At 42.5% G+C, this 70,392-nt stretch overlaps 5 protein-coding genes and 1 non-coding gene across 9 annotated transcripts; 4 read left to right on the top strand and 2 right to left on the bottom strand.

Moving 5' to 3' along the window:
- The first annotated feature begins 388 nt into the window (after nucleotides 1-388).
- Nucleotides 389-20,476, top strand: LOC112225536 (plastin-2). The gene is made up of 16 exons (XM_024389577.1): nucleotides 389-528; nucleotides 3,224-3,300; nucleotides 3,475-3,635; nucleotides 3,782-3,911; nucleotides 4,207-4,339; nucleotides 4,442-4,523; nucleotides 4,659-4,824; nucleotides 5,006-5,148; nucleotides 5,254-5,349; nucleotides 7,868-8,063; nucleotides 8,178-8,256; nucleotides 8,345-8,459; nucleotides 19,165-19,298; nucleotides 19,439-19,559; nucleotides 19,711-19,835; nucleotides 19,960-20,476. Exons 2-16 carry the CDS (start codon nucleotides 3,234-3,236, stop codon nucleotides 20,090-20,092), a joined length of 1,881 nt encoding a protein of 626 aa, XP_024245345.1. The 5' UTR covers nucleotides 389-528; nucleotides 3,224-3,233; the 3' UTR covers nucleotides 20,093-20,476.
- Nucleotides 20,477-20,695: 219 nt separating this feature from the next.
- Nucleotides 20,696-24,738, bottom strand: LOC112225537 (CCR4-NOT transcription complex subunit 11). 2 transcript variants are annotated; one of them, XM_024389579.2, is made up of 7 exons: nucleotides 23,942-24,738; nucleotides 23,630-23,794; nucleotides 23,252-23,404; nucleotides 21,998-22,200; nucleotides 21,674-21,876; nucleotides 21,453-21,549; nucleotides 20,696-21,203 (listed from the first exon to the last, which is right to left on the bottom strand). In XM_024389579.2, exons 1-7 carry the CDS (start codon nucleotides 24,258-24,260, stop codon nucleotides 21,006-21,008), a joined length of 1,338 nt encoding a protein of 445 aa, XP_024245347.1. In that variant the 5' UTR covers nucleotides 24,261-24,738; the 3' UTR covers nucleotides 20,696-21,005. The 2 variants fall into 2 exon arrangements, with proteins under 2 accessions (XP_024245347.1, XP_024245346.1); XM_024389578.2 differs by having other exon boundaries at nucleotides 21,986-22,200.
- Nucleotides 24,739-24,955: 217 nt separating this feature from the next.
- Nucleotides 24,956-28,803, top strand: LOC112225538 (60S ribosomal protein L31). Its single transcript, XM_024389580.2, has 5 exons — nucleotides 24,956-25,001; nucleotides 25,820-25,926; nucleotides 27,264-27,389; nucleotides 28,149-28,261; nucleotides 28,574-28,803. The coding sequence occupies exons 2-5, from the start codon at nucleotides 25,820-25,822 to the stop codon at nucleotides 28,603-28,605; spliced, it is 378 nt and encodes a 125-aa protein (XP_024245348.1). The 5' UTR covers nucleotides 24,956-25,001; the 3' UTR covers nucleotides 28,606-28,803.
- Nucleotides 27,640-27,776, top strand: LOC112225692. Its single transcript, XR_002949638.1, has one exon. It is a non-coding gene; the product is annotated as a small nucleolar RNA SNORA5 (small nucleolar RNA).
- A 1,119-nt stretch (nucleotides 28,804-29,922) lies between the features above and the next one.
- On the bottom strand, nucleotides 29,923-47,000 carry LOC112225540 (TBC1 domain family member 8-like). Of its 3 annotated transcripts, XM_024389583.2 has the most exons (21): nucleotides 46,630-47,000; nucleotides 46,134-46,164; nucleotides 43,189-43,299; nucleotides 42,922-43,040; nucleotides 42,463-42,691; nucleotides 41,748-41,988; nucleotides 40,593-40,800; nucleotides 40,110-40,295; nucleotides 39,753-39,905; nucleotides 39,066-39,216; nucleotides 36,299-36,513; nucleotides 36,092-36,209; nucleotides 35,113-35,398; nucleotides 34,882-35,023; nucleotides 34,680-34,778; nucleotides 34,487-34,555; nucleotides 34,109-34,355; nucleotides 33,533-33,598; nucleotides 33,326-33,412; nucleotides 33,134-33,252; nucleotides 29,923-31,515 (listed from the first exon to the last, which is right to left on the bottom strand). In XM_024389583.2, exons 1-21 carry the CDS (start codon nucleotides 46,654-46,656, stop codon nucleotides 31,057-31,059), a joined length of 3,363 nt encoding a protein of 1,120 aa, XP_024245351.1. In that variant the 5' UTR covers nucleotides 46,657-47,000; the 3' UTR covers nucleotides 29,923-31,056. The 3 variants fall into 3 exon arrangements, with proteins under 3 accessions (XP_024245351.1, XP_024245350.1, XP_024245349.1); XM_024389582.2 differs by lacking the exon at nucleotides 46,134-46,164 and having other exon boundaries at nucleotides 33,134-33,228; XM_024389581.2 differs by lacking the exon at nucleotides 46,134-46,164 and having other exon boundaries at nucleotides 46,630-46,999.
- Nucleotides 47,001-61,376: 14,376 nt separating this feature from the next.
- Nucleotides 61,377-64,046, top strand: LOC112234770 (phosducin-like protein 3). Its single transcript, XM_024403069.2, has 6 exons — nucleotides 61,377-61,536; nucleotides 61,859-61,991; nucleotides 62,206-62,296; nucleotides 62,739-62,882; nucleotides 63,105-63,313; nucleotides 63,491-64,046. The coding sequence occupies exons 1-6, from the start codon at nucleotides 61,531-61,533 to the stop codon at nucleotides 63,631-63,633; spliced, it is 726 nt and encodes a 241-aa protein (XP_024258837.1). The 5' UTR covers nucleotides 61,377-61,530; the 3' UTR covers nucleotides 63,634-64,046.
- Nucleotides 64,047-70,392: the final 6,346 nt, after the last annotated feature.

Here is a 70,392-nt window from a genome sequence, read left to right on the forward strand (position 1 = left end):
CCTTGTTATGTTGTTGTCTTTAGGTCTCTCTTTATGTAGTGTTGTGTTTCTCTTGTTGTGATGTGTGTTTTGGCTTATATTTATATTGTATTTTTATTTTAAAATCCCCGTCCCCGTCCCCGCAGGAGGCCTTTTGCCTTTGGGAGGCCGTCATTGTAAATAATCATTTGTTCTTAACTGACTTGCCTAGTTAAATAAAGGTTAAATAAAAATTTAAAAATAAAACAAATACACAAACCTCCACAAACACAAAACTGAGTAGAATATTATTGCCAGACTGATCACTTTGATAGGCCCGTGGCAGACACCAGATTGCCATATAAAGACATTCTTCTTTGTGAAGTTGTGTTGGTTCGCGTGTCACTTCCTTCCTCGTTTATTTGAATAGATTCATTGTCGCTTGACTTCTGAGGGAGAGACAGTGCACTGCCTGCCTGTCAAGCAGTGAGAGCAGCAGACACACTGAAGGAAGGAAAGTGACACAGACAGACTCACAGACAGATCCGCCAGTCAACTCACCTCCCTCAGGTAATTCAATCTCCTGACCTAGGGGCCTCTCAGTGTCACTGTGTTCCTCTGCATGTGTCGTTATTACGTTGAATCTACTGGGAAAATGTTCTGTGACTGCACATTGTTTCTGATGAGGATGAATGATGATGATGATGCATTTCTGTTGCTTTAACAGTCCATAAGGGTTCACAGATAGTCCTGTGAGTGTTAATAGATCGTGTCGTCCTGGAATCTGAGGGCAGCATGTGTAGTAGACATGCTGATCAATGCGCAGCATTGCCATGTCTTGACTGTAAAGTCAGCAGACTATGGTGACAGAGAGCAGAAGTAAACCATTGCACAGTGGTTAAACAGGAAGTACGTTGGGATGTGGTTAGCCTTGCTGCAACTACTGAAACGTATTCTAACATGTGAAAGCTAACAGTAGCTCAGATATAAATGTACATTTTCTAAAAGTTTCCAACATATCTTCACTATTCATGGAATAACATGTGGAATAACATGTGCTTCAGCATATGGAATTGACTGACACGTGAATTTGTCATCTTTTGAACTCACACTGCTGTAGCCATTTGAAAATGATGAACAAAATATAATATATATATATATTTTGTCTTTCAATGGTGCTTGAAGAATCCATAACACACACTACACTTAAAGGAATGTGCCTTTGAATACAAAACAATTGAGAGAAACCGAGGAAGCACAATTGATTGCTGTATAAAGATTATTTGGAGTGACAGACAGATTGGCTTTGATAAATGTCCACATCATAATATTGTTCCAATAAACCTCTCTTCCTATATCTAATCCATGCAAATATACCTTACTGTTTGATTATTTTCTTACTACGTAATGAATAAGCTGTTTGTTTAAAAGAGAACAAGATTTACATGTGAAATCTGCGGTACCAATGATTGATGTTTGTGGGTATTGCAGTTTTATTTCCATAAAGGCCCTTGATGATTTTAGTGACTGAGTCCACAGGTAATTATTGATAACAGATGAGGGTTTTAGGGATTTCAAATCAAGTAACTGGATTTGCCTCATGAAAGATAACGCCCCTCATGATCAAAATGCAAAGACAAATTTTACTTCATCATCAAAAAGTAAAGTCTGGGTAAATGTCGGCCCTAAAAAGACAATAATATCCTATTGTTAGATTAGTGAACATCACAGTGTCATTGTGTCATCCAGTGTGTGGTTTACTGAATCATCAGAGAGTGTCTCACTGCTGATTGAAATGAAATGCTTGTAAAGTGACAAAGCAGGTCATTTTGAAACATGGTGTAAAAATACATTAGTTTCGCTTCTGCTTCTGACCTCTATATCAATGGTAGGAGAAAGGTAACGAAACCCGGAACTCCTTGTTCTTACTTATTTTAGAATTTAGAAGTGTGCTACTGGGCCTCACGAGTGGCGCAGCAGTCTAAGGCACTGCATTGCAGTGCTAGAGGTGTCGCTACAGACCCGGGTTCGATCCCGGGCTGTATCGCAACTGGCCGTGATCGGGAGTCCCATAGGGCGGAGTACAATTGACCCAGTGTCGTCCGGGTTAGGGGAAGGTTTGGCTCGGGGGCTTTACTTGGCTCATCGCGGTCTAGCGACTCGTGCTGCGGGCCGGGCGCCTGCAGGCTGACCTCGGTCATCAGATGAACGGTGTTTCCTCCGACTCATTGGTGTGGCTGGCTTCCGGGTTAAGCAGGCGGGTGTTATGAAGCGCGGTTTGGTGGCTCGTGTTTCGGACGACGCATGACTCGACCTTCGCCTCCTGAGCCCGTTGGGGAGTTGCAGTAATGAGACAAGATTGAAATTGGGGAGAAAAAGGGGGTAAAAATACCCTAAAAATTTAATAATAAAGAAGTGGGCTACTACAGTACATACATTGTTGAATATAGACAAATAATGGTCTTTAGACCCTTCTCCATACTATAGGTTTAGAAAACCATAGATGTAATCACTAGGAGCCACTCAGTTGGGTGACAATAGAAAGAGAGACAATTGTTACTCATCCAAAAACTTCACACCTCGGAGGCAAGCAGAGCAGACCTAGTTTAAAGTGGGTCTTTGTATCTAAAGTGACCTTTTATCTCTCGCTGAGTCTGTGGTTTACAGCCGTAGAGCTCTCGATGAAGCCACACAGTGAAATGACAGCCATTCTCCCTATCTGTTATCACTATAGCAACCTGTACTCCACTCTCAACTCAGACTGAGGCCTAGAATGTATACTTCGTCCTAAGGCAGATGAGGAAGAATTCAGAGGAGTTTCCGATAAACACATACTCACACACAAACTTTGAGTTGGTCTGGCTAACCACACAGAATGTCACAAGACAAACTTCTCTGAATTGCATAATAGATTATTCTCCCTATTTCACACAAGTCTTAAGCAATATCCTCGTTATGACTTTGTATGTGTGTTGTTGGGGATACTTGGAAATGCTAGTTTTGTGATAATGACTTGCAGTTGCAAAGGGGTGTAATAAAGACACATGAATGGTGTGAATTACCTCACCAGAAAAAGTATAAAGCAGCTCACTAGAAGCAGGATACTTTAGAACGAAATAGACAGCAGAGCCCAGAACCATTGGGTACAGCAAATCACATTTTGTAGCAATTATCACAGTGACAACATGCAGAAAGTTCCTCCTTGTTGAGTATGTTCAGTATTGTAAGGGGTTTATAAAGTTGAAGTTGTGTTTGATGGTTTCAGATCCCACAAAATGGCTGCTCCACCACAGATTTCTCAAGATGAGTTGGAAGAACTGAGAGAAGCCTTTGCTAAGATCGGTGAGGGCCTGAACAAACTCCAATCCTGATTCCCCCATACTAAGACGGAAACTGAAACATAGTTGATAAATCATAGACTCACTTCACTCTCTCTTTTATTCTGGGTCACTGACTCATTATGTATTCAACAAGGCTACATTTTACATGAACTTTGATTTATCCATCCTGTTCCAGATGTGGACTCTCATGGCCACATTGGCACAGAAGAGCTCAATGACCTGTTCAAAGCTGCCAACCTGCCATTGCCGGGATACAGAGTCAGAGAGATCATCCAGGATCTCACCAAGACAGGAGACCTGCATGACGGCAAAGTCACCTTCGACGAGTTTGCTAATGTAAGTTCAGAGGTCAAGAGGTTAAAATCACTGGCATTTACAAAAAGTCAATGTCAAAGAACAGGAGAACATAGCATTTTCATACATTTTCACATGACACCAGAGATACATGGTCTCATCTCACCACTATTTTTCCTTTCACTAAGGTGGTCCATGGACTGAAGAGTACAGAAGTTGCTAAGACCTTCAAGAAAGCCATCAACAAGAAGGAGGGCATCTATGCCGTAGCAGGAACTTCAGAGCAGTCCAGCTCAGGCACACAGCACTCCTACTCAGGTGACTGCCCCTACTTGTTTCACTGAATGAGAATGCCCCCAAGCTACCTATTTGAGTCACTCTCTAGATATGTCTGTAGCCAACATGACACAGGAAGCACTAATCATTCAAATGAGACATACAGAACCACATCTATCTCTATGTATGGAACAATCCATTAGTACAACTATTCCTGGTCTGTGAAGTCACATATCTGAATGTCTCTGATTGGCTAATGTATATAAATATTTACAATAAGTACAAATACTGTATATTGTGCATCCACCCCCATACCCACACCTTTCTCCACTGACAGAGGAGGAGAAGGTGGCTTTTGTGAACTGGGTGAATAAGGCCTTGGAGAAAGACCCAGACTGCAAACATGTCCTCCCCATGGACCCCACCACCAACGATCTGTTCACCGCTGTCGGAGATGGGATCGTTTTATGGTACTTTCTAACTGGTCTCATAGACTTACTTTAGAGTAAAAACCAATCCCTATGGCAATATTACATTGATATTTAACTATGCATCTCTCCTTCACCTGGAAGTAAGATGATCAACCAGTCTGTTCCGGACACCATCGATGAAAGAACCATCAACAAGAAGAAGCTCACACCCTTCACCATCCAGGTAACCTTTTACAGACATTACTGTAACACCACATGCAGCTTTGTATAACCCATTGACACAGTAGTTTATTTTCTTTGTCATTATATACACTATGTCATACACATCTACAGCTGTGTGTGTGCTGTGCTCTAACAGGAGAATCTGAACCTGGCTCTGAACTCTGCGTCGGCCATTGGCTGCCACGTGGTGAACATCGGAGCAGAGGACCTGAAGGAAGGCAGACAGCATCTGGTCCTGGGCCTGCTCTGGCAAGTCATCAAGATCGGTTTGTTTGCTGACATCGAGATCAGCAGGAACGAAGGTGTGTGTGTGTGTGTGTGTTAAATGTTTATTTGAATATAGGCTTTCAATGTGTATGTGTGTTTTATAACTTTTTAACACGAGGGTGTCTATATATCTGCAGTACTGTACATCACTTGATCTCTGTAGCCTTGTTTGAATTTATGTGTGTGTATAATAATATCAATGGTGTGTGTGTGCAGCTCTGATAGCCCTGCTGAGGGATGGGGAGAGCCTGGAAGACCTGATGAAGCTTTCCCCAGAGGAGCTGCTGCTGCGCTGGGCCAACTATCACCTAGAGGAGGCCGGCTGCTCCAAGATCAACAACTTCAGCTCTGACATAAAGGTGGGTCACACACGTTATGTCGGATCTGGATTGTCATATGACTGTGTCGCTCCTGGATCTTCTTGTGCATTTGTGATTGTATTAATTTTCTGTTTTGCATTATAGGATTCCAAGGCCTACTACAACATCCTGAACCAAGTGGCCCCTAAGGGAGATGAGGAGGGAATCCCTCCTATTGCCATTGACATTTCAGGGATAAGGGTACATGCTCTTCCTACACTAGAAACATCAACCATTGAAGGTGCAATATTTCCGCCATTTCCTGGTTGCTAAAATCCGAATAGTTCGCCAAATGAATGTGACAATACAAGCAATGTATAGTGTAGAGCAGGTGTTCCCAATCTGGGGTACGGGCAATGCCATCGGGGGTACGCCAAATAAAAATGTGATTCACATTTAAAAATGTTGCCTCATTTCACTGCCAAAAAGAAAATTAAACCATCTAGTGTTCAGCGAAATAACAACACAATGTCAAATACAGGTAGCCTAGTCAAATAATTAACATCCAATCACAATAACCGTTACTCTCTCGCGTGAAACCTTCACTCTTGTGCAGACATTTAGAAACAAAATTACAATTTGAAAAATAAGCAATGGGAGTTTTTTGAGCGAGAATAAAGATGACTTTCGAGTACTAAGACATATATAAAACCAACAGATACCATTAATAAGAAGGGGCTAGAAGCATCTTATATGGTGAGCTACCAAGTGGCTAGGACAGGCAAGCCCCATACTATTGTGGAGGACTTAATTCTTCCTGCTGCTGCGGATATGGCTGGGACAATGCTGGGGGAAATGGCCCAAAAAAACTATACAGAAAATGGCTCCATCAAACAACACTGTTTCATGACGCATCAGTGAAATGGCAGGAGATGTTTAGAAAATATTACGGCTCCGCATACAAGCCAGTGAATTATATGCGTTACAGCTGGATGAGTCAACAGACGTGGCGGGCCTGGCACAGCTCCTGGTATATGTCCGTTACATTTATGGGGGGTCAATTAAGGAAGACATCCTCTTCTGCAAACCACTGTAAACCAGAACAACAGGAGACAATATTTTTTAAGTACTAGACAGCTTTGTGACATCAAATGGACTTTGGTGGTCAAGATGTGTTGGTATCTGTACTGACAACATACAGAAGTACAACATACAGAAGTGCGCTGGTTATCAAGGGGCAAAGTATTGACACGTTTTTTTAAATTGAGAGACAAGCTTAAAGTTTTCTTTACTGACCATAATTTTCACTTGTCTGACCGCTGACCGCTTCTCACACGACTGGCCTAACTGGGTGATGTTTTTTCTCGCCTAAATGATCTGAATCTTGAATTACAGGGACTCTCCGCAACTATATTCAATGTTCCGGACAAAATTGAGGCTATGATTAAGAAGTTGGAGCTCTTTTCTGTCTGCATTACAAAGGCAACACATACTGTAGGTCTTGCCATCATTGTATGATTATTTTGTGTGCAAATGAACTCAAGCTTACGGACAATGTCAAATGTGATATAGCGAAGCACCTGAGTGAGCTGGGTGCGCAATTACGCAGGTACTTACCGAAACGGACGACACAAACAACTGGAATCGTTATCCCTTTCATGCCCTGCCTGCAGTTCACTTACAGATATCACTTACCGATAGCCTCATCGAAATTGCAACAAGCGGTTCTGTGAAAATTGAATTTAATCAGAAACCACTGCCAGATTTCTGGATAGGGCTAAAAAAAAAAATATTCGTTATCCCTTTCATAATTCGTTATCCCTTTCATGCCCAGCCTCCATTCCACTTACCGATATCTGAACAAGAGAGCCTCATCAAAATTGCAACAAGTGGTTCTGTGAAAATTGAATTTACTCAGAGTATCCTGCCTTGGCAAATCCGCTGTTAAGACACTGATGCCCTTTGCAACCACTGTAGCCATGTGAGAGTGGATTCTCGGCCCTCTCTAGCATGAAAACTAAATAGACACAGACTGTGTGTGGAAAATTATTTAAGACTGAGACTTTCTCCAACACAACCCAACATTACAGAGTTAATATTCTATAACAAATAAGGTTTTATATGTGAGATTATGATTTGTGCCCTGGTCCTATAATGAGCCCTTCCCATGAACCGGGTTGTGACAAAAACTCACACTCATTCTTATGTTTAATAAATGTATCGTATAGTGTGTGTGTGGCAGGCTTATAATGATGGCAAAAAAAACAAATTTGAGAGTGCGCTGGCCCTGGTGCTAGAAGGGGGTACGCAGCTGGAGGTTGGGTGTTTGAAGGGGTACGGGACTATAAAAAGTTTGGGAACCACTGGTGTAGAGAATCATTGTACAATCTAAACTGCTGTGAAGTATTTTTTCAATAACAAAGAATATTGTGTTTTCAGCTGTTTGAAGCTTGGTGTACAAAACTGAAAATTAAAGATGCAGAAACTAAACTTAAGAACGGGAACCATATAAATAGTGCACTTAGAACATATCTACCCCTTCTTAGACTTGCTATCAATGAGAATGATACATCTATTACTAACATTTCTATGTGAATTTGGTCGGGTCACCCAAAAAGTTACATGTTGCAGCTTTAAATTTAGATTTCAGCAAACCTGATCAACTTACAGTTTTGTTCTTCTAGCCACTTAGGTTAAACATGCCTGCTAAATTGACCATATTATCAATGAGTGATACATCAGATGTTGCTGTTAAAGATCTCCCTACCACCCCCTGCAGGAGAAAGAGGACATAAAGAGAGCAGAGTGCATGTTGGAGCAGGCTGACCGTCTGGGCTGCCGGCAGTTCGTCACGGCAACCGACGTGGTCCGCGGCAACCCTAAGCTAAACTTAGCATACATTGCCAACCTGTTCAACAAGTACCCTGCCCTGAAGAAGCCTGAGAACCAGGACATCGACTGGAGCTCCATCGAGGGTCAGTTTTGGGACCAGACCATAACCCAGTTCCTGAGCATCCCCTCTTCCTGATTATAATATAAACCATATATAGGCCTAAACCAGTGTGTAATGCTGTCTCGGCCACTTCCAGGTGAAACCAGAGAGGAGCGCACCTTCAGGAACTGGATGAACTCACTGGGGGTCAACCCTCGTGTCAACCACCTCTATGTGTAAGTACAGGTCACTCCATCTTATTACACACCATTTCCAATCATTTGGAAACCGCACTCATTTAAATTGTGTGTGCATGTTTTACAGGGACATAGATGATGCTTTGGTCATCTTCCAACTCTATGAGAAGATCAATGTGCCAGTGGATTGGGACAGAGTAAACAAACCCCCTTACTCCAAACTGGGCAGCAACATGAAGAAGGTGAGACTAGGAACAATACGAGTTCTCCCAAAGTGCGATCATGATTAAAACGATCAATTGTACGTTGTTTTTTTTAAACAGTACAAAACATACACATACAGATGCACACAAATATCAACGACATCACACCTACCCAGACCTGCTCACACCCCCATCTCCAGCACCCATATCATTATCCGCCACATAGCCTCAACCTGCACCATTTTGTTTCTCTCTGTCCCCCACGCACTTTCAGCATTTAGATAAGAACGTGTTTTACCTTTCCATTTTGTTAATGATGGACGTTTGGTTGATTTCCAGTTTTTAAGTTTACGTTTTTTTCAAGATGATTGATGAGAAAAGTATCATCCAACCACTCGGGTATCTCACTGCACTTTCATATGCTTGAAATATGCAGACAGATTAAAAGTGCATTTACATTGTAATACTTATGACAGCCAACTTTCTAACTCCGCTGATAACTTTTGGACTTTATAGCATTCCCAGAAGGCATTGATTATTGAGTTATTGTTAGTTTTACACTTAATACATGACTCTGTCGCTGTGCTGTAGATTTTGTGAATTTTGTATTTTGTATAATACATTTTATACATTAGTTTAAACTGGAATAAGTGTACATTTTCGTTAACCTGTAATTTTGTTAGATACGTTCCAATATTCCCTCCATTTTGTGCCAATATCAGTTCTTTTTAAGTCTTGGTTCCAATAGATATTTTTCCTAAGAGATTGTCTGTTGGATAGGCTCTCTGCAAAGTTTTGTACAGTGCCTTCGGAAAGTATTCAGACCCCTTGACTTTTTCCACATTTTTTTAGGTTACAGCCTTATTCTAAAATTCATTAACTTGTTTCCCCCCTCATCAATCTACACAAATCAAATCAAATCAAATCAAATTTTATTTGTCACATACACATGGTTAGCAGATGTTAATGCGAGTGTAGCGAAATGCTTGTGCTTCTAGTTCCGACAATGCAGTAATAACGAACAAGTAATCTAACTAACAATTCCAAAAAAAAAACTACTGTCTTATACACAGTGTAAGGGGATAAAGAATATGTACATAAGGATATATGAATGAGTGATGGTACAGAGCAGCATAGGCAAGATACAGTAGATGATATCGAGTACAGTATATACATATGAGATGAGTATGTAAACCAAGTGGCATAGTTAAAGTGGCTAGTGATACATGTATTACATAAGGATGCAGTCGATGATATAGAGTACAGTATCTACGTATGCATATGAGATGAATAATGTAGGGTAAGTAACATTATATAAGGTAGCATTGTTTAAAGTGGCTAGTGATATATTTACATCATTTCCCATCAATTCCCATTATTAAAGTGGCTGGAGTAGAGTCAGTGTCATTGACAGTGTGTTGGCAGTAGCCACTCAATGTTAGTGGTGGCTGTTTAACAGTCTGATGGCCTTGAGATAGAAGCTGTTTTTCAGTCTCTCGGTCCCAGCTTTGATGCACCTGTACTGACCTCGCCTTCTGGATGACAGCGGGGTGAACAGGCAGTGGCTCGGGTGGTTGATGTCCTTGATGATCTTTATGGCCTTCCTGTAGCATCGGGTGGTGTAGGTGTCCTGGAGGGCAGGTAGTTTGCCCCCGGTGATGCGTTGTGCAGACCTCACTACCCTCTGGAGAGCCTTACGGTTGAGGGCGGTGCAGTTGCCATACCAGGCGGTGATACAGCCCGCCAGGATGCTCTCGATTGTGCATCTGTAGAAGTTTGTGAGTGCTTTTGGTGACAAGCCGAATTTCTTCAGCCTCCTGAGGTTGAAGAGGCGCTGCTGCGCCTTCCTCGCGATGCTGTCTGTGTGAGTGGACCAATTCAGTTTGTCTGTGATGTGTATGCCGAGGAACTTAAAACTTGCTACCCTCTCCACTACTGTTCCATCGATGTGGATGGGGGTGTTCCCTCTGCTGTTTCCTGAAGTCCACAATCATCTCCTTAGTTTTGTTGACGTTGAGTGTGAGGTTATTTTCCTGACACCACACTCCGAGGGCCCTCACCTCCTCCCTGTAGGCCGTCTCGTCGTTGTTGGTAATCAAGCCTACCACTGTTGTGTCGTCTGCAAACTTGATGATTGAGTTGGAGGCGTGCATGGCCACGCAGTCGTGGGTGAACAGGGAGTACAGGAGAGGGCTGAGAACACACCCTTGTGGGGCCCCAGTGTTGAGGATCAGCGGGGTGGAGATGTTGTTGCCTACCCTCACCACCTGGGGGCGGCCCGTCAGGAAGTCCAGAACCCAGTTGCACAGGGCGGGGTCGAGACCCAGGGTCTCGAGCTTGATGACGAGCTTGGAGGGTACTATGGTGTTGAATGCCGAGCTGTAGTCGATGAACAGCATTCTCACATAGGTATTCCTCTTGTCCAGATGGGTTAGGGCAGTGTGCAGTGTGGTTGAGATTGCATCGTCTGTGGACCTATTTGGGCGGTAAGCAAATTGGAGTGGGTCTAAGGTGTCAGGTAGGGTGGAGGTGATATGGTCCTTGACTAGTCTCTCAAAGCACTTCATGATGACGGATGTGAGTGCTACGGGGCGGTAGTCGTTTAGCTCAGTTACCTTAGCTTTCTTGGGAACAGGAACAATGGTGGCCCTCTTGATGCATGTGGGAACAGCAGACTGGTATAGGGATTGATTGAATATGTCCGTAAACACACCGGCCAGCTGGTCTGCGCATGCTCTGAGGGCGCGGCTGGGGATGCCGTCTGGGCCTGCAGCCTTGCGAGGGTTAACACGTTTAAATGTCTTACTCACTTACACACAATACCCCATAATGACAAAACAAAAACAGGTTTGCAAATATATTCAAAATAAAAACGGAAATATCACATTTACATAAGTATTCAGACCTTTTACTCAGTACTTTGTTGAAGGGCATTTGGCAGAGATTACAGCCTTGTGTCTTCTTAGGTATGACTCTACAAGCTTCGCACACCTTTTTTGGGGGAGTTTCTCCCATTCTTCTCTGCAGATCATCTCAAGCTCTGTCAGGTTGGATGGGGAGCGTTGCTGCACAGCTATTTTCAGGTCTCTCCAGAAATGTTTGATCGGGTTCAAGTCTGGGCACTGGCTGGGCCACTCAAGGACATTCAGAGATTTGTCCCGAAGCCACTCTTGCGTTGTCTTGGCTGTGTGCTTAGGGTCGTTATCCTGTTGGAAGGTGAACCTTCACCCCAGTCTGAGGTCCTGAGCAATCTGGAGCAGGTTTTCATCAACGATCTCTCTGTACCGCTGAAGAAATCCCCACAGCGTGATGCTGCCACTACCATGTTTCACCGTAGGGATGGTGCCAGCTTTCCTCCAGATGTGACACTTGGCATTCAGGACAAAGAGTTAAATTGTGGTTTAATAAGACCAGAGAATCTTGTTTCTCATGGTCTGAGAGTCTTTAGGTGCCATTTGGAAAACTGCCTTTTACTGAGGAGAGGCATTTGTCTGGCCACTCCACCATAAAGGCCTGATTGGTGGAGTGCTACAGAGATGGTTGTCCTTCTGGAAGGTTCTCCCATCTCCAAAGAGGAACTCTGGAGCTCTGTCAGAGTGACCATCGGGTTCTTGGTCACCTCCCTGACCACGGCCTTTCTCCCCGATTGTTCAGTTTGGCCGGGCAGCCAACTCTAGGAAGAGTCTTCCAAACGTATTCCATTTAAGAATGATGGAGGCCACTGTGTTCTTGCGAACCTTCAATGCCTCAGATTTTTTTTGGTACCCTTCCCCAAATCTGTGCCTTGACAAACAATCCTGTCTCAGAGCTCTTCGACCTCATGGCTTGGTTTTTGCTCTGACAATCACTGTCAACTGTGGGACCTTATATAGACAGGTGAGTGCCTTTCCAAATCATGTCCAATCAATTGAATTTACCACAGGTGGACTCCAATAAAGTTGAAACATCTCAAGGATGATCAATGGAAACAGGATGCACCTAAGCTCAGTTTCGAGTCTCATAACAAAGGTTCTAAATACTAATGTAAATACGTTATTTCTGTTTTTGCAATTTTTGCCATTTCTAAAAACCTGTTTTCACTTTGTCATTGTGGGGTATTGTGTGTAGATTGCTGAGGATTTTTATTTATTTAATCTATTTTAGAATAAGGCTGTAACGTAATAAAATGTGGAAAAAGTCAAGGGGTCTGAATATTTTCCGAAGGCACTGCACAAAACCTTGCAGAGAGAGCCTATCCAACAGATAATCTTTTCCCACGGCACTAGCCTATCATATAAATATCCTTTTCTGACTCAAATAGGATTCCCTCAAGATGGCTCTGACGCCCAAAAGATTTAAAATAGAAATTTCACAAATATGAAACTTTTAAGTTGCATGTTTTTAAAAATATCTACATTGTTCAGTCCAAAATTCCCTTTTAATTCTGTCATGGAAATACATGTATTTCCTATTACCAAGTAATTTATGGTGTTTATGCCTTTAGTTTTCCATGTGGACCAATTTATCTGTGAATTCTGAAAAGCTATCCAAGGATTGTTCCACAGGGTTGTGATTTTATGAAGTAATATTGGTTCATGTAGAACACGTTTCATTTTATTCCATATTGTTATAGTGTTCTTAGCTATGAAGATGTTACTGTTCTTAGCTTTATAGACATGTAAAAAGATTCTGGGGATGAGCATGCACGTCTTCAATATGTACCCATTGGTCCTCTTTAGTGCATACAATGAGTATCCAAAACATTAAGAACACCTGCTCTTTCCATGACATAGACTGACCAGGTAAATCCAGGTGAAAGCTATGATCCCTTATTGATGTCACTTGTTAAATTCACTTCAATTAGTGTAGATGAAGGGGAGGAGACAGGTTAAATAAGGATTTTTAAACCTTGAGACAATTGAGACATGAATTGTGTATGTGTGCCATTCAGAGGGTGAATGGGAAAGAAAAAATATATAAGTGCCTTTGAACGGGGTATGGCAGTAGGTAAGCGCACTGGTTTGTGTTAAGAACTGCAACGCTGCTGTTTTTACACGCTCAACAGTTTCCTGTGTGTTTCAAGAATGGTCCACAACCCAACAGACATCTTGCCAACTTGACAAAACTGTGGAAAACATTGGAGCCAACATGGACCAGTATCCCTGTGGAATGCTTTCAACACCTTGTAGAGTCCATGCCTAGACAAATTGAGGCTGTTCTGCTTATTTGCCCATCTGTTATGACCGAATATACTTTTTTAAAGAATGTCTTCGGTGAGGTAATTGGTATTACCAAGAATAAATATAAATACTTTGGGAGCCATGCCATTCTGAAGAGGTTTATTCTACCTGTAAGATTTGAGTAGTTGTTTTTTACCTTTATTTAACTAGGCAAGTCAGTTAAGAACAAATTCTTATTTTACAATGACGGCCTACCCACCTCCCCTAACCCGGACAACGCTGGGCCATAGTACACTGCCCTATGAGACTCCCGATCACGATGTTTGAGAATTCTGAAGATATTTTTAGCAAGGGGGGTTTTCATTGAGTTTTCAATATTGGCCAGGTATATCAGGAGATCATCTGCAAATAAGTTTAGTTGATATTACCAATGCTGATACATGTTACATTTGGGTCCTGTCTAATTCGTTCTGAAAGCAGTTCAACTGCCAGGGCAAACAGGAGGGAGGAAAGAGGACATACTGTATTGTGCATCTTTCTAAAGCAATTTCAGCAATTCATGTATTATTTGTGTAGATTTTTGCAGAAGGACATTTATACATATATATTTTAAATTGATTATTTCTGCTGGAAAGTTGAACGCTTCCAAAGTTTTGAATAGAAAAGTCCATTCAAGACAGATGAAAAGCCTTTTCGGCATCAACAGACATTATTGATCGTTCTAAGATGGCGTAGCAGTCAGACGTCTTTGTCCTCGCCGGGTATATATCTTTTTATATATTTTTTCTTCGCATATATTTTTTAAATATTTTGAATATTTTTCTTAACCTCAACTTCAACATACTCTCCTGCAATCCGCCTCACCCAATGTGGTATGGATCTGCTATATTCTTTACTTTTGAACCGGATCCCCCAACAGATGCTAGCTAGCTAACTAGCTACTAGCTAGTAGTCAGCCAGCCACTGCTAGTGGTCTTCAGCTAACCTTTAGCCAACAACTCTTGCTAGTCTGCACAGCGCGATTCAAAACAGAGCAAATCGGACTTATTTTTCTCCATATCTCCAGATTCCTACCGCAAGCTCTGAACCTTCTCACCTGGATCATCTCAGCTAGCTAGCTGCTATCCGAGTGGCCACTCCTGGCTAATATCTCTGTCCCGAAGCAAGAACCAATTAGCCTGGAGCTAGCCTTTGCTAGGCCCATCTCTCGGCTAGCCGACAGCCACTCCTTGGGCTACAATACCTATTTTGCAAATTGGCCTGGACCCCTTTAACTGCCAACATGGAGCCCCGTCGATCCATCACGACTGGACTACCGACGTAATCTGCCCGAGGGGGGTTTTCAACTGGCTCCTCCGTCGCGACGTTCACTGATTGCACTAGCAGCGGCCCGCAGCTGTCTAGAGCATATCGGACTGTGAGCTGAAGAGAACCATCGGACAAATTCTTTGGCCACAATACCTATTTTGCCAATTGGCCTTGACCCTTTTACCACACGGAGCCCTGCTGATCTTTCACGACTGGTCTGCCGACGTAACAGCACGAGGGGGCTACAACAGACTTCTTCCGTCATGACATCCCTCTAAGGCCCTTCTGCTAGCTTGCTAGGGCCCGCCCGCTAGCTGTCTGAATTGCTGTGTTTCCACCCCCCCAAACTACTCACTGGACCCCTATGACCACTCGGCTACGCATGCCTCTCCCTAATGTCAATATGCCTTGTTCATCACTGTTTTGGATAGTGATTATTGCCTTATTTCACTGTAGAGCATCTAGCCTTGCGCAATACGCCTTAGCTAACCCTTTAGATCCACCTCCCACACATGCGGTGACCTCACCTGGTTTAAATGATGTTTCTAGAGACAATTTCTCTCTCATCGTCACTCAATGCATAGGTTTACCAACACTGTATTCACATCCTACCATACCTTTGTCTGTACATTATGCCTTGAATCTATTCTACCATGCCTAGAAACCTGCTCCTGTTCCGAACGTACTAGACGATCAGTTCTTATAGCCTTTAGCCATACCCTTATCCTACTCCTCTTCTGTTCCTCTGGTGATGTAGAGGTTAAACCAGGCCCTGCAGTGCCTAGCTCCACTCCCATTCCCCAGGCGCTCTCATTTGTTGACTTCTGTAACTGTAAAAGCCTTGGTTTCATACATGTTAACATTAGAAGCCTCCTCCCTAAGTTTGTTTAATTCACTGCTTTAGCACACTCTGCCAACCCGGATGTCATAGCCGTGTCTGAATCCTGGCTCAGGAAGACCACCAAAAACCCTGAAATTTCCATCCCTACTATAACATTTTCCGACAAGATAGAACTGCCAAAGGGGGCGGAGTTGCAATCTACTGCAGAGATAGCCTGCAGAGTTCTGTCTTACTATCCAGTTCTGTGCCCAAACAATTTGAGCTTCTACTTTTAAAACTCCACCTTTCTAGAAACAAGTCTCTCACCGTTGCTGCTTGCTATAGACCACCTTCTGGCCCAGCTGTGCCCTGGACACCATATGTGAATTGATTGCCCCCCATCTATCTTCAGAGCTCGTACTGTTAGGTGACCTAAACTGGGACATGCTTAACACCCCGGCCACCCAACAATCTAAGCTTGATGCCCTCAATCTCAACCAGGATCTCAGCGATTACTGCATCATTGCCTGCATCCGTAATGGGTCTGCGGTCAAATGACCACCCCTCAAACGCTCCCTAAAACACTTCAGCGAGCAGGCCTTTTTAATCGACCTGGCCCGGGTATCCTGGAAGGATATTGACCTAATTCCGTCAGTAGAGGATGCCTGGTTATTCTTTAAAAGTGCTTTCCTCACCATCTTAAATAAGCATGCCCCATTCATTTTTTTTTAACCAGGAACACTCTAGACCTGACTGCCCTTGACCAGCACAAAAACATCCTGAGGTGTTCTGTATTAGCATCGAAAAGCCTACGCGATATGCAACTTTTCAGGGAAGTTAGGAAGCAATATACACAGGCTAGGAAACACTGTCACCACCGATAAATCCACGATAATTGAGAATTTCAAGAAGCATTTTACTACGGCTGGCCATGCTTTCTACCTGGCTACCCCTACCCCGATCAACAACCCTGCTCCCCCCACAGCAACTTGCCCAAGCCTCCCCCATTTCTCCTTCACCCAAATCTAGATAGCTGATGATCTGAAAGAGGTGCAAAATCTAGACCCCAACAAATCAGCCGGGCTAGACAATCTGGACCCTCTCTTTCTAAAATGATCTGCCGAAATTATTGTAACCCCTATTACTAGCCTGTTCAACCTCTCTTTCATATCCCCAAAGATTGGAAAGCTGCCGTGGTCATCCCCCTCTTCAAAGGGGAGACACTCTAGACCCAAACTGCTACAGACCTATATTTATCCTACCCTGCCTTTCTAAGGTCTTCAAAAGCCAAGTTAACAAACAGATCACCGACCATTTCGAATCCCATCGTACTTTCTTCCGCTATGCAATCTGGTTTACGAGCTGGTCATGGGTGCACCTCAGCCACGCTCAAGGTCCTAAGCGATATCATAACCGCCATCAATAAGAGACAATACTGTGTAGCTGTATTCATCAACCTGGCCAAGGCTTTCGACTCTGTCAATCACCACATTCTTATCGGCAGACTCAACAGTCTTGATTTGTGAAATGACTGTCTCGCTGGTTCACCAACTACTTCTCAGACAGAGTTCAGTGTGTCAAATCAGAAGGCCTTGTTGTTCGAACCTCTTGCAGTCTATTGGGGTGCCACAGGGTTCAATTCTCGGGCCGACTCTTTTCTCTGTATACATCAATGATGTCGCTCTTGCTGCTGGTGATTCTCTGATCCACCTCTACGACACCATTCTGTATACTTCTGTTCCTTCTTTGGACACTGTGTTAACTAACCTTCAGACGAGCTTCAATGCCATACAATTCTCCTTCTGTGGCCTCCAACTGCTCTTAAATGCAAGTAAACTAAATGCATGCTCTTCAACCAATCGCTGCCCAGACCTGCCCGCCTGTCCAGCATCACTACTCTGGACGGTTCTGAATATGTGGACAACTACAAATACCTAGGTGTCTGGTTAGACTGTAAACTCTCCTTCCAGACTCACATTAAGCATCTCCAATCCAAAATTAAATCTAGAATCGGCTTCCTATTTCGCAACAAAGCATCCTTCACTCATGCTGCCAAACATACCCTCGTAAAACTGACTATGCGACCGATCCTTGACTTCGGCAATGTCATTTACAAAATAGCCTCCAACACTCTACTCAGAAAATTGGATGCAGTCTATCACAGTGCCATCTGTTTTGTCACCAAAGCCCCATATACTACCCACCACTGTGACCTGTATGCTCTCGTTGGCTGGGCCTCACTTCATATTCATCGCCAAACCCACTGGCTCCAGATCATCTATAAGTATTTTGCTAGGTAAAGCCTACCTTATCTCAGCTCGTAGCACGCGCTACCTGCTTTAGCGCGTGCTACGGGTGGGTGCTGCTATGGTGACCAGTGAGCTGGGATAAGGCGGGGCTTTACCCAGCAAAAGACTTATAGATGACCTGGAGCCAGTGGGTTTGGCTGTAGCGCGTGCTACAGGTGGGTGCTGCTATGGTGACCAGTGAGCTAGTCACTCCCAAAGCCAATTCCTCTTTGGGCTGCCTTTCCTTCCAGTTCTCTGCTGCCAATGATTGGAACGAACTGCAAAAATCACTGAAGCTGGAGACTCATATCTCTCTAACTAACTTTAAGCACCAGCTGTCAGAGCAGCTCACAGATCACTGCACCTGTACATAGCCCATCCAACTACCTCATCCCCATGCTGTTGTTTATTTTATTTTGCTCCTTTGCACCCCAGTATCTCTACTTGCACACTAATCTTCTGCACATCTATCACTCCAGTGTTTAATTGCTATAATTGTAATTATTTTGCCACTGGCCTATTTATTGCCTTACCTACCTTATTTGCACACACTGTATATAGACTTTTTGTATTGTATTATTGACTGTATGTTTATTAATTCTATGTGTAACTCTGTGTTTGTGTCACACTGCTTTGCTTTATCTTGGCACGGTCGCAGTTGTAAGTGAGAACTTGTTCTCAACCAGGTTAATTGATCAAGTCTGGTAAGACTTTTCCCATTCTATTGCTTATGAGTTTTGTTATTTTTTTGTCACAATTGTCACAATTTATTAAACTTACAGGTCTGTAATCAGCAGTGGACTCTCCAGATTATCATGGTTTTAATATAACTGAAAACCCTTTTTGATACATGGAACTAGAAGCACTGAATTGAGTGACCTGTGTTGTCATTTGTGAAATAAGGATGATACTTTGTCCCAAAATGTTAAATAGAATTCTATGAGAAAGCCGTCCATTCAAGCCGTCCACGCAAACATTTTAACAGTATCTAATATTTGTTTGAGGGATGATATGTTTTTAGTAATAATTTTTTTTCTGCTGATAATTGCTTCAGGGTTGTTGAGTCTAAGAAGGTTGTAGGATCAGTCCAACTGTTGTTTATTTCTGATTTATATAGATTTTCATAGAAGCTTTTCAATTGATTGATTGATTGTGTTTGTCTGTTCCAGTTGGAGAACTGTAACTATGCAGTGGAGCTGGGGAAGAAGGAGGCCAAGTTCTCCCTGGTTGGCATCGCTGGACAGGACCTGAATGAAGGCAACAGAAAACTCACCCAGGCCCTGCTGTGGCAGCTGATGAGGAGGTAATGCAACAGAATACTGTTAAAATGCTTCAGATTATACATTTTTCCTGTTCCGGTCATGTGATCAGGAAAAACCCCTATGCAGACCCAATGCATACTCCATAATTCCACATTTAGAAGGATCCATCTCTTTCTCTCAGGTACACACTGAACATTCTGGAGGAGCTTGGTGATGGGCAGAAGGTGAATGACGACACCATCGTCACCTGGGTCAACGATACACTCACACAGGCTGGCAAAGGCACCATCTCTGGATTCAAGGTAGGCTGTACCTCTGCTGTTTAATATTTTCCTGACCATGGTACCTTTTTTGACGTTCTAGACTTCATTTAGTCACTAAGCAGTAAAGAAAATACAAATACAGCACCCTCCACAGCAATAGCTCAGTGTGTGTGTGTCTGTGCCTCTGTAGGATGGGTCCATTGCCACCAGTATGCCAGTCCTGGACCTGATTGATGCCATCCAGCCAGGCTCTATCCGCTATGATCTAATCAAAGTGGAGGACCTAACTGAGGAGGAGAAGCTCAATAACGCCAAGTACGTACTATGTGATGATAATCAAATTTAGGTATGAGCTTGATGAAATAGAGGAAACGTTAAAGTTAACAGATGTAAAGATATCCCCACTAACACATCTCCTCTTAATCCTACCTGTTGTCAGGTATGCCATCTCCATGGCCAGGAAGATCGGAGCGCGGGTGTACGCCCTGCCTGAGGACCTGGTGGAGGTCAAACCTAAGATGGTGATGACGGTGTTCGCCTGCCTGATGGCCCGGGGCATGAAGAGGGTGTAGGGGTCACGACACCACAGAACACATCACCTGAAGCTGTTATCAGCACAACAACCAGAATCAGGGAAAAGAGGATACTAGCTCACAAGACAATTTCAATAATATAGCTAGTATGTCAGGAAATCAGGGATTCAAAACTCAGGCCTAATATAGCAAAGAGCAGATAAAAATAGATAATACTAGAAATATACCACAGATATCAGAAAGTCAAGCATCTTATTTTGATACGAGATTAAGCTCTTTCTAACTTTACTTTTTATTTCTTTAATTGATGCTATTAATGATATGGTTTTCAATTTTAATTAGGGACCATTTTGCTTTCAGACTGAAAATAAAGACATCAGGGAAAATGATGATTTTTTTTTGTATTAAAAAATAATGTTGTTACTTGGTTTTGTTCACACACTTTGTAATACACATACTCTACACCTGTACAGTATGAGCAGTCTACTTACAAATAGTTGTTCTGCATTAAGAATTTACTCATGTGACAAACCATCTAGTTCACTTAAAAACTGAGAACACATTCAAAACAGAACCCACCAATCCTATATTTGCATGTACAGTATTACTCACTATAGAAAATATAAGCCAAAAACCCAGATGATTCATCACATATCCATTTAATGAAACAAAACCGACAAGCTTCAATCTCTGAAGGGGAAAAAAAAAACACTGTTTCAAAATGAATTTTCAAAATATCTTTGTCCAGAAAAGAGAGGGGAAGAACAGTAACTGAGTTCAAACCTGACTCCAGGTGGGTACTGGTGAGGTCGTGAGGATTGTCTGGCTGTTTATACAGCCTTGGTCAGTATCTCTTGGTTGGGGCGCTATTTAGCGGATAGTGCCTCTGTGGGCTTACTCCCTTGGGGTGTTATTTGGCAGGTCAGGCTAGTGCCACGTTCTCTATGTACTGTTATTTGGCCGGTTTCGCCTCAGGGGGGGTTTCTCCTGTATCTAGGGTCTTGAGAAGGCGGAAGAGGCCAGCTGCCTCACGTATACGGCTGAACTCAATGCAGAAGGCCTGCACCTCGATGAACAGGTCCTGCACATTGATGATCTTGTTCCGGATCAGAGACTGTAGGAACACACACACCAGGCGCACCAGGCGGTTCTGCCAATGGAAACAGAGAGGTTTTACACAGACACATCTGGAACACTGGAAAACACAGTGGAGAATTGACTAACATTAGTAGTGAACAGTCACCTTGAATGGGGACAACCCACAAATTAACTTCCTGTTACAATTTTCTGAGAATGGAAATGGCATGCATCCTCCTGTAAGACAAGCTTTTCAATGTGACTGACAGGTCAAACAGTAAGCTACAGGCTCCTGCCATGGCCCTTCCACAGTCCTCCTTACCTGCATGTACTTGTCTTTGATCTGTTCACATGTGGAGATACAGTTGGAGATGTACAGATGAATGAACTCTGGTGGGAGGTCCACAGCAGTTGTCAGCCTGTGCACACAAAGAATAACCTCATAAATAAACAGAAAAATAAACATTTTAAAACTATACCTATATTGAAAACTGATTCTAGACAACTGAATTGTATAAATCAAATTCTATCCAAAGTCCCCACCTGTTGACCACCTCCATGGAGTGCAGGGACATGTCCATGTTGACCAGGACGGAGAAGTACTCAGTGATCTGGCTGGACTGCATTAGTTTGAGCAGCATCTCAATGGCCACCAGAGGGTTGTTCTCCACCAGGTCAGGCAGCTTGGCCGGGGTCAGACCGATGTGGTACACCAGTTTAGGATCCTTTTCCAGCTCACCCAGGAGCTGTAGGGAAAGAGGCAGCAATATTAAGAGAGACATTCAGGTTGAATTCACAAATGAAGGTTAAGGATATCTGAAATATATAAAATACAGTTTTGAGTAGACAGTGTACCTGTCTACTCACCTGTGACTGCTGCTGGGCAGACAGCGGGCTCTTGAATGCCTTGGCCATGATGCGTTTGATCTCCACGCCCGTGCTGTTCTTTACACACATAGAGCGGTCCCACTGCACACTGTGGTCTGGCTCCGTGGGGTTCAGCCACGCCAGCTCGTCTTCACACACGTGCAGTGGAGGGGGCGGCCGGATGAACTCCGGACGGAAGTGACCTGGGGAGAGGGAGGGTCACAGGTAGCTGTTACAGAATGTGTATGTGGCTTGGCTTACGTGATACTTGGGATATCCTATATACACTCAGGGGCCCGTTTATTAGGTACACCACCCAGTTCACAAAAATGGTTCGCTCCTACAGACAGTGAGTCACATGGCCATGGCTTGCTATATAAAGCAAGCAGACAGACACCGAGGCATTTAATTACTGTTCGATTGAACATTAGAATGTGCAAAATGAGTTCCCTAAACGACGTTGAGAGTGGTTTGATAGTCGGTGCCAGGCACGCTCGTTCCAGTATCTCAGAAATGTCCGGCCTCCTAGGCTTTTCACACAGGACAGTGTCTAGGGATTACAGAGAATGGTGCGACAAACAAAAAACATGTAGTAGTCCTGTGGGCGAAAACAGCTTGTTGATGAGAATAGCAAGATTCGTGCAAGCTAACAGGCGGGCCACAAACAGTCAAATAATGGCGCAGTACAACAGTGGTGTGAAGAAGGGCATCTCGGAAGGCATAACTCGTCGGTCCTTTTCACGGATGAGCTATTGCAGCAGACGACCACACCGGGTTCTACTATTAGCTAGAAAGAAGAGGAAGCGGCTCCAGTGGGCACGCGATCACCAACACTGGACAATTGAGGAGTGGAAAAACATTGCTTTGTCTGACGAATCCCAGTTCCTGTTGAGTCATGCTGACGGCAGAGTCAGGATTTGTCGTAAGCAGCATGAGTCCATAGCCCCATCCTGTCTGGTGTCAACGGTGCAGGCTGGTGGCAGTGGTGTAATGGTGTGGAGAATGTTTTCCTGGCACACGTTAAGTCTCTTGATACTAATTGAGCAACATTTTTGTTTAAAACTTTGTTGGTTACTACATGATTCTATATGTGTTATTTCATAGTTTTGATGTTTTCACTATTAGAAAATAGTAAAAATAAAGAAAAACCCTTACATGAGTAGGTGTGTCCAAACTTTTGACTGGTACTATATGTCCTCCATAAACATAACTGATAGACTCATAACATTGTGATTGATTAAACGCTCCACTTACTCTCCAGTGCAGGTCGAGGCCCAGTGACCAGGGACTCTGTGATCTGATTGGCCACTGAGCTGTCAAACCCAGAATTGGAGGAATCTGGGTCCGGGTCACTGAGGATACTGGGGAAGCTGGCCTTACTCTGGGTGGGTAGCTCTGACTGGCGCTCTGCAGGGTCAAGAAGGGAGAAAGAGATAAGATAGTTTACATATTAAGTGTTAGAAATGCAGCATAATAAAGTGTAAAGAACTGTCTGTTGTACTACAGTAAGGATATGAGAGGTGTTATGTCTCAACACAGGCAAATAACTATTTTTGAGCTGCCTAAAATTCTTGAGGTTCTATAACCATCCTCAATACAACAAACATGAGTGCATACATTTTGGTTCAGTACCTGCCAAGGCCAACTGCAGCCCACTAATGTCTATGGACTGTGGCATGTTCCCCATGTCCATGCATGACACCTGTCTGGGGGTCTTCTTGAAGAGTTCCCTTGGAGGTGCCAGCATCAGCTGGGAGAGGAAGAACTTCTCAGGCTGTGTTATGGGTGGTAAGAATCCTGTGGACAGTAAAATGATCAGTAAGTACTTGAAATGTCGATGTTCAGCATAGACCTGTATTGAGACATTACTTGTGGATGAAAGAAACACACACTTTTAACAATACTTATCACTATGCACACTGATAGGAGTCTAGACACACTCACCTGACAGTTGTTTCTCCTGTTCCTCCCCAACTGGTGAGGGGTTCAGCAAGTGAGCAAAGACAGCGGCAAAGGGGTTGGCGGCAAGAGGCTCTGTGCGGTACATCTCCCAGAGAAGGTAGAGGGCGGTGAGGCGCTGGGCAGAGCTGGGCAGAAGATCTGGCTGTTGCAGCAGCATCACCAACACCGAACCCACTCGGAAATGTTCGGCCTTTGCGAAGTAATGATGAAACGCGGTTGACAGACTTTCGAAAGTGTTGGTGCAAGCTTCCTCAGAGATGATTCCCAAGAGGTTGGACAGCTCCTTCGGGGCGAGTGTCATTTTTCCTATGTGTAGTGGGGGCTACAGTAACAAGCTGCTAGCTTTTAGCTACGTGACTAAAATGATCAATCACTGCTTGCTATTAGTCTTTAATAATTACAGGTAAATAGCATTATTCAGTTCATTCAAAAAACTGAAAAATAAGCTCGTTACATTTCCATTAACTCCACCGGAGTGCAGATGTGGACAGCTAGGTAACGTTAACAATTAACGTTAGTAAATGTTATTAGCTCTTGCTAGTTAGCTTGCTAGTTTGTCAGTAAAGACTAAAGTCATTATAAAACAAAATTATACATCTTAACAATATCGACCTTGGTCAAAAAATGTACATAACAATCTTAATGATCTAAAATCATTCATTTGCTTATTGTCAAAGGTTAAATAAGAAGTAAATTAGCTAGCTGTCAAATTTTTTTCATCAGTTTCCACTTCGTTCACAACATTGGAGCGTAGAGTTTTGACCTTTGACACGACCCCGGTAACAACGTGCATTCTGGGAGATATAGTACAGTAGATTATTCGTGTTTTTGTGCTTGCTCTGGACCTTTCGTGGCTACAACAACACTTGTCTACAGATTACAGGTAATGCATTTGTTACAACTTGTGTGTCAATTAATTTTAGTTTGCAAACGCACTGCAACAAATGACGTATGTTATTATTAACGACGCGGATGTGAACCTATTATTCTCTTTAGTGCCCACAAGCCCTTGCAACTTCCTTTCCGACATTTCTCGGGCAGTGTGAGTATTGTTTTGTGAAATTTGTTTTAATTATCCAACTTCATCCTGGCCCTGCGCTTATCTATTCCATCGTTTTCCTCACATAATTACAATATGAGACACTGAACTTCTTAAACGATGTAATTGCGATGGGTTATGCTCAAATGATCAATTGTAAATGTATATGGAAATGTGTAGCCACCAGTATGCTAACCAGTAGTCAGCTAAACGAAGCTTTTCTGTCACAAATGTCTCGGTTATAGAGCGCATTCGTGCTATGTTTAACGTTTTGTCTGAGGCCCACAATTTCTGGTTCACAGTTTTTTGTCAATGTGCAATCACAGTGAAACCAGCTAATTAGATCAAAATATGCCGGCATCATTAGCTAGCTGAAGTTGGCCATAGTACCTGGCGTCACCAGACAAAATTGCCATATCAACACCTGGCTCAATTGTTATCCGAGGCGTATTCATTAGGCGGATTCTGTAGCAAAACTTTTGCAACGAAAACCTGAGTTTCTATTGGACATTCAGGTAGGTTTGGTAAACGGTTTCCGTTTCAAAAACGTTTTGAATCCAACTAATGAATACACCACAGGTAAACCCATGACATATATTTTATATAGTAACTTAATGTACCATTACACTTCACTTGTCACTGTTTACTTTCATGGCAAAGCATAACCAGTCAAGTAGCCACAAGCTCAGTCAGTGGATTGGTAGAAATGCCACACTGTAGTGAGTCAACTAAACAGTGGACACTAAAGAAATGCGTGTCTTCCAAGCTGAATGTAAGTGAGCTAAAGGTTTATCAATGTTTTATGTTATGTATTTTCATAGATGGCGCCAAACAAGAAAGGAGGTGAAAAAAAGAAGGGGCGTTCTGCCATCAACGAGGTTGTGACCAGGGAGTACACGGTCAACATCCACAAGCGCATACATGGCGTGTGAGTACACAGACTGGGGCCATGACACCACTCTGCTACTGTTGAGTTATGAAAGTGGGTTCTCTGCACTAGGTTTTCATGAAGTGCTGTATGTTTCCATCCGCTTGCAAGATGTCTTTGCTGCTGTGATTGCTGTTCTTTGCTGGATAGTCAATTTGCTGGGCTGTAGCACTAAACAAGTAGTTTTAACAGTTGTTGGGGGTCTTTTGCTCAAATGCAAGTAGGAAGTCTCACCTTGACCAATTGAGATTAAGGTCTGAAAGGCACTTGCCCATCAGGCATATCAGGAGTATTTTTGGGGGTTGCCTAAAGATTATGATCAGAAAAATGTTAACTTATTTGCGTGAAGAAATGCCATATACGTTATTGCCTGCCTTTCACTTACACATGGGAGGAACCAGAAAGATCAGTTCTGGAATTATTTTATGTTGGTTGTCAGTAGAAGAAAAAAATCACTAGGCTCTGCTTGCCCGACTGCCATAAATGCCGTACATTTTCTGTCTTTCATTTATTTTTATTTTTTCTATGGGGTAGAACAAGATCAGTTTTAGGTTACTTGAATAATTTGCAGTTTGGTTGTTTTCACTGAATTTTGTAATTAGATTTGTATCACATGCCCAATGTGGCAACCTTCGGCAGACTCAACTAGCACAACTGCTCAGTTCACTTTCAATAGGGAAACTCTTAATGTCCAGCCTTGCCTCAATGTAAAGTGCTAATGCATTTAGCATTGTTTTGATTTTGTACATGCTGTATGCTGATCCCTGTGGGAAAGAGGTGCCAATGTTATTGGGCTTAGGCTGCTGAAAATGTTGTGACTCTACTTTTTGAGGTGTGGCTGGAGAAAAACAGCTTATGCTGTGTAGTTAATTGTTGGATGCTTGTTTTGGAATGCAATTATGGGCATAGTCATCAGTAGGGCTGCAATATTTTTTCCATGGCAAAAATGAAAACACGAAGCAGAGCTAACTATTTGGTCCTTTAAAAACCTGCTGTATGTAAAATATTATGTTCTATATCTTGGAATATAAATAAATGTGACTAGATGACAACAGGAGAACATTTTGGTAAAACTGCTGTTCTATGCTTTGGTTGATGGATAGTATAATTCGTTGCAACATTTCTTATGGACAGACACAAAGACCTTCCCACAACGCACTACTCCAATTGAATTTGTCTGGTTTGAATGCATGCTAATGGCTTTCCTTGTTATGTTGCTCATAAAAGTTGCCTTTGCTTTCTTTGACAAGTGATACTTTGTATCAACCTCTTTTGATAATTCAGTGCAGTGTTTGGTGATGCAACTAACATTGCTGCTTGTTCCTGTGTCCCTTCAGCTCCTTTAAGAGGAGGGCACCTCGCGCTCTCAAGGAGATACGAAAGTTCGCCATGAAGGAGATGGGAACCCCTGACGTGCGTATCGATACTCGCCTGAACAAGGCTGTGTGGACCAAGGGGGTGAGGTAAGCAAACCCTTGTTTCTTACATCAGAGGCCACAAGCTTTTCTGAACCAGGGACCAGCTGGCTATGGACTTTCCTTGATGATCTGCTCAATTTGAAAACTAATACTTGATAACTGTCATCTAACACTCTGAGGGACCATGAGTTTCAAGTACAGTCTACTACAGGTTAATGCTGTTGCTGCAAGGAGTGTTGTGATGACATACACTTAACTTGAATATGAACCAGACTATGCTAAATTCTGAAGTCTTTGCAGCCTTGTCAAATTCAGTGCTTCCTCTACATTGGACTGTACTGGCCAGAATGGCTGCCACAGTGAAACTGTAGTTCATGGGCCTCACATTCCTTTTCTATGGATGTTGGGGATACATTTGTGCTATAGACAAGTTGATTGTTGATTTCAGTGATAGTGATACACATTCTGTCAAATTTTTAAGTCTAAGGGATAGTTGAGCATCAGGATCTCTCTGTGTCTCTCTCCCCCTCTATCTCTAGGTCAAATAAAAACCACTCCCTCCTATCTGCTTTATGTAGTATTGTCCCAATATCAAATGGTAGAGGCTAGTTACACCAACAGCTGACCAGTCTGCTGGCTTTAGAGAACTGATATCCTGGTATTCTTGGCGATGGGTGTAGAGTTGGTGCAAATAGTACATATTGATGCCTGTATAAATTGTTCTGCAATGCCATGCACTTAGTTTTAGTGCATTGCATCTAAGCACAGTTTCTTCATGCCAACTGATCATTTCTGTTATTTCAGGAATGTCCCATACCGTATGCGTGTGCGCCTGTCAAGGAAGCGCAATGAAGATGAGGACTCTCCCAATAAACTGTATACCCTCGTCACATACGTCCCTGTCACGACATACAAAGGTAAGCCCAAGACCTGCTTGACCGTGTGCTGTGCTGACTAGTATCCAGAAGTGTACCCTGACATTTCTGAGGTTGGTGATCTGGTGTGTTTGAAATTAGCTATACTTTTGTAACCGACAAGGTGCAAAATATCCCTGTGTGGGTGACACTGAAGAACAAGTTGTGGCAGCCTTATTTTCAGATCATCTGCATGCAAATGGGTATACAAAGTAGAGGATCTGTGAACTTTACTTCGGTCAGAGTGAGTTCTGTGCTGTTATTTTCCTTATTTGCCTGTTAGACTTGACTGATTCTGATTTCTTTCCTCTACAGGTCTGCAGACAGTCAATGTGGATGAGAACTAATTATTCATTGGTGTTGAAATACATTTATAAGACTGCAGTCTTGGATTATATACAAGTTTATACAATCACTAATTGGGATTCTTGATGGAGCAATTTATGCTTACATAGTTTCAAGTTTTATTAGTTGTATGTACGGGATACACATGGTATACACCACGTCCAATGAAATGCTTACATGAAAATAAATTATTTCTAGAGCGTCTGTGTCAGGTATAGTGTTTGGATATACACTGAACAAAAATATTAACGCAACATGCAATAATTTCAAAGATTCAAGTAAGGATATCAGTCAACTAATAAATCTGTATATTCATAATATTATGCATCTGTTGGTCCCAACGGCGTGGATCAGAAAACCAGTCCGTATCTGATATGACCACCATTTGCCTCGTGCAGTGCGACACATCTCCTTCGCATAGAGTTGATCAGGCTGTTGATTGTGGCCTGTGGAATGTTGTCCCACTCTTCAATGGCTGTGCGAAGTTGCCTGATATTTGCAGGAACTGAAACCCACTGTTGATCCAGAGCATCCCAAACATGCTCAATGGGTGGCATGTCTTGTGAGTATGCAGGCCATGGAGGAACTGGGAAGATCTCAGCTTCCAGGAATTGTGTACAGATCCTTTTGACATAGGGCTGTGCATTATCTTGCTGAAACATGAGGTGATGGCAGTGGATGAGTGGCATGACAATGGGCCTCAGGATCTCATCATGGTATCTCTGTATTCAAATTGCCATCGATAAAATGCAATTGTGTTCGTTGTCCATGCCATAACCCCACCGCCACCATGGGGCACTCTGTTCACAACGTTGACATCAACAAACTGCTCTCCCACACAATGCCATACATGCTGTGCGGTACAGTTGGAAACCAGGATTCATCCGTGACGAGCACTTCTCCAGTGGCCATCGAAAGTGAGCATTTGCCCACTAAAGTCGGTTACAACGCCGAACTGCAGTCAGGTCAAAACCCTGGTGAGGACGAAGATGAGAATTTCCAAGACTTTTTCAGACAGTTTGTGTAGAAGTTCTTCAATTGTGCAAACCCACAGTTTCATCAGATGGCTGGACTCAAGACGGTCCCGCAGGTGAAGAAGCCGGATGTGGAGGTTCTGGGCTGACACGGTTACACATGGTCTGCGGTTGTGAGGCCGGTTGGACATACTGTCAAATTCTCTAAAAATGGAGTTGGCTTATGGTAGAGAAATTAACAAATTCTGTCAATAGCTCTGGTGGACATTCCATTACACAATGGCCTTTTGAGGTTCTAAAATCTCCTTAGTGAATCAATCTTTGAAAGACAGAACAAGGCATGGATGAGGCGTATTGTTTTAATGATTTACAAACAACCCATGTTAGACTGCAGCAGACATGAAATTGATGTTAAAGAATTGATCAAAGGTCCCATTTATAATGCACCTCAAGTGAACTTCGTTGCACTAAAAATGTTTTAAAAAACAAAGGTGCATCAGTGAACTGGACAGTCAGGTTCTGGAATAACCCAAAGCTAAATGTCATTACTGATTTTATTGGCAAAATCAAGTTCTCTGTATAGAAGACACATTTAACCAAATCTGAGGCACAGCGGTATCGTTTGTGTAGTTGGTATCTCAACTGATTTTGAGAAGGTGTGTAGGACTTTGGTCTATAATACAATACTGGTCACTAACACTTGAATTAAGAAATATGCTTGGTAGAATAACAGGCTCAAACAGTTACAGAACACTTAAAATAGGAATTCTTAAAGAACAAAATACATTAATTAGATCAATACAGGACAAAATAAGTACATTTACAATGTTGCACACAAAGGTGACATTCCAACGTTCCATTATTGTATGACAAACATTGTGCAGTAAATAAAGGCAAAAAATATTTGGCAGGAAAATAACACTTGTCTGCTCTCCTTGAGGTTGGAAGATATGGCAAACAAGATCCTGCCTAGGCTGTATTACCAACCACGCAGCCAATGTCATAAAATATTTGAATTTGTTCCCATTTCATAGACTGGATGAAGGAAAATGAAAATGTCTACAAATACTGAGAAATGTTAGTATCCCTTTTCATGATGTTTCATGTGTGGGATGTTCTCACAGTAGTATATATATATATATGATTGACTGGTTGATACATGTAGTCTTCATTGATTATCATGCACGTCTCAGCCACCTCCGGTTTGGTAAACCTGTTTTCAAACTGAGCGGCTGGTCCCAGAAGACGAGGCCACATTTCATCAGGATAGGAAGACCTACACATCTACAGTACTTCTCCCTCGTGCTTAACAGACCTACAACTCAATATAGGCACATATGGACTATTGCTACCCACTCATCCTTGTAGGACAGAGGACACAGACAACTTATTGGAGACAAATCTGCCTGGCATCTAGACAAGCAACTAGATTAGAAACCCAGTATTGTGTCACATGGTCATTCTCTTGGTCATGTTAAATCAGCTGGTTCCTTGCTGAAGCATAAGCAGACCGGCCCTTTCATGGTACTGTTTCACCTTTGCTACAGCCACCTTTGCTGACAGGTCCAGTGGTTTCTCAAAGAAGTTGACCAGCTGCTGTTCTGTGAGGAGCGAGGCCAGGATCTGAGCGTAGCTGACCGTCCACTCGCTCGAACTCTCAGACCGCTCGGAACTCTTCCTGGTTCCCTCCTCCCTCTCTCCATCTCCTTCTTTGGTGCTGAAGACAGGGTGGTCTTCTTGACTCCCCTCCCTGTGATCCTCCTCTACCTCATCTCCGGCCCCGCCCTCGCTGCTGACCTCTGACCGGCTGCGGTGGCCGACCTCACCGATCTGCAGCACCAGGCTGGTCACTGTAGCGATGGCCTGAAAGAGCTCGTTCTCATCTGGGTTGCCATGGAACATGCTGTAGAGGGTCTTACAGAACTGGATGAACTCCCTCTGTAGAAAGCAATACAAGTTTATTATACCTTTGTTGTGACTTAATGACCGCTTATTGGGTCCCTGATTTAATTCCTTCCTTATTGTACAGTGCATTCGGAAAGTATTCAGACCCTTTGACTTTTCCCCCCATTTTGTTATATTAGTGTTATTCCAAATGTTTTATTTTTATAATCCTCATCAATCTACACACACACCCCATAATAAGGTTTCAACATTTTTGCAAATGTATTAAAAATAAACTGATATCACATTTACATAAGTATTTAGACCCTTTACTCAGTACTTTGTTGAAGCACCGTTGGCAGATTACAGCCTCAAGTCTTTTTGTGTATGACGCTACAAGTTTGGCACACCTGTATTTGGGGAGTTTCTCCCATTCTTCTCTGCAGATCATCTCAAGCTCTGTCAGGTTGGATGGGGAGCGTCGCTGCACATCTCTTTTTAGTTGTCTTGTGAGATGTCCGATCGGATTCAAATCCGGGCTCTGGCTGGTCCACTCAAGGACATACAGAGACTTGTCCCGAAGCCACTTCAGCATTGTCTTGGCTGTGTGCTTTGAGGCAACAAGACAACGACCCAGTCTGAGGTCCTGAGCACTCTGGAGCAGGTTTTCGTCAAGGATCTTTCTGTACTTTGCTCCGTTCAACTTTCCCTCGATCCGGACAAGTCTCCTAGTTCCTGCTGCTCAAAAACATCCGCAGAGCATGGTGCCAGGTTTCCTCCAGACGTGGCGCTTGGCATTCAGGCCAAAGAGTTCCATCTTGGTTTCATCAGACCAGAGAATCTTGTTTCTCATGGTCTGAGAGTCCTTTAGGTGCCTTTTGCCAAACTCCAAGCGGGCTGTCATATGCCTTTTACTGAGGAGTGGCTTCTGTCTGGCCACTCTGACATAAAGGCCTGATTAGTGGAATGCTGCAGAGATGGTTGTCCTTCTGGAAGGTTCTCCCATCTCCACAGAGGAACTCTGGATCTCTATCAGAGTGACCATCAGGTTCTTGGTCACCTCCCTGACCAAGGCCCTTCTCCCCCGACTGCTCAGTTTGGCCAAGTGGCCAGCTCTAGGAAGAGTCTGGTGGTTTCCAACTTCTTCTATTTAAGAATGATGATGGCCACTGTCTTCTTGGGGATCTTCAATGCTGCAGAAAGGTTTTGGTACCCATCCCCAGATATGTGCCTCGACACAATCCTGTCTCTGAGCTTTACGGACAATTCCTTCGAGTTCATGACTTGGTTTTTGCTCTGACATGCACTGTCACCTGTGGGACCTTATATAGACAGGTGTGTACCTTTCCAAATCATGTCCAATCAATTGAATTTACCACAGGTGGACTCCAATAAAGTTGTAGAAACATCTCTAAGGATGATCAAGGGAAACAGTATGCACCTGAGCTCAATTTCGAGTCTCATAGCAAAGGTTCTGAATACTTATGTAAATAAGGTATCTGTTTTTTATTTTTAATACATGTGCAAAAATGTTTAAAATACTTTTTACTTTGTCATTATAGATTGCTGAGGGGGGGAAACATATTTAATCTATTTTAGAATAAGGCTGTAATGTACCAAAATGTGGAAAAAGTCAAGGGGTCTGAATCCTTTCTGAATGCCCTGTATGTACCTGGTTCATTAGAGGTAGCGGTTTCTCCACATTTTTCTCCTGAGCCAGGTCCTTCAACATCTGCTTCAACTGCTCCTGATAGTCTCTGATCTCCTCTTCAACATGAACACACACAGGAGCTACATCAACGTGATCATCTGAACAGGACAGAGCTAGAAACGTGAACCTGGAACACTTGAAGCATGAAGTTACCATTAGGCATCTCTATATGGAGTGGTCTGGTAGTGGACAGCAGAGGGCTCTTCAGTGGAGGAGAGTCATCCTCACTCTCAGTCAGAGCTACAGGAGACAGTTGCATTAGGATGAATGTTGATGGATCTCTAGTTGATAGTTGCATGTCCAGCTAAAGTACATGTCTTAAAGAGGAGTAAAACACCGTAGGAAGGCTATGTGACTCACCTGGAGGTATGTGCAAACGATACAGAAGTCTGATCTTCTCATTCAGTTCCTCACAGTATAGTGTGTCTGATGCCGAGAGAGACACAGAATTGTCACCATGACAATTGATTAACATCTCCAACAGCCAGTCATTGGCTTTAAATCACAATGTGTGTCAGTTAGTGTTTATACTGTCTTTCTAAAGGATAGAGGACCACAGAGGGAGCCCTTCAGCTCTGAGTTTAAGAGGTGAATTTACATATTTTCTCTACTTCAGTCAATGTACTGTACACAGCAGTGGCAGCTCCTCCTAAAAGCCTTGGCTGCATATTGATTCCCATAAAACCCTGGTGGGCTGAATTCCAGATGCCCATGAAAGCATAATATGAAAGCACTCATATTACACACATTATCTCTTCAGGCATACACATACTCACTCTCCCTACCTGTTTTAAACACACACCCTCCCTCTCTTACTCACACACACACACAATATGTAAATTAGCTAAATCTGGTGCAACGCAACCCTTCTCACTTCTGAGACTTGTGTTTTGTTGTACATTGTCCCGGTTTCAAATAAACGTTTAAAATAAATACCCAGCCACCCGGCAAACTTTCTGAAGGTGATGAGTAAGTCTCTGTCCTGGTCCAGCAGTGTGAAGGTCCTGTGGGCCACGGTGTCAGTGTGGAGGCCACACAGCCAGGGAACCAGTAGCACGTACAGGCTTTTGAACTGGGCCCGGTCCACTCTGTACTGCTCCACATAGGGCTGGCCTGGGTCATGGTGCTGGAGAGCCACAGTGGTGCTCCCATCACCCCAGTACAGGTTGATGAAGTGCTCTGTCTATAAGAGAAACAGATGTGTTGTTGTACAGTTGGACTATATGTGGAGGACGTTATCATCGTGCTCTGGCAATGCATTTCTTAGTGGTCCTGGGAAGATAAATAACGGTGTATTGAATTAAACTGAAGTACCTTGAAGAGGTCGTAGACATCAGCCAGGTTTTCAGGGGAGAGAGAGACATCTGGGGTCACCACCCTGAGCTACACACAGAGAGAGGGGAAGGGTCAAGCAGTTTGGAGCGGAAATGTGTACGATTTCAACCTTTGGTCATGGTGTATTTCATGCATGCGTGTGACTGTTTGAGATGTGATATGAAAGACCCACTGCGTTCTCCTTGGTGATGTCCTCGTGCGCTTGGAGAACCTGGATCCGGTGTCTGCATCGCAACCGCTCTAATTGTCTCACTGTAAGGTCTCCAAATTTCTGAGAAAACAGGACAGGGACACACAGCGAGAACAAACATCAGTGCCACATTTTCACAACTACCCTCTGGTGGTGTGGAGGGAGTATTGCAGTGCTGTCTTACCTCATAGGAGTCAATGATGAGGTCTGTGATCAGGGTGTGTAGTTCTACAGTCGTGCTGCACTCCTCCTCCCCCCTCGGAGACGAGGGAGGGTGAGGGGCAGGTGGAGACGGATTCTCATCGTACTTCACGTGGTCCAGAAAGCTGCAGGCAGAGAAGTTTGTGTGAGAATGGAGACTATGCTCAGATGTGAACTGTGTGTAGACATGCATGCATTCCTCCATATGCATTACCCAGTGAGGATCATGAGGGCCTGGCCGTCATCTGCACTAGCACACAGTGCCGCAGCGTTCGCATCCAGCACAGCTAGCCCTAGCTGGAAGATGGCTTTGATGCCGTGGAAGAAGAAGCAGTCTACCACACAGACGGCGCTGCGGAAGGGAAGCACACTGAGGAAGAGGGTGAGGAACCAGGACAGGGAGAGGGAAGAGAGGGGGGAGAGGTCGGGAATGTGCTCAGCCAACTCGGGAAGACGCTCCTGGATCAGCTCTTCAAACACTGACTGGTCCACCTGAGCACCTGCAAACACAAGTGAAAATCTACATTAATATAGATAAACTCATGAACGTACACCTCTATAGAAGTACAGAACATCCTTTATCATCCCATAGAGGGAAATTAATGGTCTCGTGGATGTATGCTCTATACACGTGTATACTCATGATGTCTTGACTTCCACACATGTATGTGATAATGACATGTTCTCATTGTGTAATATCCCAGATAAGTGATCTTTTAAGACTTTATTTGAACCAGGAAGCCACATGGAGATGAAAAATCTATTTTCTAAGGAGAATAAGTAAACAACTGCAATTTCAAAGCAGAACAGAAGAGGAAATTACTTTGAATGCATTTCATATGCGCCAGAAATAAATAGTGGCACAAAGCACAGGAAATTAGCTTGTGTTTCAGCACACGCTTCACGCTGGCTAAAGAAATCCTTGAATTATTGTTGGCTCTGTTGCGGTTAGAGCAGAAAAACAGCCCTGACGAAGAAAAACCCCCACATTCAAATCACCTAAACACCAGACCGGCTACTATTAGACCTACTAATGTTTGATCTGCTATGACTTTGATAGTTCTATTTTTAGTACTTCATCTAATGTACAGTACTAGCTATAATGTCAGTAAAAGTGGAAGTAGACGAACCAGTAATAGCAATGTAGTAACAATAGCAGTGGTAAACCTATGCAGGTCAGTTTGACCTCTCACCTATGACTCTGCGGTTGAAATAGTCAGGCAGCATTCTCTCACACACAGCCACCAGCAGCCAGAAGGCCTCCTCCTCTTTAGTGTACAGCAGCAGCACAGATGCCAGGATATTCATTGACTAGGAAGAATGATAGGCAGTCAGTTATACTCTACCTTCACTGTATACACATTGTGACATAGGTTACTGTATGGTAGTGGATACCTTACCTGGCAGTAGCCAATCTTGGGGTTGCGGTGGGCATATGCGGTGAGGACGCGGCGTAGGGCAGCGATGCCCGTGACGTTCTGGAAGGCGGGGTGGTCGGGCAGCGAGCGGTGCAGATCTCTCTCGATCTCCTCCGTGGCCAGGCTGCTGTGCCCTATAGACTCCGTCACCAGCCCCGAGTAGTAGTCTGGGTGGGAAGCCAACTCTGACGATGAGTCTGTATTTCCAGGGAGAATGGTGTCGGTGTTACACAGCAACAGCATATAAGCACTTACATGTACATAAAGGCCTGGTTGGAAAACATCCCCTAGGCCCTAACCCTTCTCTTCTGTTCCTACCCGTAAGTGTTTGCAGATCTGAAAGGAATGGATAAGTTACCTACCTGGTTCCTTCAGATCTGGAAACACCAAAAAGATAGGGGTTACTTTGGGACAAGGCTTGTTTGGAGCTCTTGCCCTTTGTTGACTCCCCCTGGAGGATGTGATGCATTTCGAACATTGATAGGGAGTAAACAGGTGACTGGGGATAGTTTGACATGGGGGCAAAGAAAACAGTCTGTTCAGGTCCATCACAGTGGAGTGGAGCCAGTCTGCTGCCAGTCTGTTTCTGGTGCAGTCTGTGCAGTGTGTTCACACAGGCCTAATTGCTTGTTTTCATTGGAGATGAGGTCACAAGCTATTTGTATGCCCACTAAATCCTGCTGATCTGGATTCCATATGACATCAACTCTGACATTAACAGAATAAAGCAAAGCAGGATCCCTGAGAATAGACTACAAAGTTGCATCAAGACTTCTGGTTTTGAAAAAAGGGAACTGCTTGCCTGCTAAAAGCCCCTCCCCAAACTCTAAGATAAAATGGGACATACCATAAATGTTAGGCATTGTACATAGGAACGGAACTGAAAGCAGGCAGTCGAGCAGAACACAGAACAGTACTCGCTCTCCCTCCTTTGAGGATATACAGATATCTACCCTAAAGATAACCGCACCCGTAACATAGAGTACCAGTCAAAAGTTTGGATACACCTACTCATTCAAGGGTTTTTCTTTATTGTTACTATTTTCTCGTTTTGATGAAGACACCAAAAACAGTATTTTAAAAAATCTAAATATATTTTATAGTTGAGATACTTCAAAGTAGCCACCATTTGCCTTCATGACAACTTGACACTTTTCGCATTCTCCCAACCAGCTTCATGAGGTAGTCACCAGGAATGCATTTCAAATAACAGGTGTGTCCATCTAAGATATGAAGGTCAGTCAATTTGGAAAATTTCAAGAATTTTGAAAGTGCACTATAATGAAACTGGCTCTCATGAGGACCGCCACAGGAAAAGAAGGCCCAGAGTTACCTCTGCTGCAGAGGATAAGTTCATTAGAGTTAACTGTACCTCAGATTGCAGCCAAAAATAAATGCTTCACAGAGTTCAATTAAGAGACACATATCAACATCAACTGTTTAGAGGTGACTGTGTGAATCAGGCCTTCATGGTTGAATTACTGCAAGAAAAACACTACTAAAGGACTCCAATAAGAAGAAGAGACTTGCTTGGGCCAAGAAACACGAGCAATGGACATTAGACCGGTTCCAACCATTGTGTCTTTGTGAGATGCTGAGTAGGTGAATGGATGATCTCCGCATGTGTGGTTCCCACAGTGAAGCATGGAGGAGAAGGTATGATGGTGTGGGGGTGACACTGTCTGTGATTTACTTAAAGTTCAAGGCACACTGAACCAGCCTGGCTACCACAGCATTCTGCAGCGATACGCCATCCCATCTACAAGCATTTCGCTACACTCGCATTAACATCTGCTAACCATGTGTATGTGACAAATAAATTTGATTTGATTTGGTTTGCGCTTAGTGGGACTATCATTTGTTTTTCAACAGGACAACGACCCAAAACACACCTCCAGGCTGTGTCAGGGCTATTTGACCAAGGAGGGTGATGAAGTGCTGGCATCAGATGACCTGGCCTCCACAATCACTCGACCTCAACCCAATTGAGACGGTTTGGGGGCGAGTTGGACCGGAGAGTGAAGGAAAAGCAGCCAACAAGTGCTCAGCATATATGAGAACTCCTTCAAGACTGTTGGAAAAGCATTCCAGGTGAAGCTGGTTGAGAGAATGCCAAGAGTGTGCAAAGCTGTCATCAAGGCAAAGGGTGGCTACGTTGAAGAATCTCAAATATAAAATATATTTTTATTTGTTTAACACTTTTTTGGTTACTACATGATTCCATATGTGTTATTTCATAGTTTTGATGTCTTCACTATAAATTCTACAATGTAGAAAATAGTACAAATAAAGAAAAACTCTTGAATGAGTAGGTGTGTGTCACGACTTCCGCCGAAGTTGGTCCCTCTCCTTGTTTGGGTGGAGTTCGGCGGTCGACGTCACCGGTTTTCTAGTCACCACCGATCCATGTTTCATTTTCATTTTGTTTTGTCTTCATTATACTCACCTGTTTTCCATTCCATAATCAGTGTTCCTTATTTAACCCTCTGGCTTCCCCTGTTGTTTTGTGCGTGATTGTTTTTGTCAAGTGGTTCCGTGTACATGATCTAGATTGTTTATGTTTATCCTTGATGGATTAGTGTTGAATTTGAGTAAATATCGTGGCTTTACTCATACCTGTGTCCTGCGCCTGACTCCACCTTATTCCATTAACCTAGAACATAGACAGTGTGTCCAAACTTTTGACTGGTACTGTATATTTGACCTGTTGTTATAGCAACCAATGACCTCAGACACCTCCACCGCTCACCAGAGAAGGTCATCCATAGCTCTCCCCGTAGCGACTCTGGTATTCCCATGGCAACCAGCTTCTGGATCTTCTCTGTGCGGAACATGTGGACACCTCGACCATACGCAGAGAAGTGGTCATCCCACAGACGCTCTTTCACCTGCTCCATGGTCTACAGGATGCACACACACACACACACACACAGGACACACACACCCTTGAGCAAACAGAGTATTGTAGTACTGTAAGCACATTCTCAACAATAGCCTTGGGAGGTAAAGTTGCCCAGTGTGCCAGTCAGGGGGAGAACAGGGATCAATATATGTTTAAATAACGAAAGAGGTGTAACAGAATCACAACCTCATCCCAGAACTACCACTATATCACATATACCATACCCTGGTTACCAGTCTGTTTCTGAAGTTTAGTTGCCACTTTTGGTTAAAGCAACTCCTTTGTTGTTGTCATGCTAAACATTTAGAATTCTAATTTAGTCTAACAAATATTTAGCATGACAACAACAAAGGAGTTGCTTAAAACAGAAACAGGCAACCAATGTTAAATGTCAAGCCTAGACACATTGGCCAATGTGGCCCTGCTATCCCTGCAGCCACCATTATTATGGTATCTGCTATGTAAACATCATAATAACGGAGTCTCCAGCCATATCAGGGTTGTGGCCGACGGTGCACTAGTTTCCATACTCACAGCCGTGCTATTGTTGAGGTCAGGTTGAGAGTGGTGGTAGTATGCCATCAGAGCCTCTGTATTCACTGTGTGACGTAGTGGTCTCTCCTCGATCTCCTCCCCGTCACAGTACATGGTGTCATAGTAGAAGGTATAGTAGGGAGACGAGGACGTCTGGAGCACCCAAACACCAGAATTTGTCAAATATACACAATGAATGACTAACTTGTGTGTAAAAATACTAGCAGTAATCATATATGTCCTTGCAGTGCAGTTGCATTCTGCTTCTTGGACTAGGCCTGTTGGGCATCACCATGAGATATGATGTGTGTAATTGACAACAGGCATTTATGGGCTGGTAGTATTGCTGTAGCATACCAGAGATTTCTTGCTGTGGAACATGGAGTGTTTCCATTGCAGGGCTCTGAGCCGTGACATCAGACTATCCACCAGGCTGTCTCTGTCCTGCAGCTCGATCAGCTGGAATGCCTTCTTACTCCTCACACTGACGATCACTGGGTTGGGCAGCAGGCTGGTGCTCTCAGCCTTCTCTATGGAGATCACCTGGCAGCACAGGAAGAGACAGAGGTAAAAGGTCAAGAGCCAAGGAAATGTTGGTAGTATAGTACAGTAAGGAAAAATATGATATGGTAAAATGGTATTAACACAGTAATAAACTTTGAATAACTTGTTTATGTATGCAAGAGCCATACATCTCTATACATGACTCTGGTGTATAGCAACTAATGTAGTTAACCATGGTAAAGCTAAAGGTGTAAGCTCTAACACTTCCAACAACACTTATACACTGTAAACAGTGGTAAGCCAGCAGAGTCAACTGCAGTATGATACGATGGATACCTCTGAAAGGGGGATGAGCAGGCTGCAGTGGCCCTCCTCTCGACTGGCGAAGCATAGGTAGCTGTCGGTGGTGTAGAGTGTTCCAGCTGTGTGGCAGCGTGCATGGGGTGTCCACACTGAACACAGAGCCACCTCCTGGAGACACTCGGCCCGCGGTAGCCGGAAAAGAGCCAGGACGTACGCCCTCAATGCCTGCTCCTCCAGAACCCTGAGGGGAAAGGGGAAGAGTTAGAGTGTGACACTCATAGAAAGTTAATTAGCTGACAGGGGGAAGAGTTAGACTGACACAGACAGAGATCTGTTCTGTAGAAAACGAGTGACAGTTAGGAATTCTCCTCCAGGATAGAGAGAGAGAGTAAAAGAGGGACTGAGGGTGAATCCTCATGGCCTCGTTACCTTTAGTGACTCAGACATTTCTGACTGACAGCTATGATAAGGAAAACGTATAAAGAAGCCAGATACACTCCAATACAGGCAGACTATTTTGGTCACTGCAATTTAGGTCAGATCATTTTTCACTTCCTGTTATGGTGATGAGGAATTTACACTATGCTGAATGATGGGGGAGGGACAAAAATATCACCCACTTGGCAAGTGTTGCATGTGAGGAAGTTACCAAATAAATAATACAACTAAACAGTCTGTTACACTCATAGAAATATATAACTGAATGCTTTAGCTCAGCTCTAAAGTACAATTTTACCACTGAAAACTGTCATTTTACACACAAAACCTGAAATTGAAAATGTTGGTGAATGGTGAATGGTGAATGTACTACAGGTGGAACTAAAACACACACATTCAGTCACACTATGATGCAAGGTTATACAGAAGATGGTAGAAAACTAGAGGGAAGTAAATTAGTCAAGATATCAGGGATTTTCAGGAAGTGCTTGATGAGGTTTCTTTTGACCAAAGCAGATAACAATGAGACAAACTTCTTAAACTACTGTTTATCAAACTATTTCATCAGGAAAGCAACCGATCAATCAGATTGCTGACACCAATCCAATCCTCTCAGAACTGTGAGGTAAGTCAATAAAGAACAGATAATATGAATCTGAACAAACCAAATGACACACCCACAAAAAATCCCCTGCCCTCCTTTACACTACAATACAACTTCATCTAACTTATTCTGCGTTGCCCTCTGACCTCTTGGTGATGTTGGAGGACTGCTGGAGGACTTGATCCAGTTCTAGACCTCCGCTGTCCAGCAGGCGTCGCAGTGCGATGTCAGCCAGCTGACCCATGACCCCGAACGCCTCATCCAGGCTCAGGAACATAGAGAAGTCCCGCTGGCGCCGCCGCGTTGTCACACGCACCATGTCCGTCATGAGGCCAGTGGAGACCTGCTCCAGCCTCGTCACCTCCACCCACGGGATCACAAACTTCACTGAGGGAGAGAGAAGTGGTCAAAGGTCAGGGGTTAGGTTTAGAAGACACTGTACACTGAAGAGATTTCAATGGTTAAAGAGATTGAACAGGATCTTCAGCACTTAAAAATGTGTAAGATATTGTACAAATTGGAATTCTTAAATATATTGTACAAATTGGAATTTGTAACAGATAATACCCATTTTTATTTTATTTTTGTAGGACGTTACATATCATACGAAATTAATGACATTGTACACAATTATGCACAATTTTCAGGGACACGTTTTCTCTCGAGGGCTACTTTCAAAACTACTAGCTGAAGTTATACAAAACCTCTGCAGCATCACTAACTAAAAAGGCACAATGTTTACTGTGGAAAGTATGTCACAGTTCACAAGACATATAAAGGGCTTGTCATCTTTACAACTGGAAAACAGAGGTTAGAGTTTCTAATTAACAGACACAACCAGTTCAGACTAAGGGGATAGACCTTCCTTTCCCAACAGGAAGGAGTAGAAGGCCATGTGGTTGATGCTGAGGTAGAGCCAGCCATGTCGGGGGACGCGTCCCTTCCAGCAGCAGCAGGAGTAGGTGGTGACCAGCTTCTCTGAGGAGGGCAGGCCGAAACGCAGCTCAAACTTCAGCAGTACCTCCCGGAACTTCTCTGGGTCCTCCTCTTGAGCCGCCTGCTTCCCCCTCACCTCCTCTGCTATCAGACCCTGGGGGAGAAAGAGAAATAAATGGGCAATGAAAGAAAGAAAAAGAGGAAGAGAAACAAAAATGCAAAACAGGGTGAGAGCAAGATACACAGAAATAGAAAAGAAAGTCAAGAAGAGACAACATTTGAGAGTCAGATTAAGTTGAACACAGTAGTTGTTGATAGTAGGCCTACATACTATTTACAGAGTATCACAGGTATATAGTTAATCTTATTCTAATAGTACAGTACCTTGACTTTCCCTTTGACGAAGCTGGCGACATCCTCCTTGTTCTCAAATACTGAGAGAGAGTGGAGTAGATTCTGGACCAGCCAGTCCCAATGCCTGTTCATGTCCTCAACAGCAGCACCTGTATAACAACAGACACACGCGCACACACATCAGAGTAATAGATACACAGAGAGAGAGCCAGAGAAAGAGAGTAGAAGCAGGGACCTACCGACCGACAAATATGAGCATCGGCGAGAGGAAAAGGAGAGACATTTCTCAGAGCTTACCACAAGCTATAGTCCAGCTGACCTGTGACCCAGGAACCTGTAGCAGGATACGGAATGGTGTGACCCGGGCGTTGGAGTCCAGCACTGTGTCCAGAGCTCCCACCAGAAGACCTGGACAGACCAGAGCAGTCAGACAGAAAAAGACCAGAAATTACTGAGAAATACCATCTGACAACACACACATATCAATGAGCTCATTGACACATGGGAGAGAGGCAACATTATACCAACCCATATGAACGGTTATATCATATATTTTCATATGGTAAGGCAATTGTACTAAGCTCATAAGGCATTTTCTACAATAATCAATGGTTATCATTAGTTGGACAGCAGGAAGTTTTACAGATTGTGCCTTTAAGCAGATGGGGCACAACGGCACCTATTGGACATAATGCCAGAAAGCTAAAGGCATTATCATGTGTATAACAGACTCAGACATTCCACAGTGAGCACTGGATGCCAGCCTTGAGGCATTACAAAAGAGATTGGACATAAACTGGTAACACTAATGGTCACGAACAGTCTCATAATGGCCACATTATGTGAGAACATAACATAGAACATAAAAGCTATTAAGGAGGTTCAACATAAGTATTGTTATCCTCTGTTTGTCACTACATTGGTCCACTAGAATCATAGGGTAACAGTATTGGAATCGAGACCCCTCCCTCTCCACAAATCCTCCACATGTGAAGCCCCAAAGCCATGGCATAAAAACTACAAACTTAAGAGAGTCCCTAACATCCCAAACTCATTTGTATTTATTAGGTGTTGAGAAGGCTAAATTAAACCTGGAACAACCTCCTCCACCCCACCAGTCATCACCTTAAAGGAACCAGATACACTCTCTAATATCCTGAGGTACCATAACAGAGCCAAGACTCATCATCATAGTATCTCTTTAACTCCACCACTAATCAGGATCATGATTTTCCACTGAGGCCAAAACCACCAAACACTAGTCCCTCTTGTCTAGTTTTAATTCTGTCGTTCCTTTGCTAAGCACAGCCATTTTCAACAGAATGGAGCATTTAGGGAGAGCTGGGAAAAACAGTCCCATCAAAGTGCAGGTAACAGTCAGCTGCAGCACATGGACTCAGCTACAATAAAAAAAAATGTTTGCAAGAACAGTCTGTTAATGATTTGACAAATCAAATATGTAATAAGCACACAGGAGGCAAGACAAGGCATTAGGCTTACTACTTTCATTTGGCTACAGTCTGGTCGCTGTGAGATCACTATCTACTGTTTGGCATTCCCACCCCCACCCAACCGCTCCGCCACAAAAGAGGAGAGGGATGGAAGACAAACTGAACACCAGACAAATAACTCTCTCCTGGAGCACTGCCCATCCCAGACCACACCACAACTATTAAGCTCTGCCTGTCTGACGCTCTGAACCATTGTACCCTGGCAACGCAAACCTATTCGTCACCTAACCGCTTACTTCACAGTGCTTACATTGTAAAATGTAAGCACTGTAAATCATGTATTTTGTTCGGCTTATATTGTTCACTGAGTTTGTATGTCTGTGGACAATGGACATGTACAGTGTGCTCAGAGGTCAAGAGAAAGGAAACCTTAAATGTCCCTCACAGGAAAGTGTTCTTTGTGCAATAGGAAGCAGAAGTTATTTTAGCTAGTGACAGAGTACTAGACGTTGCAGATGTTTCAGTGCTGCTCAATACCCTTTTTATGTTTATATCTTAATCAAATGATGGATATAAAAAAAAATCCAATTGATATTGTACTTGTTCTTCTCTTCCCATAACAAAAGTAGGGTGTGGTTTTGTAAGAGCCAAAAACTAGGGCTTCTTCTGACCTTTCGTCCCACAGATGAATCGACCTGGCCCGGGTATCCTGGAAGGATATTGACCTCATCCCATCAGTCAAGGATGCCTGGTCATTCTTTAAAAATTATTTCCTCACCATCTTAGATAAGCATGCCCCGTTCAAAAAATGCAGAACTAAGAACAGATATAGCCCTTGGTTCACTCCAGACCTGACTGCCCTTGACCAGCACAAAAACATCCTGTGACGGACTGCCATAGCATCGAATAGTCCCCACGATATGCAACTGTTCAGGGAAGTCAGGAACCAATACACGCAGTCAGTCAGGAAAGCAAAGGCTAGCTTTTTCAAGCAGAAATTTGCATCCTGTAGCTCTAACTCCAAAAGGTTTTGGGACACTGTAAAGTCAATGGAGAACAAGAGCACCTCCTCCCAGCTGCCCACTGCTTTGAGGCTAGGTAACACGGTCACCACTGATAAATCCATGATAATCGAACATTTCAATAAGCATTTCTCAACGGCTGGCCATGCCTTCCTCCTGGCTACTCCAACCAACAGCTCCGCCCTGTCCATCTGTAAATAGCCCACCCAATCTACCTACCTCATCCCCATACTGTTTTTATTTTATTTACTTTTCTGCTCTTTTGCACACCAGTATCTCTACTTGCACATCATCATCTGCTTATTTATCACTCCAGTGTTAATCTGTTAAATTGTAATTATTCACTCCTATGGCCTATTTATTGCCTACCTCCTCATGCCTTTTGCACACACTGTATTGACTTTCCTTACTCTACTGTGCCATTGACTTGTTTGTGTTATTGGCTTGTTTGTTTACTCCATGTGTAACTCTGTGTTGTTGTCTGTGTCACACTGCTTTGCTTTATCTTGGCCAGGTCGCAATTGCAAATGAGAACTTGTTCTCAACTAGCCTACCTGGTTAAATAAAGGTGAATATATATATATATATATATATATATATTTACTTTGGAAACCATGGCAACAAACAAATACTCTAAACTCTTGCCAGGAAATGTTATAATTGTTTTTAGGAGATGATACTCCCTATCCTCTCCTGTGCCTGATGTATACAGTTCTATCACAAAAACAAGACCAGGTGACACCTTATCATGGTCCATCTTCAGACAAACCTGTATGGAATTGTAGAGAACATATGAAGACCTGAAAGAAAATACAGTCCAAAAAACAAGTGATATGTTAACAAGTTGCCTGTTATTGCTCCAAGGCGTCATGGCACATATTATTTTAAATGACAAAGAAAACATTGTTTTGATAATCCCAAATATGGGGAGAACACTTGTTTCCAAGCTTGGTCAAACCCGGATCCTACACTGTAGCCAAGGCTATGGCAAGTTGCAACATACGGTAGCTGCAATTCAACCAAAAATTGTCTTTCGACATTATGCTTGGAGACATGCTGGGAGACACTCTGGGATACATACTCCAAGCACAATATCAACCAAAAAAATATTGGTTGAATCGCAGTTATTTGCAACATTGTTTATAAATTAGTTGTTACTGTGTTGCGTAGTGTAGACTGGTGTGTCCAAGTGGTAATATAGGCTACTAACGCTGCTGAAATCAGACGAAAGACAGTTAGATGAATGGCAGTAGCTGGCGTATTACCTGTAAATTTTCCCCCTGAATCCCCATGTCCTCTTCGGCGCTGCAAAATGAAGAAATCGTTTGATTTTTCGGTAACCCAAAGCTTCAGCGCGTTTTTCAGCAAAACTTCCTCTGGATTCAACCACATTCTTTTAAAGGAAGAGATTGAAAAACAGAATAGAACGAAAACAAAATAACGCAGATCGTCGTTGCTGTTGATAGCATGCACACTTCTTCATTAGTTCCAAGCGCATTAGAAAAATAAAAGATTTTCAGAATCATCCATGACTGATCTCAAGCGCTGCCCAAGAACGCAAGCTTCTTCTGTTGATATTTTCTCTCACCCTCCCGATCGCAACTGTACAAGTACTCCTCACAGTGAGAGTCTCATTTCCGCATTCAACCTTTTCTTCCCATATTTCCGGCGAAAGCGAGGAAGTTTAATTTCACTTGCCCTTTGTGATTGGTTATAATGTCTAGTATTAATTGAAACAGTTTACCATACAAAACTCAATCTGGCAATAGAATTGGATTGTAAACACACTGTTTGTTTGTCCATAGTAAATGGGTTTAGTCATGTGCAATATGCTGTCTGTCTGGTGTGCACAAATAAATCAGAAGATGAATGTTGACATCTATTGTATCAATTCTGCATTATACTTACAATGACTTATTATCATTACTACTATGCATGTCAGTTAGATGACCTAGTAACCTACTGTCAAAAGCAACTGAACCTCCCTCACATTAAATTTAATAATGTGTGTAAATACAGATTTTAGATTTTTAGATGCATTCTCTTTGTCTTATGGTTTACAATTTAATCGTTTTTGATCATACCATATATTAATTTAGTGACAAATCAATGCAATGACGGTGAAGTACCCATATAGTCTATAACAATTTACAGAATGTTCTATATGGAAGTAGCAATATAGCCTTAGCCTTGTTCTGTGGTAAAATAGTGGTTGCAACATGCAAGCTGGGCATAATCAACTAAAATAATTTCTATGATTTATGTTTTAAACTATGGTGAGAATTAACACACATCAGAAATGCTGAGTTGTCAAAGGACCCTATTATAAGATACTCTACCTACTCATCACAATAAAGAAACATTGTTTTTAGAGCAACCATATCATTAACCAGTGAAATTCATAAATTCATTGTAACGGCTCTTGTCGAAAGGAGTGGACCAAAGCGCAGCATGGAAAGTGTTCATGATTTTTAATTTTCAAAAAACACCCAAACAAATTAACCAAAGTGAAAACAAAAGTGCACAGTTCTGTCAGGTACAGACACTAAACAGAAAACAAGATCCCACAAAACCCAAAAGAAAAATGACAAAACCAACCAAGGAACATCAAAAGTCGTGCTATAAATTCACAGACAACACAAAGATTCCTATGTCTACCCAAGGATGTCAGAGGACAAAAATCAGTTAACCACCTAACTGAGGAACTCAATTTAACCTTGCGCAATACCCTAGATGCAGTTGCACCCCTAAAAACCAAAAACATGTCTCATAAGAAACTAGCTCCCTGGTATACAGAAATTATCCGAGCTCTGCTGCAAGCTTGCAGAAAATTGGAACGGAAATGGCGCCACACCAAACTGGAAGTCTTCAGACTAGCTTGGAAAGACAGTACCGTGCAGTATCGAAGAGCCCTTACTGCTGCTACACCAAACTGGAAGTCTTCAGACTAGCTTGGAAAGACAGTACCGTGCAGTATCGAAGAGCCCTTACTGCTGCTACACCAAACTGGAAGTCTTCAGACTAGCTTGGAAAGACAGTACCATGCAGTATCGAAGAGCCCTTACTGCTGCTACACCAAACTGGAAGTCTTCAGACTAGCTTGGAAAGACAGTACCGTGCAGTATCGAAGAGCCCTTACTGCTGCTGATCATCCTATTTTTCCAACTTAATTGAGGAAAATAAGAACAATCCGAAATGTATTTTTGATACTGTCGCAAAGCTAACTAAAAAGCAACATTCCCCAAGAGAGGATGGCTTTCACTTCAGCAGTAATAAATTCATGAACTTCTTTGAGGAAAAGATCATGATTATTAGAAAGCAAATTACGGACTCCTCTTTAAATCTGCGTATTCCTTCAAAGCTCAGTTGTCCTGAGTCTGCACAACTCTGCCAGGACCTAGCATCACGAGAGACACTCAAGTGTTTAAGTACTATATCTCCTGACACAATGATGAAAATAATCATGGCCTCTAACCTTCAAGTTGCATACTGGACCCTATTCCAACTAAACTACTGAAAGAGCTGCTTCCTGTGCTTGGCCCTCCTATGTTGAACATAATAAATGGCTCTCTATCCACCGGATGTGTACCAAACTCACTATAAGTGGCAGTAATAAAGCCTCTCTTGAAAAAGCCAAACCTTGACCCAGAAAATATAAAAAACTATCGGCCTATATCGAATCTTCCATTCCCCTCAAAATGTTTAGAAAAGGCTGTTGCGCAGCAACTCACTGCCTTCCTGAAGACAAACAATGTATACGAAATGCTTCAGTCTGGGTTTAGACCCCATCATAGCACTGAGACTGCACTTGTGAAGGTGGTAAATGACTTTTTAATGACATCAGACCGAGGCTTTGCATCTGTCCCCGTGCTCCTAGACCTTAGTGCTGCTTTTGATACCATCGATCACCACATTCTTTTGGAGAGATTGGAAACCCATATTGGTCTACACGGACAAGTTCTGGCCTGGTTTAGATCTTATCTGCCAGAAAGACATCGGTTTGTCTCTGTGAATGGTTTGTCCTCTGACAAATCAACTGTAAATTTCGGTGTTCCTCAAGGTTCCGTTTTAGGACCACTATTGTTTTCACTATATATTTTACCTATTGGGGATGTCATTCGAAAACATAATGTTAACCTTCACTGCTATGCAGATGACACACAGCTGTACATTTCAATGAAACATGGTGAAGCCCCAAAATTGCCCTCGCTAGAAGCCTGTGTTTCAGACATAAGGAAGTGGATGGCTGCAAACTTTCTACTTTTAAACTCGGACAAAACAGAGATGCTTGTTCTAGGTCCCAAGAAACAAAGAGATCTTCTGTTGAATCTGACAATTAATCTTAATGGTTGTACAGTCGTCTCAAATAAAACTGTGAAGGACCTCTGCATTACTCTGGACCCTGATCTCTCTTTTGACGAACATATCAAGACTGTTTCAAGGACAGCTTTTTTCCATCTACGTAACATTGCAAAAATCAGAAACTTTCTGTCCAAAAATTATGCAAAAAAATTAATCCATGCTTTTGTTACTTCTAGGTTAGACTACTGCAATGCTCTACTTTCCGGCTACCCGGATAAAGCACTAAATAAACTTCAGTTGGTGCTAAATGAGGCTGCTAGAATCCTGACTAGAACCAAAACATTTGATCATTACTCCAGTGCTAGCATTATTACTCCAGTGCTAGCCTCCCTACACTGGCTTCCTGTCAAGGCAAGGGCTGATTTCAAGGTTTTACTGCTAATCTACAAAGCATTACATGGGCTTGCTCCTACCTATCTCTCTGATTTGGTCCTGCAGCACATACCTACACAGTCACAAGACGCAGGCCTTCTAATTGTCCCTAGAATTTCTAAGCAAACAGCTGGAGGCAGGGAGTTTTCCTATAGAGCTCCATTTTTATGGAATGGTCTGCCTACCCATGTAAGAGACGCAAACTTGATCTCAACCTTCACCTGTGAAGGTGAACGGAAAGGCTCTGGAGCAACGAACCGCCCTTGCTGTCTCTGCCTGGCCGGTTCCCCTCTTTCCACTGGGATTCTCTGCCTCTAACCCTATTACAGGGGCTGAGTCACTGGCTTACTGGTGCTCTTTCATGCCGTCCCTAGGAGGGGTGCGTCACTTGAGTGGGTTGAGTCACTGATGTGATTTTCCTGTCTGGGCTGGCGCCCCCCCCTTGGGTTGTGCTGTGGCGGAGATCTTTGTGGGCTATACTCGGCCTTGTCTCAGGATGGTAAGTTGGTGGTTGAAGATATCCCTCTAGTGGTGTGGGGGCTGCGCTTTGGCAACGTGGGTGGGGTTATATCCTTCCTGTTTGGCCCTGCCCGGGGGTATCATCGGATGGGGCCACAGTGTCTCCTGACCCCTCCTGTCTCAGCCTCCAGTATTTATGCTGCAGTAGTTTATGTGTCGAGGGGCTAGGGTCAGTTTGTTATATCTGGAGTACTTCTCCTGTCTTATCCGGTGTCCTGTGTGAATTTAAGTATGCTCTCTCTAATTCTCTCTTTCTTTCTCTCTCTCGGAGGACCTGAGCCCTAGGACCATGCCTCAGGACTACCTGGCATGATGACTCCTTGCTGTCCACAGTCCACCTGGCCATGCTGCTGCTCCAGTTTCAACTGTTCTGCCTGTGATTATTATTATTTGACCATGCTGGTCATTTATGAACATTTGAACATCTTGGCCATGTTCTGTTATAATCTCCATCCGGCACAGCCAGAAGAGGACTGGCCACCCCCATAGCCTGGTTTCTCTCTAGGTTTCTTCCTAGGTTTTGGCCTTTTTAGGGAATTTTTCCTAGCCACCGTGCTTCTACACCTGCATTGCTTGCTGTTTGGGGTTTTAGGCTGGGTTTCTGTACAGCACTTTGAGATTTCAGCTGATGTACGAAGGGCTATATAAATACATTTTATTTTATTTTATTTGAACTTATACGTGATCCCCAATCAAAGACAATGATTGACAGCTGCCTCTGATTGGGAACCACACACACACACACGGCCAAAAACAAAGAAATAGAAAACATAGACTTTCCCACCGGAGTCACACCCTGACCTAACCAAATATAGAGAATAAAAAGGATCTCTAAGGTCAGGGTGTGACATTCATAGCCTATACTCATCAGAACTACATTGAAAAAAATTATGGATTTTTACAAATAATAATTATATATATATATATATATAGTACTGGTCAAAACTTGACACTTTCTAAGACACAGAGTAGGTGAACGGATGATCTCCGCATGTGTGGTTCCCACCGTGAAGCATGGAGGAGCAGGTGTGATGGGGTGGGGTGCTTTGCTGGTGACACTGTCAGTGAATTCAAAGCACATTTAACCAGCATGGCTACCACAGCGTTCTGCAGCGATACGCCATCCCTTCTGGTTTGCGCTTAGTGGGACTATCATTTGTTTTTCAACAGGACAATGACCCAAAACACATCCAGGCTGTGTAAGGGATATTGGACCTAGAAGGAGAGTGATGGAGTGCTGCATCAGATGTCCTGGCCTCCACAATCACCCGACCTCAACCCAATTGAGATGGTTTGGGATGAGTTGCACTGCAGAGTGAACAAAAAGCAGCCAACAAGTGCGCAGCATATGTGGGAACTCCTTCAAGACTGTTGGAAAAGCATTCTTCATGAAGCTGGTTGAGAGAATGCCAAGAGTGTGCAAAGCTGTCATCAAGGCAAAAGGTGGCTACTTTGAAGAATCTCAAATATAACAAAATATATTTGTGCCTTTGGAAAGTATTCAGACCCCTTGACATTTTCTACATTTTGTTACATTACAGCCTTATTTTTTAAAAAATGTAATCGCAGCATTCTACACACAATACCCCATAACGAGAAAGAGAAAACAGCTATTTTGAATTTTTGGCAAAATTATACAAATAAAACAGAAATACCTTATTTACATAATTATTCAGACCCTTTGCTATGAGACTCGAAATTGAGCTCAGATGCATCCTGTTTCCATTGATAATTTTTTTAACTTTATTTATTTAACCTTCATTTAAGCAGGTAGGCCAGTTGAGAACAAGTTCTCATTTACAACTGCGACCTGGCCAAGATAAAGCAAAGCAGTGTGATGAAAACAACAACACAGAGTTACACATAAACAAACGTATAGTCAATAACACAATAGAAAAGTATATGCACAGTGTGTGCAAATGTAGAAGAGTAGGGAGGTAAGGCAATAAATAGGCCATGGAGGCTAAATAATTACAATTTAGCATCAACACTGGAGTGACAGATGTGCAGATGATGATGTGCAAGTAGAGATACTGGGGTGCAAAAGAGCAAGAAGATAAGTAACAATATGGGGATGAGGTAGTTGGGTGTGCAATTTACAGATTGGCTGTGCACAGGTACAGTGATCGGTAAGCTGCTCTGACAGCTGATGCTTAAAGTTAGAGAGGGAGATATAAGACTCCAGCTTCAGTGATTTTTTGAAATTCGTTCCAGTTATTGGCAGCAGAGAACTGGAAAGAAAGGCAGCCAAAGTAAGTGTTGCCTTTGGGGGTGACCAGTGAAATATACCTGCTGGAGTGCATCCTACGGGTGGGTGTTGCTATGGTGACCAGTGAGCTGGGATAAGGCGGTGCTTTACCTAACATAGACTTATAGATGACCTGGAGCCAGTGGGTTTGGTGACGAATATGTAGTGAGGGACAGCCAACGAGAGCATACAGGTCGCAGTGGTGGTTAGTATTTGGGGCTTTGGTGACAAAACAGATGGCACTGTGATAGACTACATCCAATTTGCTGAGTAGAGTGTTGGAGGCTATTTTGTAAATGACATCGCCGAAGACAAGGATCAGGAGGATAGTCCGTTTTACGAGGGTATGTTTGGCAGCATGAGTGAAGGAGGCTTTGTTGCGAAATAGGAAGCTGATTCTAGATTTAATTTTGGATTGGAGATGCTCAATGTGAGTCTGGAAAGAGAGTTTACAGTCTAACCAGACACCTAGGTATTTGTAGTTGTCCACATATTCTAAGTCAGAACCGTCCAGAGTAGTGATGCTAGTCGGGCGGGAGGGTGCGGGCAGCGATCGGTTGAAAAGCATGCACTTACTTGCATTTAAAAGCAGTTAGAGGCCTCGGAAGGAGTGTGGTATGGCATTGAAGCTTGATTGGAGGTTTGTTACCACAGTGTCCAAAGAAGGGCCAGATGTATACAGAATGGTGTCATCTGCGTAGAAGTGGATCAGAGAATCACCAGCAGCAAGCAGCAGCAAGAGTGACATCATTGATATATACAGAGAAAAGAGTCGGCCTTGAGAGGATTCCACAACTTGATTGGAGTCCACTTACGGTAAATTCAATTGATTGGACATGATTTGGAAAGGCACACACCTGTCTATATAAGGTTCCACAGTTGACAGTGCACATCAGAGCAAAACCCAAGCCATGTGATCGAAGGAATTGTCTGTACAGCTCTGAGATAGGATTGTGTCGAGGAACAGATCTGGGGAAGGGTACCAAAACAGGTCTGCAGCATTGAAGGTCCCCAAGAACACAGTGGCCTCCATCATTCTTAAATGGAAGAAGTTTGGAACCACCAAGACTCTTCCTAGAGCTGGCCGCCCGGCCAAACTGAGCAATCAGGGGAGAAGGTCCTTGGTCAGGGAGGTGACCAAAAACACGATGGTCACTCTGACAGAATTCTGGAGTTCCTCTGTGGAGACAGGAGAACCTTCCAGAAGGACAACCATCTCTGCAGCACTCCACCAATCAGGCCTTTACGGTAGCGCGGCCAGACAGAAGCCACTCCTCAGTAAAAGGCATATAACAGCCCTCTTGGAGTTTGCCAAAAGGCACGCAAAGACTCTCAGACCATGAGAAACAAGATTCTCAGGTCGGATGAAACAAAGAATCAACACTTTGGCCTGAATGCCAAGCGTCACGTTTGGAGGAAACCTGGCACCATCCATCCCTACATGGAAGCACAGTGGTGGCAGCATCACGCTATGGGGATGTTTTACAGGGGCAAGGACTGGAAGACTAGTCAGGATCGAGGCAAAGATGAACAGAGCAAAGTACAGAGAGATCCTTGATGAAAATCTGCTCCAGGGTGCTCTGGACCTCAGACTGGGGCAAAGGTTCACCTTCCAACAGGACAACGACTTGAAGCACACAGCCAAGACAATGCAGGAGTGGCTTTGGGACAAGTCTCTGAATATCATTGAGTAGCCCAGCTATAGCTGGACTTGAACCTGATCGAACATCTCTGGAGACACCTGAAAATAGCTGTGCAGCAACGTTTCCCATCCAACCTGACAAAGCTTGAGAGGATCTGCAACGAAGAATGGGAGAAACTCCCCAAATACAGGTGTGCAAAGCTTGTAGAGTCATACCCAAGAAGACATGAGGCTGTATTGGCTGCCAAAGGTGCTTCAACAAAGTACTGAGTTAAGGTCTGAATATTTACAGTTGAAGTCGGAAGTTTACATACACCTTAGCCAAATATATTTCGACTCAGTTTTTCACAATTCCTGACATTTTATCCTCGTAAAAATTCTGTCTTAGGTCTGCTAGGATCATCAATCTATTTTAAAAATGTGAAATGTCAGAATAATAGTTGAGAGAATGATTCATTTCAGCTTTTATTTCTTTCATCACATTCCCAGTGGGTCAGAAGTTTACATACACTCAATTAGTATTCGGTAGCATTGCCTTTAAATTGTTTAACTTGGGTCAAACATTTCAGGAAGCCTTCCCTTAGCTTCCCACAATAAGTTGGGTGAATATTGGCCCATTCCTCCTGACAGAGCTGGTGTAACTGAATCAGGTTTGTAGGCCTCCTTGCTCGCACACACTTTTTCAGTTCTGCCCACAAATTTTCTATAGGATTGAGGTCAGGGCTTTGGGATGGCCACTCTAATACCTTGACTTTGTTGTCCTTAAGCCATTTTGCCACAACTTTGGAAGTATGCTTGGAGTCATTGTCCATTTGGAAGACCCATTTGTGACTAAGCTTTAACTTCCTGACTGATGTCTTGAGATTTTGCTTCAATATATCCACATAATTTTCCCTCCACATGATGCCATCTATTTTGTGAAGTGCACCAGTCCCTCCTGCAGCAAAGCACCCCCACAACATGATGCTGCCACCCCCGTGCTTCACGGTTGGGATGGTGTTCTTTGAGTTTGCAAGCCTCCCCCTTTTTCCTCCAAACATAACGATGGTCATTATGGCCAAGCAGTTCTATTTTTGTTTAATCAGACAAGAGGACATTTCTCCAAAAAGTGTGATATTTGTCCCCATGTGCAGTTGCAAACCATAGTCTGGCTTTTTTATGGTGGTTTTGGAGCAGTGGCTTCTTCCTTGCTGAGCGGCATTTCAGGTTATGTCGATATAGGACTAGTTTTACTGTGGATATAGATACTTTCGTACCTGTTTCCTCCAGCATCTTCACAAGGTCCTTTCCTGTTGTTCTGGGATTGATTTGCACTTTTCGCACCAAATTACGTTCATCTCTAGGAGACAGAACACATCTCCTTCCTGAGCGCTATGACGTCTGCATGGTCTCATGGTGGTTATACTTGCGTACTATTGTTTGTACAGATGAATGTGGTACCTTCAAGTGTTTGAAAATTGCTCCCAAGGATGAACCAGACTTGTGGAGGTCTACAATAGTTTTCTGAGGTCTTGGCTGATTTCTTTAGATTTTCCCATGATGTCAAGCAAAGAGGCACTGAGTTTGAAGGTAGGCCTTCAAATACATCCACAGGTACACCTCCAATTGACTCAAATAATTTTTTTCCAAGCTGTTTAAAGGCACAGTCAACTTAGTGTATGTAAACTGCTGACCCACTGGAATTGTGATACAGTGAATTAAAAGTGAAATAATCTGTCTGTAAACAGTTGTTGTAAAAATTACTTGTGTCATGCACAAAGTACATGTCCTAACCGACTTGCCAAAACTATAGTTTGTTAACAACAAATGTGTGGAGTGATTGAAAAACAAGTTTTAATGACTCCAACCTAGGTGTATGTAAACTTCCAACTTCCACTGTATGTAAATGTAATATTTTTTTATTTTTTTTGATCAATTAGCAAATATTTGTAAAAATCTGTTTTTGCTTTGTCATTAAGGGGGTATTGTGTGTAGATTGAGAGGGAAAAAACTATTTCATACATTCTAGAATAAGGCTGTAACCTAACAAAATATGGAAAAAGTCAAGGGGTCTGAATACTTTCCAAAGGCCACCCTTTATCAGGGCACAAGGCAAGACCCAAATGCAGACACAGGAGGCAGATGGTAGAGCTCCGATATTTATTATAACAAAGGGAGTAGGCAAAGGCAGGTCGGGGGACAGGCGAGAGTTCATAAACCAGGTCAGAGTCCAAACAGTACCATACGATAGGCAGTCTCGAGGTCAGACCAGGCAGAGGTCAGAAACAAGATCTGAGTCCAAAAACAGTACAAGAGGATAGGCAGGCTGGTAGTCAGAACAGGCAGAATGGTCAGGCAGGTGGGTTCGGACAGGCAAGGGTCGAAACCAGGAGGACTAGAAACAAACAGACTGGGAAAAAAATAGGAGCAAGGAAAACCGCTGGTTGACTTGGCAAACAAGATGGACTGGCACAGAGACAGGAAACACAGCGATATATACACCGGGGATAATAAGCGACACCTGGAGGAGGTGGAGTCAATTACAAGGACAGATGAAGCAGATCATTACGACCAGATATATTACGGTGGCAGCATAGCCGACTAGATGAAAAATCTGTCAATATGCTTTTGAGCAAGGCACGTAACCCTAGTTGTTCTGGATACGAGTGCCTGCTACAGTGGGGCAAAAAAGTATTTAGTCAGCCACCAATTGTGCAAGTTCTCCCACTTAAAAAATCTCCACGCAAGATCTCACCCCGTGGGGTCAAAATGATCACAAGAACGGTGAGCAAAAATCCCAGAGAAGAATGCTGAGTTGCGTCCAAAGAACACCATACCTACTGTGAAGCATGGGGGTGGAAACATCATGATTTGGGGCTGTTTTTCTGCAAAGGGACCAGGACGACTGATCCGTGTAAAAGAAAGAATGAATGGGGCCATGTATCGTGAGATTTTGAGTGAAAACCTTCCATGAGCAAGGGCATTGAAGATGAAACGTGGCTGGGTCTTTCAGCATGACAATGATCCCAAACCCACCGCCCGGGCAACGAAGGAGTGGCTTCGTAAGAAGCATTTCAAGGTCCTGGAGTGGCCTAGCCAGTCTCCAGATCTCAACCCCATAGAAAATCTTTGGAGGGAGTTGAAAGTCTGTGTTGCCCAGCAACAGCCCCAAAACATCACTGCTCTAGAGGAGATCTGCATGGAGGAATGGGCCAAAATACCAGCAACAGCGTGTGAAAACCTTGTGAAGACTTACAGAAAACATTTGACCTCTGTCATTGCCAACAAAGGGTATAAAACAAAGTATTGAGATAAACTTTTGTTATTGATCAAATACTTATTTTCCACCATAATTTGCAAATTAATTCATTAAAAAAAATTCTGGATTTTTTTCTTCTCATTTTGTCTGTCATAGTTGAGTGTACGTACCTATGATGAAAATTACAGGCCTCTCTCATCATTTTAAGTGGGAGAACTTGCACAATTGGTGGCTGACTAAATACTTTTTTGCCCCACTGTAAATGTAAAATGTAATATATACTGTGGTGGAAAAAGTACCCAATTGACATACTTGGGCAAAAGCAGAAAATGACTAAAGTGAAAATCACCCAGTAAAATATTACTTGAGTAAGAGTCTAAAAGTATTTGATTTTAAATATACTTAAGTATCAAAAAGAAATGTAATTTCTTACATATACTTAAGTATCAAAAGTAAAAGTATAAATAATTTGTAATTCCTTATATTAAGCAAACCAGACGGCACCATTTTCTTATTTTTTAATTTACGGAAAGCCAGGGGCACACTCCAACACTCAGAAATAATTTACAAACAAAGCATGTGTGTTTAGTGAGTCAGGGATGACCAGGGATGTTCTCTTGATAAGTGCATGATTTGGACCATTTTCCTGTTCTGCTAATGACTACTTTTGGGTGTCAGGGAAAATGTATGGAGTTTGTCACGCTCTGACCTTAGAGAGACATTTAATTTCTCTATTTGGTTAGGTCAGGGTGTGATTTGGGGTGGGCATTCTATGTTTTGTTTTCTATGTTTCTTTTTTTCTATGTTTTGGCCGGGTATGGTTCTCAATCAGGGGCAGCTGTCTATCGTTGTCTCTGATTGGGAATCATACTTAGGTAGCCCTTTCCCTTACTTCAGTGTGGGTAGATAACTTTGTTAGAGGCATTCATAGCCCTGTTAAGCATCACGGTTGTTTTGTATTGTTGGCGGCATTTCTAATAAAGAGGAATATGTACGCTCACCACGCAGCACCTTGGTCTGCTTCTTACGACGCCCGTGTGTGTTTAGTGAGTCAGGGATAACCAGGGATGTTCTCTTGATAAGTGCGTGATTTGGACCAGGAGTAAAAAGTATATTTTCTTTAGGAATGTAGTGAAGAAAAAGTAGTCAAAAAATAGTAAAGTAGAGATACCCCAAAAAACAAAATAAATAGTACTTTAAAGAATTTTTACTTAAGTACTTTACAGCACTGAATGTATTAGGACAGTGGTTCCCAAACTCTTTATAGTCCCATACCCCTTCAAACATTCAACCTCCAGCTGTGTACCCCCTCTAGCACCAGGGTCAGCGCACTCTCAAATTTTGTTTTTTGCCATCATTGGAAGCCTGCCACACACACACTATACAATACATTTATTAAACATAAGAATGTGTGAGTTTTTGTCACACCCGTCTTGTGGGAAGTGACAAAGAGCTCTTAGAGGACCAATAATCAATATAATAATAATAATATAATAATCAATAATTTTGCTCTTTATTTAGCAGTCTTACATAAAACTTTATTTGTTAATAGAAAATTGTGAAAAACTCACCAGAGGTTAATGAGAAGGGTGTGCTTGAAAATCTACTCTCACATAGGCACGTGGTTGTAAAAGGGCATCAGTGTTTTAAAAGCGCGATTTGCCAAGGCAGGATACTCTGAGTAAATTCAATTTTCACAGAACCGCTTGCTGCAATTTTGAATCATGAAAGGGATAAGGAATCCAGTTTTTGTGTCATCCATACCTGTGTAATTGTGCACCCAACTCACTCAGGTGCTTCGCTATATCACATTTGACATTGTCCATAAGCTTGAGTTCATTTGCACACAAAAAAATCATACAATGATGGAAAGATCTGCGTGTTGTCCTTGTTAATGCAGATAGAGAAGAGCTCCAGCTTCTTAATCAGAGCCTCAATTTTGTTCCGCACATTGAATATAGTTGCAGTGAGTCCCTGTAATCCTAGATTCAGATCATTCAGGAGAGAAAAAACATCACCCAGATAAACCAGTCATGTGAGAAACTCGTCATCATGCAAGTGGTCAAACAAGTGAAAATTATGGTCAGTAAAGAAAACTTTAAGCTCATCTCTCAATTAAAAAACGTGTCAATACCTTGCCCCTTGATAACCAGCGCACTTCTGTATGTTGTAAAAGCGTTACATGGTCGCTGCCCATATCATCATCAGTTCAGGTGCCTTGCTTTAACAAAGTTAACCATTTTCACTGTAGTGTCCAAAATGTTTTTCAAGCTGTCAGGCATTCCTTTGGCAGCAAGAGCCTCTCAGTGGATGCTGCAGTGTACTGAAGTGGCGTTGGGAGCAACTGCTTGCACGGGTATTACCTCTCCACTATGTCTCACTGTCATGGCTTTTGCGCCATCAGTACAGGTACCAACACATCTTGACCACCAAAGTCAATTTGATGTCATAAAGCTGTCCAGTACAAAAATATTGTCTCCTGTTGTCCTGGTTTCCAGTGGTTTGCAGAAGAGGATGTCTTCCTTAATTGACCCCCCATAAACTTAAAGTACTTGTACCAGGCCCGCCATGTCTGTTGACTCATCCAACGTAACGCATAGAATGCACAGGCTTGTAAGCGAAGCAGTAATTGTTTCTAAACATCTCCTGCCATGTCACCGATGCATTATGAAACAGTGTTGTTCAATGATGCATTTTCTGTCGTTTTTTTGGCCTTTTCCCCAGATGCTTTCCCGGGTAAGGGGGGAGTAACTCTTCGGCTGCATCAGATTCACAACTGTCAGTGTCCATGCTAGCTGGGCTAACAACAAATGTAGAACTACTGATGCTAGCATTGGATGTGCTCGTGGAAGCAGAACAACTTGTGTTGTCGACAGGTGCAGGTGTAGTACTGCTGGTATGTGTCTCTATGGACGCGGACCTTACCTTTTTTAAACCATTTATCAATTTTCTAGCAAACAGAATGAGCACCAGCGCAGTTGGCTACATACGGACCGTTATCGGAATTCCCGTGAGAGAGTAACGGTTAATGTGATTGGATGTTAATTATTTGACTAGGCTACCTGTATTTGACATTGTGTTGTTATTTCGCTGAACACTGAATGGTTTAATTTTATTTTTGGCTGTGAAACGAGGCTACTCAGGCGAGAAAAACAACTCACCCAAATGTGTAGCCCAGTTTGAAAATATACATTAACTGTTTGAAAATGTGAAGAAATGTAAAAACAATAAAATAAAATAAATGTGAATCAAATTTGTATTCTGCATACTCCCGACCGCATTACTCCAGTTTCGAGTATATCATATTAGAGCACAAAAACAGGCCAGCAATGTTTATAAATGTTTTGGACCTCTGTGTAACCCCACCCCTATAAGCTTGGTCACCCCAGAGTGAGAGCACAGCGTGATTTTTAGGTGCAGCTGTTGTCTCACTCAGATGCCAAATATGGAAAGTAGCTTTCCCACTCCTTATATGGACATATTGGCGATGCAAAACGGATGTTGGTGCAACCTTTATTATGGTCCCTTGACTTTATGGCTGGAACCAGTTTTCTGATAATAATGCATAATAAACACCGATAAAATATGATTCGTCCTCAGAAAAATACGTTATTGTTCAATTACTCTGAAATAAGTTTAAATTTGTGAAAACTGACAACGCTTTACGTTTTATCACATTTAAAGATCTTGTTTTACTCCGGAAGAAATGTGGGTGAGGTCCTTATATTTCCGTGTCTGGGGAGAAAAGTGGTGTGATTTCAGCGTCTGTCTTGAACAGTTAAAAAATGCAGGTTTGTGAAATTATAACATCTTTTCTAGCTATAGAAAAAGTAGTAATGAAGGTCATAGCTGACGTTTTGAGCAGTATGAGTATATGTTCGCACGCCACCTTGATTGGGACATAGCTAACGTTATCTGCCATTAAAATGTTAGCTAATGTTCGCTAACGTTAGCTGTAATACCACAGATACAAGGTGGTTACCGGTAGTTATACGTATCTTTGGTAATGCCAAAGAGCCTAGCTATAGATAGTTTTTAAACCATGTGGCAAACCAACAACACTGTTTGAGTGTTTTAAATAAAACTCAATGATCTGTTATTTCTCAATCTCAGGACCCTGACGCAGATACCGAGTGGAATGACATCTTGAGGAAGAAGGGAATCCTTCCTCCCAAGGAGAAAACTCAGGATGAGGTTGATGAGGACGCTCTAGAGCAGCAGATTCTTCTTCAGCAAGAATCTGTTGGTAAGAGGTGGCTATTAATATCATATAGCTAACTCTGTGGGATTAGGTTTCTCCTGAACTGGTCTAGAAATAGTTTTTATGTTATTCTTAATTTAACTAACAGGACATGGTTTTGGAAGGCTGATCCTTGGCCAACATCATCCTCTGTTAGTAGTTTGAATACCTTAAATGATACTTTTTCTGACTTGTATTTCCTGTGGTGTTTTGTGACCAGTAAAAACCTATGAGAGTATGACTCTGGACCAGCTGGATGAGAACGAGGATGACTTCAGTGAAGAGGATGAGGCCGCCATCGAGATTTACAGGTTTCAAAGCATTACTAAGATGGTGCATTATACATACAACCGGTATTGGCTGCCTTATGGCCCGGGGCCATAGCTGAGCAATCTGGCAAGTTCAGCTGGCTCTGTGGTTGCCCCATTGGGCATGTTAATTATTTTATTGAAAACAACCTAAGTGCAAAGAATTTCTGATTCCTCCCCTATGTCTGTGTAAACAGCACATTTTAAGTCTTTGGGGAACTAAAAATACTCACTTGATGGGCAAGTGCTTTTCAGACCTAAATGTCAGTCCCTTAATACAACCTAATGCCATTAAAAGATGATGAAAATATAAAGCTCCATTGTGGCTACCATGTTAATGGTGATATAGCATTTTGCGTCCCAAATAGAAAATGACAATGTTATGACCTTTGTTATTACCAGAATTAACCTACATTGCCTTAACTCTCCATTTCATCCTCACCAGGCAAAAGAGGCTTGCAGAATGGAAAGCCACCCAGATAAAGAATTGCTTTGGAGAAGTAGTGGAGATTTCTGGGCAGGACTACATCAAGGAGGTGAACAAAGCTGGAGAGGGCATCTGGGTTGTGCTGCATCTCTACAAACAAGGGTGAGAGTTTTGTTAGATTTTTTTTTAGATCTGATAACTTTATTGGCCAAGACCTTATTTGAAAATCATGAAAGGTTTTCCTTTTTTTGTTGTTCATATAAGCCTGATTAACAGTGTTCCTTTTTTAAATTGCACTGAATAGGTCTATCTGCCAAATACATAGATTTAACTAATTGACCCATTGTAATCGAATCTCTCTGTTCCATTCTCTCATCCTCCCAGAATTCCTCTGTGCACCCTGATAAACCAGCATCTGTCAGAGATGGCCAGGAAATTCCCCCAGACCAAGTTCCTCAAGTCCATCTCCACCACATGCATCCCTAACTACCCTGACCACAACTTACCCACCATCTTTGTCTACCACGAGGGAGAGATGAAGGCACAGTACATCGGGCCTCTGGTCTTCGGGGGCATGAACCTCAAAGTTGAGGGTAAGAGACAATCGCCTCAGCTAGACTTTCATTGGATACTATTAGCGACATGATATGGTAGTTTGCTGTCCAGTGTGTATACTTCTCACCCTCAGATTTGTGCATTGTCAGTTTTGAATGACAATTTCTTACTTTCTCTACTAGATATTTAAATCTGCTTTATCCTGTCATCCTCAGAGCTGGAGTGGAGGTTATCAGAATCTGGTGCTGTCAAGACAGACCTGGAAGAAAACCCCAAGAAGCAGATTGAAGACAAGCTGATGTCGTCGATCCGATCCACTCTCCCCACACGGAAAGACAGTGACTCCGAAGAGGACTAGCCACGTAACACCAAATAACATTACTCTTAACGCTCAACCATCACTGTGTGTGAGGATGGCTCTCTCCTGTGGTGATGTGGTGAACTGCACACCTCTCCCTCTCTCTATGCTACCTCAGTCAGCAGAGAGGCTCCATCAGAGTACTATGCTTCCCCGGTTGAAAGATCTCTTATGTTACGAGATCATTCTCCTAAATCAATCTGAACTTGTGTTTTTACAGAACATTTGGTTAAAGATTGTCCTTTTTTTATTTAACATATACGTTTCATAATAAATGACAATAGAAATTAATACATTTGTAATTGTTTAAATTAAATGTAAGTAGCCATTCACCCATGCCATAATTAGTTGATGCTTTTTATAGTGTTCACCCTGATCTGTGTAACCATCACATAAAGGGCTCCTTTGATGTATTTAACTGTGTTCACTGTTCATAGATAGTGGTCTGAATTTGTGTATGTGCAATTGTCTACAAAATGGCAAAGTACAGAATCCTCATCTTAAATCACTAAATATTTACATTTACCAACTGAAATCAGGAAGACACTTCACAATCTGCAATAATTTATTTCTCAAAAATATCAAGTCCATTGCCAGAGAACACTGAGGATGCTGCTTCTGTCTGTCCCTCAGTCTGCCATATTGTGCTCCATGTTCAGGGGGGTTGCAGTATGCTGATGTCTTCTGTCCAGTTATTCCAAAGTCAGATTTTTACATCACACATCAGAGTGCTTCTGTGTAGCAGGGAACAGAGAGAACCTCGGTCATGGTTTGTGGCATTTCTTGAATTGTCTACTTTGTTCTAACTTTTAATTGTGTAGATTCTAGTCGGGGGTAGTGTCTATACTATATGTCTAAAGTACATATTGTACCTTGATTGAGCCTTGCGGACTGGCCACAGAAAGACTGTGGTCTTCAACCTCTAAGGGAAAGGCACTGGCGAAGCTTTCACAAACTTGAGCTTCAATCAGAATAGGCTACACGGACACTGCTGACCTGCAAACCAATATTTAATTTCAGAGTTGCTTAAAATTACATAAAGGTAAGGGTTTGGTTAAAGTTAGTCGGTCTTGCAGGTCAGAAGTGTCCTTGTCTCCTGCTTCAATATTGATATTCTGCTAATCAAGGTTGAAACAGCGCAGGGTCCTTACCAAAAGCATGAGCTGCTTCTTTCTCCTCTGAGACAGTTTGGGTGATAGGCGCATCAGCGGGTGCACTGAATGGGACTAGAGAGGGGGAATGCCTGTTAGATTCCAATCACATGTCATTACTAAATAATCAGACCAATAAAACATGTTATAACAAATAAAGCATGTTATCATCTAAAGACAAAATCCCATACTGTGCTGTCCAGGAAATCCAATGACACCTTTGCTTATATGCCTGAGACATTGTACATGGTTGTTTGAGTGTGTGTACATAGTTCTAATTTGCTCTCAGACATAATTCACTGACATTCTGAAGCAATTTGGAAATACAGTTTGCATCAAGGTGTCTTTCTCTACTTACCGCATGCTGTACAGAGTCTACCGAGTTGGCCTTTGAATAGTGAAACAGGAACTGACGAAAATAGCATATACAAAGTCAACACTGTTCCAAAGACAATGAATATTGCTCCTGCAAGTCTACCTCAGTATTTTCAGGAGTAAGGTATAAACAAGTATATAGTAATAGGGTGTGATATTGTTGAGGAACTTACTCTTTTGAAAACATTCTGAACTTGCTCCTGTGATGGGGAGAGGGACAGGGAGAGAATAATTACACTGGCGTCAGAGCTGCTATCATATATAATCTGTGATAAGATTGAGTCATACGGTAGCTAAGCTTTACCTCATTCTGATCTCTCCCCATCATATCACCAATATCAGTCTGGATCCCAGAACCCTGCAGCAGACAAATCAATGGTCAATGATAAAACACAAGTCTATAACACATCTAAAGGCACTAAACCCAAGCAAACATAAAAGCTGTTGTACATGGCCTCCATTGTCTACTGTATACTGTACCCATTGCAAAGTAATGATCGTGTCTCTGTCGTCAGTGTGTCTAGTTGATAGGAGTGGGGGGAAGTCCTATATATTCTTATTCCCCTCATCAGTCTGATTTAAGTTAGAGTGACTCACTTGTGTGTCCCCAACCCCCTCTCCACGTATAGCCTAGCCTAGCCACCACAAGTAACAAGAGGCACCATATACAGTGCCTTGCGAAAGTATTCGGCCCCCTTGAACTTTGCGACCTTTTGCCACATTTCAGGCTTCAAACATAAAGATATAAAACTGTTTTTTTTATATTTTTTGTGAAGAATCAACAACAAGTGGGACACAATCATGAAGTGGAACGACATTTATTGGATATTTCAAACTTTTTTAACAAATCAAAAACTTAAAAATTGGGTGTGCAAAATTATTCAGCCCCCTTAAGTTAATACTTTGTAGCGCCACCTTTTGCTGCGATTACAGCTGTAAGTCGCTTGGGGTATGTCTCTATCAGTTTTGCACATCGAGAGACTGACATTTTTCCCATTCCTCCTTGCAAAACAGCTCGAGCTCAGTGAGGTTGGATGGAGAGCATTTGTGAACAGCAGTTTTCAGTTCTTTCCACAGATTCTCGATTGGATTCAGGTCTGGACTTTGACTTGGCCCATTCTAACACCTGGATATGTTTATTTTTGAACCATTCCATTGTAGATTTTGCTTTATGTTTTGGATCATTGTCTTGTTGGAAGACAAATCTTCGTCCCAGTCTCAGGTCTTTTGCAGACTCCATCAGGTTTTCTTCCAGAATGGTCCTGTATTTGGCTCCATTCATCTTCCCATCAATTTTAACCATCTTCCCTGTCCCTGCTGAAGAAAAGCAGGCCCAAACCATGATGCTGCCACCACCATGTTTGACAGTGGGGATGGTGTGGTCAGGGTGATGAGCTGTGTTGCTTTTACACCAAACATAACATTTTGCATTGTTGCCAAAAAGTTACATTTTGGTTTCATCTGACCAGAGCACCTTCTTCCACATGTTTGGTGTGTCTCCCAGGTGGCTTGTGGCAAACTTTAAACAACACTTTTTATGGATATCTTTAAGAAATGGCTTTCTTCTTGCCACTCTTCCATAAAGGCCAGATTTGTGCAATATACAACTGATTGTTGTCCTATGGACAGAGTCTCCCACCTCAGCTGTAGATCTCTGCAGTTCATCCAGAGTGATCATGGGCCTCTTGGCTGCATCTCTGATCAGTCTTCTCCTTGTATGAGCTGAAAGTTTAGAGGGACGGCCAGGTCTTGGTAGATTTGCAGTGGTCTGATACTCCTTCCATTTCAATATTATCGCTTGCACAGTGCTCCTTGGGATGTTTAAAGCTTGGGAAATCTTTTTGTATCCAAATCCGGCTTTAAACTTCTTCACAACAGTATCTCGGACCTGCCTGGTGTGTTCCTTGTTCTTCATGATGCTCTCTGCGCTTTTAACGGACCTCTGAGACTATCACAGTGCAGGTGCATTTATACGGAGACTTGATTACACACAGGTGGATTGTATTTATCATCATTAGTCATTTAGGTCAACATTGGATCATTCAGAGATCCTCACTGAACTTCTGGAGAGAGTTTGCTGCACTGAAAGTAAAGGGGCTGAATAATTTTGCACGCCCAATTTTTCAGTTTTTGATTTGTTAAAAAAGTTTGAAATATCCAATAAATGTCGTTCCACTTCATGATTGTGTCCCACTTGTTGTTGATTCTTCACAAAAAAATACAGTTTTATATCTTTATGTTTGAAGCCTGAAATGTGGCAAAAGGTTGCAAAGTTCAAGGGGCCGAATACTTTCGCAAGGCACTGTAATTTGGTTGGAATCACCTGCTGACCCCTTATCAGACACAGATGCGATTTCCCCCCGTGGTGCAAACAAAGTAGACAACACTAATGCCATCTGTAACCAGAACTCTCCTCTGATGGACGCAGTAGAGGACTGAGATGTTTAAACAGTGAGACTGACACACAGAGATACAGAGAGTGATACACATTCAAGGCATATATTGAATGATTTGGGTCTTGAATACATTCGCACTACATTTTAACACTTTGCCTCTGGTATCAGGTAAGGAAATGTATCTTTGTTGTCAATCTAATAATCCATTCATAAATCATTCATAATTTATTTAAAAACTAATTTCACAATATTTGTTTGAATTACACAATTGCCTTTTATTTGCACTTTTCAGGTATAGGCATGCAAAAAAACAAAGTCCCATACCCTTCTGAAAGCAATTCCATGTTCACACTCTTTGTATGGACTAGCCTCTACAGAAAGAAAAAAAGTAAGTTTCAAAAGTATACATTTATTTTATGAATCTATTACATATAATAAATGTACATGTAATAGCCAACAATATCAACAATATAAATAGCTAATTCAAAAACAACAAAAACATCGATTTCAGATTTTAAGATTTAGATAGCCTAAATTATACAGAAATGTTGAAGTTCATTTAAATTATATGAATAATCTCTCTCACCTGTCGCCTTCCAACATCCAAGGCACCAGACCAATTGAAGTATGCAAAGTTGTTGAAGATACGAAGCGCTCATCTCGAGCTATGAGATTCTAATGCGCTTTGGTGAGGGTATCTGCGCTCTGTGTTTGGTTTGGTGGTCTGCCCGAGGAAGTATTGTTATATTGCCACGTCACGGTACAGAATTGAACTCTACTGACTATCTCATCCGACATAATTATATAGGCTATAACTTTGATGGGAGAAGCATCATCTCCCACGCAGAGGTGACCAATCAACGTCCCACTGGTCTCCTTGGTCATCAGCTGAGGGTTTGTGCGCAAGTCCCCTCTCCCTTGTGATTTTGAACGGGTTTAAGATACATTTAGATATGGAAACTAAATCAAAGAAATCCATAAAAAACAGGATGTCAACCAAACATAAAATCGGAATGGAAGTTATACAACTGGTATCAAATATTTTTTCAGTACACTTGATTATAGGACATGGTGATGAATAATGACCACGTGATGTTCAAATTAATTGAAAACCATAAACAACCAAGTCAATGTTGGGGAGTAACAGATTACATGCAATCTTTTACATGTAAGGGATTACAAAAAGATGTAACAGTAATACGTTACATTACCAGCAAAAATATTGTAACCAGATTACAGATACTTTTGAAAAACTAGATCATTATGTCGAAGATTACTTTTAAATTCAGAAATAATTTCTGCCAAAAAAGTATTTGACACTTCTCTTTTCTCAATGACATTCATACATCATTGAAAATAGGCGCAAATTTAAATTTGTTCAACGTGAGCAAGTCTGACCATAAATCAGAGACCACTATGATGACAGACCAAATGTGTTTTATGGATCGCGGGAAAAGAGCAGGAATAGGCTTTTGTAGGCTACAGTCCAAGTGATGTCTTCCAAGGGTATGACTGCTGTCGACATTCAAAGATTATCCAACTTGAATAAACTCTAGAAGATAAGGATGACAGCAGTGGTGTAGTTTACGGTGATACTGATATCACTTATTATTGATATCTACATAGCGCATTCATGTGAATCACACTGCTGCTTTTTCATTTAGCTATTTGCGCCTTACGGATTGTGGTTGTTGTCGATGGCTGTTCACAAATCTAAATGTGTATTTGAACCCAATAATGGTTGAATTCCAGAAATTTAAACTGCCTATCAATCATTGTTTTTTAAACCAGCGGACAGCCAGTGAAAAATATCCATTGGCCTAATGGACACATGCTCAAACTTGCTCACTTTTGATAGACTTAAAGGGACAATCTGTAGTCGCTACTTCCATTTTTGAACTTATAAATTATATACTGTACCAGTAAAAAGTTTGGACACACCTACTCATTCAAGGGCCAAAAAAGTGTTAAACAAATCAAATTATATTTCATATTTTCAAATCTTCAAAGTTGCCTTGATGACAACTTTGCACACTCTTGGCATTCTCCATCTTCACGAGGAATGCTTTTCCAACAGTCTTGAAGGAGTTCCCACATATGCTGAGCATTTGTTGGCCACTTTTCTTTCATTCTGGGGTCCAACTCATCCCAAACAATCTCAATTGTGTTGAGGTCGGGTGGTTGTGTGGGCCAGGTCATGTGATGCAGCACTTCGTCACTCTCCTTCTTGGTCACATAGCTCTTACACAGCCTGGATGTGTGTTTTGGGTCATTGTCCTGTTGAAAAACAAATGATAGTCCCACTAAGCTCAAACCAGATGGGATAGTGTATAGCTGCAGAATTCTGTGGTAGCCATGCTGGTTAAGTGTGCTTTGAATTTTAAATAAATTACTGACAGTGTCACCAACAAAGCACCCCCACACCATCACACCTGCTCCTCCATGCTTCACGGTGGGAACCACACATGCGGAGATCATCTGTTCACCTACTCTACATCTCACAAGGACATGGCGGTTGGAACCAAAAATCTCAAATTTGGACTCATCAGACCAAATTTCCACCGATCTAATGTCCATTGCTCGTGTATCTTGGCCCACAGCAAGTCTCTTCTTCTTATTGGTGTCCTTTAGTAGTGGTTTCTTTTCAGCAATTCAAGCATGAAGGCCTGATTCGCAGTCTCTTCTGAACAGTTGATGTTGAGATGTGTCTGTTACTTGAACTCTGTGAAGCATTTATTTGGGCTGCAATTTCTGAAGTTGCTACCTCTAATGAACTTATCCTCTGCGCAGAGGTAACTCTGGGTCTTCCTTTCCTGTGGCGGTCAACACGAGAGCCA

The sequence above is a fragment of the Oncorhynchus tshawytscha genome, linkage group LG26 (assembly GCF_018296145.1).
Source record: "Oncorhynchus tshawytscha isolate Ot180627B linkage group LG26, Otsh_v2.0, whole genome shotgun sequence".
Lineage (NCBI taxonomy): Eukaryota > Metazoa > Chordata > Actinopteri > Salmoniformes > Salmonidae > Oncorhynchus > Oncorhynchus tshawytscha.

Coding starts and splice junctions, on each gene's coding strand:
- LOC112225536 (XM_024389577.1), top strand. CDS start 3,234: ATGGCTGCTCCACCACAGATTTCTCAAGATGAGTTGGAAGAACTGAGA. Junction 3,912..4,206: donor CACACAGCACTCCTACTCAG/GTGACTGCCCCT, acceptor CTCCACTGACAG/AGGAGGAGAAGGTGGCTTTT. Junction 4,825..5,005: donor CGAGATCAGCAGGAACGAAG/GTGTGTGTGTGT, acceptor GTGTGTGTGCAG/CTCTGATAGCCCTGCTGAGG.
- LOC112225537 (XM_024389578.2), bottom strand. CDS start 24,260: ATGACACTCGCCCCGAAGGAGCTGTCCAACCTCTTGGGAATCATCTCT. Junction 23,405..23,629: donor GCTGCAGTTGGCCTTGGCAG/GTACTGAACCAA, acceptor TTGACCCTGCAG/AGCGCCAGTCAGAGCTACCC. Junction 21,877..21,985: donor AGTCACAGGTGAGTAGACAG/GTACACTGTCTA, acceptor CTTTCCCTACAG/CTCCTGGGTGAGCTGGAAAA.
- LOC112225538 (XM_024389580.2), top strand. CDS start 25,820: ATGGCGCCAAACAAGAAAGGAGGTGAAAAAAAGAAGGGGCGTTCTGCC. Junction 25,927..27,263: donor CACAAGCGCATACATGGCGT/GTGAGTACACAG, acceptor GTGTCCCTTCAG/CTCCTTTAAGAGGAGGGCAC. Junction 28,262..28,573: donor CCCTGTCACGACATACAAAG/GTAAGCCCAAGA, acceptor TTTCCTCTACAG/GTCTGCAGACAGTCAATGTG.
- LOC112225540 (XM_024389581.2), bottom strand. CDS start 46,756: ATGTGGTTGAATCCAGAGGAAGTTTTGCTGAAAAACGCGCTGAAGCTT. Junction 42,692..42,921: donor TCGTCAAAGGGAAAGTCAAG/GTACTGTACTAT, acceptor TTTCTCCCCCAG/GGTCTGATAGCAGAGGAGGT. Junction 31,516..33,133: donor CGCTACCTCTAATGAACCAG/GTACATACAGGG, acceptor TGCTTTCTACAG/AGGGAGTTCATCCAGTTCTG.
- LOC112234770 (XM_024403069.2), top strand. Junction 62,297..62,738: donor GCCGCCATCGAGATTTACAG/GTTTCAAAGCAT, acceptor CATCCTCACCAG/GCAAAAGAGGCTTGCAGAAT. Junction 62,883..63,104: donor CTGCATCTCTACAAACAAGG/GTGAGAGTTTTG, acceptor TCATCCTCCCAG/AATTCCTCTGTGCACCCTGA.